This window comes from Apodemus sylvaticus, chromosome 11, assembly GCF_947179515.1.
Source record: "Apodemus sylvaticus chromosome 11, mApoSyl1.1, whole genome shotgun sequence".
Lineage (NCBI taxonomy): Eukaryota > Metazoa > Chordata > Mammalia > Rodentia > Muridae > Apodemus > Apodemus sylvaticus.
In genome coordinates, this window is record NC_067482.1 from 24,860,450 (window position 1) to 24,932,538 (window position 72,089).

The 72,089-nt window shown below is 38.0% G+C and overlaps 1 protein-coding gene across 1 annotated transcript; it reads left to right on the forward strand.

The window, feature by feature from the left end:
• Positions 1 to 41,796: 41,796 nt before the first annotated feature.
• LOC127695910 (proline-rich protein 30-like) lies at positions 41,797 to 42,948 on the forward strand. Its single transcript, XM_052198174.1, has one exon. The coding sequence runs from the start codon at positions 41,797 to 41,799 to the stop codon at positions 42,946 to 42,948; it is 1,152 nt and encodes a 383-aa protein (XP_052054134.1).
• Positions 42,949 to 72,089: the final 29,141 nt, after the last annotated feature.

A 72,089-nucleotide genomic window follows, 5' to 3' on the forward strand; every position in this document is an offset into this window, starting at 1 on the left:
GTTTATTTTCTTGTATTTTTGTTGATTCAATGTACTATAGCTTTTCTTATATCTTTCAGATTAATCTATAATAATTGATTTATAGATAATGGCTTTTTGTTTTTAATAAATAGAGCTCATCCTTCAGAACTCCACTTACATGTTATATTGCTTACTAGACATAGTTCTCTCACCTTCACTATGTGCATAGTGTACACACAAACCTATACTCAAATGCAGATAAAGTCAGTGGTGGTACACACCTTTAATCTCAGCACTTGGGAAGCAGAGGCAGGCAGATTTCTGAGTTTGAGGCTAGCCTGGTCTACAGAATGAGTTCCAGGACAGGTTTATGCAAAGAAACCCTGTCTTGAAATAAAAAAAAAACCAAAAAAACAAAAAACAAAAATCAGAGAGGGATGGCTGTTAACTCACTTATGTCACAGTACTATTCCTACTATCTAATAATTTAAAGATGTAAGTATACTTGTGTTTAACACCAGCTGTCCACAAGCTATAAACATGTTAAGTTCTTGTTGTTTCACTTACAATCCAGACTTCTTATGATCTAGAACATATTTCTGTGTGAACAAACAAAATGGTATATTTTAAGTAATAAACAGATAAGTATACAAGGAGGAAGATGGATAAAAAGAGAAAAGATAGTACATTTTAATATATATTACATATATGGAGGATTGTGTAAGGGAACTGTGAAAATAAAATCACCCAACAGAAGGTGCAATCTTTCATTTTGGCTACTTTTTTTGGGTTCTTTGTTCTAGAACCCTTCTCCTCTTCAATCCCTTCCAACCTCTTAACACTAGGTAGGCAAGAAAGAAGGTTAGAAGGGAAAGTGAGTAAAAATCTCTTTATGCTACTCCCTGATGATTTGGGTCATCCAGTTCCTAGGAACAAGTACAGTCTTCATTGTTAGGATATTTCCAGCCAGCAATGCAGCAAACCAGCAATTCAGCAAAAGCAGCAAAAGAGCAAAAACAGTAGAAGACATCAGGAGCAGTAGGGGCCAGCAGCAGCACAGGCAGCAGCGAGAGGAGAATCAGGCACTGCCTCTCTTGGAGCTCTAGCCTATTTATTCCCTCTCAAGAATCCCCAGAATTCCAAATGTCATCTATTTTCAGCTGGTAGAATCATGCCCCTGCCAGAGCATGAGACAAACCAGTTAGCTGCTATGCACAACCTGAAGCACTCCTATATCACACACCTGAGATTAACAAAATATATTCATATGACAACTATTTTTTAATGAAACTAAAATTCTCACTACTTTTCCCCCATTTTTATTTTAAGCAACTTTTGCACTGCATTTAGTAAGAAAATTTAAACAGATATATTATCAATGATCTACACATATTTCACATTAGAGGTCAAGGTTTTTCTGCTAAGTCATAATATGTGTAAGTTTTGATGGAATCCATATCTTTTCTCTAAAGAAACAAAAACAAAACCATGTCTCCAACACAAAATTACTGCGGGCTCCCAAACTGATGTTAGTGCATCCTTATAGTACATATGCTGATTTAATTCCACATTTCTGTATAACCCAGCATCTCTTGTTTGTTTTTAATACTTCCATTAACATTGAGAAAATTTAAAGATAAAGCATTTCTTAATCTATCCCTGGTGTTCTTTACTTTTCCTTTTTTTTTTTTAACAATTGATGTTCATTTTATTTTCTTTCTTTCTTTTTTAATTGATATATTTTTTTATTTACATTTCAAATAATTTCCCCTATTCTGGGACCCCACTCCCCGCAAGTCCCATAAGCCCTCTTCCCTCCCCCTGTTCCTCCATCTACCCCTTCCCGCTTCCCTGTTCTGGAATTTCCCTATACTCTTGCACAGAGTCTTTCCAGAACCAGGGGCCACTCCTCCATTCTTTTTGGACATCATTTAATATGTGGATTATGTCTTGGGTATTCAAAATTTCTAGGCTAATATCCACTTATCAGTGAGTGCATACCATGATTGATCTTTTGAGACTGGGTTACCTCACTTAGTATGATGTTCTCCAGCTCCATCCATTTGTCTAAGAATTTCGTGAATCCATTGTTTCTAATGGCTGAATAGTACTCCATTGTGTAAATATACCACATTTTTTTGTATCCATTCCTCTGTTGAAGGACACCTGGGTTGTTTCCAGCTTCTGGCTACTACAAATAGGGCTGCTATGAACATAGTGGAGCATGTGTCCTTATTGCATGCTGAAGAATCCTCTGGGTATATGCCCAGGAGTGGTATAACAGGGCCCTCAAGAAGTCATACCCAGATTTCTGAGGAACAGCCAGACTGATTTCCAAAGTGGTTGCACCATCTTGTAATCCACCAGCAGTGGAGGAGTGTTCCTCTTTCTCCACATCCTCGCCAACACCTGCTGTCTCCTGAGTTTTTGACCTTAGCCATTCTGACTGGTGTGAGGTGAAATCTCAGGGTTGTTTTGATTTGAATTTCCCTAATGATTAATGATGTTGAACATTTTGTAAGGTGTTTCTCAGCCCTCCAGAGTTCTTCATGTGAAAATTCTTTGTTTAGCTCCGTACCCCACTTTTTTAATGGGGTTATTTGGTTCTCTGGGTTCTACCTTCTTGAGTTCTTTGTATATATTAGATATTAGCCCTCTGTCAGATTTAGGATTGGTGAAGATCCTGTCTCAATCTGTTGCTTGATGTTTTGTCCTTTTGACAGTGTCCTTTGTCTTACAGAAACTTTGTAGTTTTATGAGGTCCCATTTGTCAATTCTTTATCTTAGAGCATAAGCTATTGGTGTTCTATTCAGGAACTTCTCCCCTGTGCCCATGTCCTCAAGGGTCTTCCCCAGTTTCTTTTCGATTAGTTTCAGTGTGTCAGGTTTTATGTGGAGGTCCTTGATCCATTTGGAGTTGAGCTTAGTACAAGGAGATAAGAATGGATCAATTCGCATTCTTCTGCATGCTGACCTCCAATTGAACCAGCACCATTTGTTGAAAAGACTATCTTTTTCCACTGGATGCTTTCAGCTCCTTTGTCAAAAATCAAGTGACCATAGGTGTGTTGGTTCATTTCTGGGTCTTTCCATTTTCTGAGATCTTCTTTGATTTTCTTTTTCAGAGATCTGAAGTTCTTGTCATATAGGTCTTTCACTTGTTTGGTTAGAGTCACCCCAAGATACTTTATGCTGTTTGTAGCTATATTGAAGGGAGTCATTTTCCTAATTTCTTACTCAGTCTGCTTGTCCTTTGAATATATAAAGGCTACTGATTTGCTTGCATTGATTTTGTAGCCAGCCACTTTGCTGAAGTTGTTTATCAGCTGCAGGAGTTCTCTAGTAGAGTTTTTAGGGTCACTAAAGTATACTATCATATCATCTGCAAATAGTGATAGTTTGACTTCTTCCTTTCCAATTTGTTTCGCTTTGACTTCGCCAGACTAACCAAAGGGCACAGAGAAAGTTTCCAAATTAACAGAATTAGAAATGAAAACGGAGATATTACAACAGAAACGAAGGAAATTAAAAAATCATCAGATCCTACTACAAAAACCTGTACTCAACACAACTGGAGAATCTGGAGGAAATGGACATTTTCTTAGACAGATACCAATTACCAAAATTAAGCCAGGATCAAATAGACCATCTAAACAGACCCATAACCCCTAAAGAAATAGAAGGGGTCATAGATAGGCTTCCAACCAAAAAAAGCACAGGACCAGATGGTTTCAGTGCAGAATTCTATCAGACCTTCAAAGAAGACTTAACACTAATACTCTTCAAACTTTTCCACCAAATAGAAACAGAAGGAACACTACCCAACTCCTTCTTCGAAGCCACTATTACGCTGATACCAAAACCACACAAAGATCCAACTAAGAAAGAGAATTTCAGGCCAATTTCCCTTATGAATATCGATGCAAAAATACTAAATAAAATTCTTGCCCACTGAATCCAAGAACACATCAAAATGATCAACCACCATGATCAAGTAGGCTTCATCCCAGGGATGCAGGGATGGTTCAATATAAGGAAATCCATCAATGCAATCCACTACATAAACAAACTCAAAGAAAAAAAAACCACATGATCATTTCATTAGATGCTGAAAAAATTGACAAAATGCAGCATCCTTTCATGCTAAAAGTCTTGGAAAGGCCCGGAATTCAAGGTCCATTTCTAAACATAGTAAAAGCAATATACAGCAAACCGGTAGCCAACATCAAACTAAATGGAGAGAAACTTGAAGCAATCCCACTAAAATCAGGGACTAGACAAGTCTGCCCCCTCTCTCCATATCTTTTCAATATAGTTCTTGAAGTCCTAGCTAGAGCAATTAGACAACATAAGGAAGTCAAAGGGATACTTTTCCTTTTTTTATTCGATATATTCTTTATTTACATTTCAAACGATTTCCCCTTTCCTGAATCCCCCCTCCCTGAAAGTCTCATAAGCCCTCTTCCCTCTCCCTTTTCCCTCATCCACCCTTCCCACTTCCCTGTCCTGGTATTCCCCTACACTGCTGCACTGAGCCATTCCAGGACCAGGCGCCACTCCTTCCTTCTTCTTGGGCATCATTTGATTTGTGAATTGTGCCTTGGGTATTCCAAGCTTTTAGGCTAATATTCTCACTTATCAGTGACTCTATACCATGAGTGTTCTTTTGTGATTGGGTTACCACACTTAGGATTATCTTCTCCAGTTCCATCCATTTGTCTAAGAATTTCATGAATACATTGTTTTTAATGGCTGAATTGTACTCCATTGTGTATATACCACATTATCTGTATCCTTTCCTCTGTTGAGGGACATCTGGGTTCTTCCTTTTTTATATAAGCATTTATTTTAAAGTATTAATACATTTTTTCTATAACTGCTTTTCCTTTAGGCTTTTGTGTTATACTTTATATTATAATGTACAAATAATTACACCGCATTACTGAAGATATATGCAGGGGTATTTATTATCAGTTGTAATTTTTCAGGTATCCCTACAATTACCATTATTTTCAGTAAATGAGTTGTTATAGAATTGCATTTTTCAGAACTCAAAAGAGTTTCCTATTGAAACCCCAAATATGTATCAATGGTTGGTATACACACTTTAGTTTTACAAATTCTTTGGTCTTCCAAATTTCCAAATAAACCATATCCACCTGCCAGATTTCACTTCTTTTGTTACCCCTAGGATTACTTCTGGTGTATAGCAGAGTTTGATTATATCAAGGAAAGTAGGGTATTTTCTTATAATTTTCTTAGCTTGTTGCCAAGTGGTAGAAAATTTTTCATGAATTTTAGAGCCTTTTAACACATTGCCTATTAATAATTGATCAGTTTCTTAATATCCTATTGCCAATGGACCTGGCAAACCTGTATGAGATTGTATATAGCTGGAATATAATGGATAGTTTCTATTTCTGATTACCTACTTATTCTAAACCATGAGCAGCAAATTAAGCAGTTTCTTTATGTAAAGCAACCCTTTCTGTATAGAGTTCATAATTTTAAAAAGAGATGTAGGAAAATTTTACCATATTATATACAACTCTGATTTTTAAACTGAAGTATATGGGCTTTTTATTACTCTGTTTTATCTGATTTACAGCCTGTCACTTCCATTCTGTTTGTATCAGTAGAATGTAGGTGTTTCATGAATTGGTGTTCCCTTACAATATGTGGGAGATTACAATTATTTCTTTTTATAAACTGAAGATGCTTGGATTTAGAATATCTGTTGTTAATTGTTCCTAAATCGTTCCTATAAGCACGCTGCAAGTCTTCATTGATAACACCTAACGACATAATTTCAGCATTAGGAAAATGCTCTACAATTTTGGCCAAGTCTATTCTCAACAATTGATGTAGTCTTATTTTAGTTTTTGGGATTCATTTAGAAAACTTTTAAAAATTGTAATTCTTTAATTTTTTACTTTATGTGGTAAGAGGAGAAAGAGTTGAAGAAAAAATAACCAAAGTATAACTAAGTTTGTGACTTATTTGAGCCACATATGCATCACATCTTGCAGTCTCTGTTCTACCAGAGTTAGTTCTCTGCTTCAGATGCTAACCATCTTGGACGGTTTAAGTCCAAATCTACTTCTGAAATTGAAAATGCATACTTAACTCATGAGTAGTAAGTCCAATATATAGGCTTTAGTCAATTAATTGCTCCCATTAAGTTTTGAAAATCATTACGAATTTGCAAATAATAAATTCAGATCTGTACATTTCTATGGTTGTATTTTTTGTTGACTTATTTTATAATCCGAATAGTTAGTAGAGTCTCCTCTCTATGTATTTCAGGAGCAATCTGTGACCTTGAGCATAATAGTAATCTTTTATGTTTCTTTAAATATTTTCTCTAATGTATCTGCATCAGAATCAGCCAACAAAATATCATCCATGAGATGATGAATAATATATTGAAGAAAACTGCCTACAAGTTATTTTTAGTTGTTGTTGCACAAAATATTGACATAAAGTTGGACTATTCAACATTCCACATGGAAGAACTTCCCAATGTTATCTTTTTTTAATGGAGTACTTTAATTGTAAGTAGATGCCAAGAGACCAAAGGACCATAATACCAGTGGTTAGTTTTTAACATTGAACTTTTGGGGATATGGCAAAAGGGGATGGGGCAACTCTCCAGCAGCACTAACTTCAGTAGCATTCATGAGATCACAATACTTAGTTGCTGTATTTCTGCTGGCTTGTTATCTTCTAGGTGGCCAGAGAGAAACTGCTTATAATTTTTGTTACAGGTTTTTGAGCTGACTGGCCCCCATTTTATTTCCAGAGAGCAAGAGAGTAATTGTATGTCCCTCTTGGAGCTGCACTCATCCAATGACAGCCCTTTCTGTAGAACCTGAAAACCCTAGGAAGCCTGGGTATTCTTTCTGAGAATCCATTGCCACAAGAAGTAGATTTTTTTTCTTCTCTGTCAAAATGTACCATATTACTCAGCCACTGTATTGGACATTTTGAGATCTGGGGCTTTTAGTGGCTTAATTGCAATTTCTCTGTAAATGGCCAAATTCACCACCCTTAAAGCAGCAAGCATTTTGACATCTGAGACCTCTAGCTATAATGCTACTTATGATATATGCATTATGCTTATGAGAGCCAATGTGTCCCTTAGCCACCCATGCACTGGCATTGCTTGTACCTTTAACAGTCTAATAACACATTTACATTTGATAATCCCATTCTCAAATGCCACTGTCTCTATTAACACTTATTTGGCACCAGGGTCTGGAATGGTTTTGTTTATAGCTAAAACCAATCTTTGCAAGAAATCTCTGAAATCTTCCCTGGAATCTTGTACAATCTTAGTGAATGAGGTGGAGCTTTTTTCAGGACCCTCACAGTTGTCCCAAGCTCTTAAAACTGCCAAGGGACATTGTCCTATAATAGTCATCAAATAGAAACTGTCCATGTAGGTCAGAATATCATCCTTTACCAAGCAATTGATCCTTAATAATGTTCATTCCCTTGTTCTATTTTGTTTTCTATTTTGTTCTATTCTCAACTTCCACCCTTCTCCATGATAAGCCTTGTAACTTCTGAACTGCCTCTGGCACAGCAGTTATTAAACATTTCTAGTCTTGGGGAATAATTCTATTTTGGAAAGCCCAGTTACTTAATATTTGTTTAGCAAAAGTGGAATGCATTCCATAGGAATTTGCAACCTCTTTTAAATGCCTCAGACCTATCTTATCTACAGGATGCCACATTATTTCATCATAATCATGATCTGCGCCACTGGCAGGGGTGTGCTATACAATCACTGAGAAATCCAATGGCAGTGTTTTAAGCTCAGGACCCTCATCTGGCTGCACAGTTGGCTCAGGATTAATGTTTTTTTTTCTCAAAAAAGAGCCATTTCAGGTTTGCCTGCATGGCCTCCTCCTCCCCTTCCCCTTCCTCTTCCCCATGCCCTCCTCCCCCTCTCCTCACCCTCTCCCTCCTCAACCCTCTCCTCCTCACCCTCCTCCTCCTTCTTCCATCTACTCATCTGCCTCCTTACTTTTCTCATGCATTTCCCAATTGTAAATGTTTCTAGTATTCATATTCATTATTGTACTTCTGTCTTCATTTGTGTTAATATATGTGGTAGAGGAGCGGATGCTTACAAGATTTATTTCTATAATAGTTTTATTTTGACTGACTAGTGCCATATTTAAAGCACTTTGATTAAGACTTACAAATTTATGAATGTTTAAAATATGCAACTTTTCCTTTATTAAAAGACACAAATCTACTCAAGAGTGCTTATTAGTGAACTTTTACTATAGCTCAAAGTTTTAATGAGGAACAGAAATTGGAATATTTTCTCTAACTATAAACTAAATTCAACAAAATACAATACACAACTCACAAACATGAATAATAGCACTTACTTTTAGCTTTCAAATCTGTATGCCCTATGTGAAACGTAGGTGCATGTGTGCTTGTGTTTGTGTGGTGTATTTATTGGTGTGCTTGTAGTAGCATGTTGCTTTATGTAGTCAAAGAATGATTTTAGGTTTCTTCCACTATTACACCCACCTTATATTTCAAGATATTGCAACTTATTGAATCCGACGTATGCTCTTTCACAAAGCTGACTGACCATAAAGCCTCATGACTCTCCTGTTTCTGCTACCTAGCTCTGGAGTTACAGATTTTTATGAGAGAGTTTAAGATAAATTTTGCATAAGGGAATTAAGAATGTCATATAAGAAAAATTGTTTTACTGGATAAATATTAAATTCAAAAATAATTAAAAATTAAAAAGTATTTAATTTCTTTTTTTTCTTTTCTATATTCTTTGTTTACATTCCAAATGATTTTCCTTTTTCCGGTTCCCCCCTCCCTGTAAGTCCTATAAGCCCTCTGCCCATTCCCCAACCAACGTCTTCCCAATTCTCTGTCCTAGCAATCCCCTACAATGCTGCATCAAGCCTTTCCAGGACCAGGGCCCTCTCCTTTCTTCTTCTTGGGAATGATTTGATACGTGAGTTGTGTCTTGGGCATTCAGCGCTTCTGAGCTAATATCCATTTATCAGTGACTGCATTCCATGTGTGTTCTCTTGTGAATGGTTTACCTCACTTAGGATGGTATTTTCCAGTTCCAAACATTTGCCTAAAATTTTCATGAATTTATTGTTTTTAATTGATGAGTAGTATTCCATTGTGTATATATACCACACTTTCTGTGTCCATTCCTCCATTGAGGGACATCTGGGTTCTTTCCAGCTTCTGGCTATTATAAATAGGGCTGCTATGAGCATAGTGGAGCTTGTGTCCTTATTACATGCTGTTGTCCTCTGATGCTACTGGTCTCTACTGCTGCTGGTTCCTACTACTTCTGGTTCTTGCTGCTGCTTTTGCTGTTTTGCTGCTTTTGCTGAATTTCTGGTTTGCTGAATTGTTGATTGAAGATACCCTGACAGTAAAGATTGGACTTGACTATAGGAAACTGATGCCCCTAAAATCAAGATGAAGTGTAAAGAGTTTCTCCTTTAACATTCTTCCTTGCCTATCTAGTATTAGGAGGTTAGAAGGGATTGGGGAGGAGAAAGGTGCTAGTTAAAAGAAGCCAATAAAATAACCCAGACCAACAATTACAAGTAACACTCAACATAGGGTGTAAACTCCTGCCCCTGAGATTAAGAGTCTTGTGAATTACTGAGTGACCAGAGCTAGAAGGCATCTTGACCTGCTCTGGCAACACACACTTTTGGTTTCAAGTTCCCACAGCCTCAGGGCAAAGTGAGGAGGCAGATGGGTAGACAGAAGAAGGTGGAGAAGGAAGAGGAGGAGGATGAAGAGGAAGATGAAACCATACAGGAAATGCTGAAACTGACTGTTTTGAGAGAAAGCATTAATCTTGAGCCACCTGTGCAGCCAGATGAGGGAATGGAAGAATTGAATGTACTTTATTGTGAAGTGTGGAGATTTAGATTTAGCCTAAGCCCTGCATTTTCAAGAACTCTGCATTCGCTGTGGCAGTATGTGTAGGAAGTAGAGGTTTTATAAGTTATTTGACAGTCTTTCTGGTTCTATCTGTTTATGATTTACCATTGGCACTCAACAAGTTCAGTACCATGTTGAATCCTTATCTATGGGCAACTGGGAGAGGCATTTTCTAAATATCCCTTATTTTTTATTTAACCTGATATTCCTCTGCAAAATGTCTGAGAACATTTTACTCAACTCCATGAAGTAAGTGGAATCATATAAGCATCATAGTAAGGGTAGTGCTTGACCTCATTGCAATTGATTTCATCAGCCCATCTGTAAACAAAGATTCTGTCTAACCCTTGGTTATTTATAGAGTTTTATGATTCTCATTTTACTTTCAAGAAGACCAAGATTAAGAGAATCAGATAATTGCTCAGAGTACTACAAGTAATAACTATGTCAGCATGATACATCTCAGATCTCTATTTTCTGAAGCACTTACTTATTACTTTATACACAGTATAAAGCCTGGAAAGAATCCTAATTATAGTTTTCCTTTTTTTCTAGTTTTATGGCTGTTGCTTTGTACTTTGTTGTTGGAGTGAACAAATATATTATGAAATAAAGTTTTACTTTCTTTTTTAAATTGACTATCATCTTCATTTACATTGCCAATGGTAAAACCTTTCCCAATATACCCCTCCCCTAAAACCCCCAGCCCCTCCCCTCCTCCTTCCCCCTGCCTCCACATATATGCCCCTCCACCAAACACACTCCTACCTCCCCTGCCTCAGTTTCCCTTTGTTTGGGCCTATGTTGAGCCTTTACCTGACCAAGGACCTTTCCTCCCACTGATGCCCAACAAGGCCTTCCTCTGTCACATTTTTGGCTGGAACCATGTGTGCCCCTTGGTTGATGGTTCAGTACCTGGGAGTCTTGGGGTGTCTGGGTGGCCGAAATCATTGTTCTTCCCATGGGGCTGTAAACCCCTTCAGCTCCTCTGGACCATCCTCCAGCTCCTCCATAGGGGACTCCATGCCCAATCCAATAGTTGGCTGCTAGCATGTGCCCCTGTATTTGTAAGGCTCTGGCAGGGCCCCCCCAGAGACAACCATGGCATGCACTTCTTGTCATTCATAGAAGTGTTGGGGTTTGGTGACTGTTTATAGGATAAATCCCCAGGTAGGGCAGTCTCTGCGTGGCCTTTACTTCATTCTCTGCTCCACACATTGTCTCGCTTATTGCTCCTGTGAGTATTTTGTTCGCTATCTTAGAGGAACCAAAGCACTCTCACTTAAGTCCTCCTTCTTGAACTTCCTGTGCTGGGTAAACTGTAAGTTATATATTTTGAGCTTTTGGGCTAACATCTGCGTATTAGTAAGTGCATGTGTGTTGCCTCACTCAGGATGATACTTTCTAGATCCATCCATTTGCCTAAGAATTTCATGAATTCATTGTTTTTAATGGGTGAATAGTACTCCATTGTGTATATATACCACAGTTTCTGTATCCATTCCTCTGTTGAGGGACATCTGGGTTCTTTCCATCTTCTGGCTATTATAAATAAGGCAGTTATGAACATAGTGAAGCATGTGTCCTTTTTACATGTAGGAGCATCTTCTGGGTATATGCCCAGGAGTGGTATAGCTGGGTCTGCTGGTAGTACTATGTCTAATTTTCTGAGAAATCGCCAAACTGATTTCCAGAGTGTTTTTACCGGCTTGCAATCCCACCAAAAATGGAGAAGTGTTCCTTTTTCCTTGCTAGGTTCCTTTCACTTGCTAGGTATTAGGGTCACACCTAGGTATGAAATATTATTTGGGACTATTGTGAAGGGTGTCATTTCCCTAATTTCTTTCTCCTCTTGTTTATCCTTTGAGTAGAAGAAGGCAACTGATTTGCTTGATTTAAGTTTATATTCAGCCACTTTGCTGAAGTTGTTTATCAGCTTTAGGAATTCTCTGGTGGAAGTCTTGGGGTCACTTAAGTATACTATGATATCATCTGCAAACAGTGATATTTTGACTTCTTCCTTTCCAATTTGTATACCTTTGATCTCATTTTGCTGCCTTATTGGCTAGGCACTTCAAGTACTATATTGAATAGATAGGGAGAGAGTGGGCAGCCTTTTCTGATCCCCAATTTTTGTGGGATTGTTTCAAGTTTCTCTTCATTTAACTTGATGTTGGCTACTGGTTTGCAGTATATTACTTTCACTATGTTTAGATATGGGCCTTAAATTCCTGATCTCTCCAAGACTTTTATCATGAAGGGATGTTGGATTTTGTCAAAAACCTTTTCAGCAACTAATAAAATGACCATGTGTTTTTTCCCGTTAGTTTGTTTATGTAATGGATTAAATTGACAGATTTCTGTATATTGAACCATCCCTGAATCACTGGGATGAAGCCTTCCTGATCATGTTGAATTATAGTTTTGATGCATTCTTGGATTCAGTTGGTCAGGATTTTGTTCAGTATTTTTGCAACAATGTTCATGAGGGAGATTGGTCTGAAGTTCTCCTTCCTTGTTTGGTCTTTGTTTGGTTTAGGTATAAGTGTTATTGTGGCTTCATAGAATGATTTGGGTAGTGTTCCTTGGGTTTCTATTTCATGTAAAAGTTTGAAAAATGTCGATATTAACTCTTCTTTGAAGATCTGATAGAATTCCCCACTAAACCCATCTGGTCCTGGGCATTTTTTTTATGGGAGACTATTAATGAATGCTTCTATTTCCTCAGGACTTATGGGACTATATAGATGGTTTATCTGATCCCGTTTTAGCATTGGCAGCTGGTATGTGTCTAGAAAGTTGTCCATTTCATTCAGGTTTTCAACCTTGTTGAGTATAAACTCTTGTAGCAGGATCTGATGATTTTTTGAATTTCCACAGTTTCTGTTATGTCTCCCCTTTTATTTCCGATTTTATTAATTTGGATACTGTCTCTGTTCCCTCTGGTTAGTCTGTCTAAGGGTTTATCTATCTTGTAGATTTTTTTCAAAGAACCAGCTCCTTGTTTTGTTGATTCTTTGTATAGTTATTTTTGTTTCTGTTTGGTTGATTTCAACCCTAACTTAATTATTTCCTGCTGTATACTCCTCTTGGGGGTATTTGCTTCCTTTTGTTCTAGAGCTTTCAAGTGCATTGTCAAGTTGTTAGTGTAAGCTCTCTCCATTCTCTTTTTGGAGGCACTCAGAGCTATGAGTTTTCCTCTTAGTACTGCTTTCATAGTGTCCCATAAATTTTGGTATGATATGTCTTCATTTTCATTAAATTCTAAAAAGTCTTTAATTTCTTTCTTTATTTCTTCCTTTACCAAGTTGTCATTGAGAAGAGCATTGTTCAAGGTCCATGTGTATGTGTGCTTTCCATTGCTTTTGTTTGAGCTCAAGACCAGCCTTAGGTCGTGGTGATCTGATAAGATACATGGAATAATTTCAATATTTCTGTATCTCTTGAGGTCCATTTTATGATCAATTATATCGTCAATTTTGCAGAAGATAGCTTGAGGTGCTGAGAAGAAGGTATATTCTTTTGCTATAGGATGGAATGCTCTATAAATTCCTGTTAGATCCATTTGGTTAACTTCAGTTAGTTTCAGTGTATCTCTGTTTAGTTTCTGATTCCATGATTTGTCCATTTTTGAGAGTAGGGTGTTGAAGTTTCCCACTATTATTATGTGGGGTGCAATGTGTGCTTTGAGCTTTAGTAAAGTTTCTTTCATGAATGTGGGTGCCCTTGCATTCAGAGCATAGATGGTCAGAATTGAGAGTTCATCATGGGATACTTTTCTTTTGACCAGTATGAACTGTCCATCCTTATCTTTTTTGGAAAATTTTGGTTGAAAGTCAATTTTACCCAATATAACAATGGCCACTCCAGCATGTTTCTTGGGACCATTTGCTTGGAACATTTTTTTCCAACCTTTGATTCTTAAATAGTGCCTGTCTTTGTCACTGAGATTGGTTTCTTGTATGCAGCAAAATGTTGGGTCCTATTTACATATCCGTCTTTTAGTCTGTCTTTTTAAAGGGGAATTGAGACCATTGATATTAAGAGATATCAAGGAAAAGTGATTGTTGCTTACTGTTATCTTCTTCATTAAAGGTGAAATTCTGGTTGTGTAACTATCTTCTGTTGGGTTTGTTGAAAGATTACCTTATTGATTTTTCTATGGTGTGGTTTCCTGCCTTGTGTTGGTTTTTCCACCCATTATCCTTTGTAGAGCTGGATTTGTGGAAAGATATTTGTAAATTTGCTTTTGTCATGGAATGTCTTGTTTTCTCCATCTAAGGTAATTGAAAGTTTTGCTGGGTATAGTAGTCTGGGCTGACATTTATGTTCTCTTAGAGTCTGTATGACATCTGGCCAGGCTCTTCCGGCTTCCATAGTCTCTGGTGAGAAGTCTGGTGTAATTCTGGTAGGTCTGCCTTTATATATTACTTGACCTTTGTCTCTCACTGCTTTTAATATTCTTTCTTTGTTTAGTGCATTTGGTGTTTTGATTATGTGACAGGAGGAATTTCTGCTCTGGTCCAATCTGTTTGGTATTATGTAGGCTTCTTGTATGATCATAGCCATCTTTTTCTTTAGGTTAGGGAAGTTTTCATCTATAATTTTGTTGAAGATATTTACTGGCTCTTTAAGATGTAAATCTTTGCTTTCTCCTATACCTATAATCCTTAGGTTTGGTCTTCTCATTGTGTCCTGGATTTCCTGGATGTTTTATGTTACAAGCTTTTTGCATTTTGCATCTTTGACTGTTGAGTCAATATTTGCAATGGAATCTTCATCATCTTTGAAGATAGAGAATCTTTCTTCTATCTCTTGTATTCTGTTGTTGATGCTTGTACCTATGACTCCTGAATTCTTTCCAAGGTTTTCCATCTTCAGAGAAGTCTCACTTTGGATTTCTTTATTGATTCTATTTCCAGTTTTAGATCCTGGGCAGTTTTGTTCACTTCCTTCACTTGTTTGTTTTTTTCCTGAAATTCTTTAAGGAATTTTTGTGTTTCTCCTTTAAGGGCTTCTACCTGTTGACCCATGCTCTCCTGTGTTTCTTTTAAAAAGAACACAGGAGATTCCTCTTTTGTGTTTTGTCTTTAAGTGCTTCTGCATGTTGACTCATGTTCTCCTATAATTCCCTATGGAATATTTGTATTGCCTCTTTAAGGGCTTCTACCTGGTGACTCATGTTCTCCTGCATTTCTTTTTTCTTTCTTTTTTTTTTTTAATTCGATATATTCTTTATTCACATTTCAAATGATTTCCTCTTTTCTTTGTATGGTTCTCTTAGTTTCTACTTGATTGATTTCAGCCCTGAGTTTGATGATTTCCTGTCTTCTTCTCCTCCTGGGTAAAATAGCTTCTTTTTGTTCCAGGGCTTTCAGTTGTTCCGTTAAGCTTCTAGTGTATGCTCTCTCCAATTTCTCGTTGGAGGCACTCAAAGCTATGAGTTTTCGTCTTAGCGCTGCTTTCATTGTGTCCCATAGATTTGGTTATGTTGTGCCTTCATTTTCATTAAATTCTAAAAAAAATCTTTGATTTCTTTCTTTATTTCTTCCTTGATCAAGGTATCATTGAGTAGAGTATTGTTCAGTTTCCATGTGTATGAGGGTTTTCTGTTGTTTTTATCGTTATTAAAGGTCAATTTTTACTGCATAGTGATCTGATAGGAGGCATGGGATTATTTTGATATTCTTATATTTGTTGAGGTCTGTGTTGTGACCAACTATATGATTCGTTTTGGAGAAGGTACCATGAGGTGCTGAGAAAAAGGTATATTCTTTTGCTTTGGGATGAAAAGTTTTATATATATCTGTTAAATCCTATTGGTCCAAAGCTTCAACTAGTTTCACTGTCTCCCTGTTTAGTTTCTGTTTTCCTGAGAGGTCCATTGAGGAGAGTGGAGTGCTGAAGTCACCCACGATTATTGTGTTAGGTGCAATGTGTGCTTTGAGCTTTAGTAAAGTTTCTTTTATGAATGAGGGTGCCCTTGCATTTGGAGCATAGATGTTCAGGATTGAGAGTTCTTCTTGGTGGATTTTTCCTTTGACCAGCAAGAAATGTCTTTCCATGTCTCTTTTGATGACATTAGGTTGAAAGTCAAATTTATCTGATATTAGCATGGCAACTCTGGCTTGTTTCCTGAGACCATTTGCTTGTAGAATTGTCTTCCAGCTTTTTACTCTAAGGTAGTTTTTGTCTTTGACACTGAGGTGTGTTTCCTGTATGCAGCAAAATGTAGGGTCCTGTTTCCTTATCCAGTCTGTTAGTCTATGTCTTTTTATGTGGGAATTGAGTCCATTGATGTTAAGAGATATTAAGGAGTAGTGATTATTGCTTCCTATCATTTTTGATGTTAATTTTATACTTGTTGGTTATCTTCTTTTGGGTTTGATGAAGAAGTTTAATATCCTGCTTTTTCCAGGGTATAGTTTCCCTCATTGTAATGGTGGTTTCTCCCTATTATTCTTTGTAGGGCTGGGTTTGTGGAAAGATATTGTGCAAATTTGGTTTGTCTTAGATATCTTGGTTTCTCCAGCTATAGTGATTGAGAATTTCGCTGGGTATCGTAGTCTTGGCTGGCATTTGTGTTCTCTTAGAATCTCCATGAGCTCTGCCCAGGATCTTCTAGCTTTCATAATCTCTGGTGAGGAGTCTGGTGTAATTCTGATAAGTCTTCCTTTATATGTTACTTGCCTTTTTTCTCTTACTGCCCTAAGTATTCTTTCTTTGTTTAGTACATTTGGGGTTTTGATTATTATGTGACGGGAGGTATTTCTGTTCTGGTCCAGTCTGTTTGGAATTCTGTAGGCTTCTTGTATATTCATGGGCATCTCTCTCTTTAGGTTAGGGAAGTTTTCTTCCATAATTTTGTTGAAGATATTTGCTGGCCCTTTAAGTTGTAAATCTTCACACTCATCAATGCCTATAATCCTTAGGTTTGGCTCTCTCATTGTGTCCTGGATTTCCTGGATGTTTTGGGTTACAAGCTTTTTGCATTTTGCATTTTCTTTGACTGTTGAGTCCATGGTTTCTATGGTATCTTCAGCATCTGAGATTCTTTCTTCTATCTCTTGTAATCAGTTGTTGATATTTACATCTATGTCCCTGATTTCTTCCCAAGGTTTTCTTTCTCCAAAGTTGTCTCTGTTTGTGATTTCTTAGTGGTTTCTACTTCTGTTTTTAGATCCTGGATGTTTTTTCTCAGTTCCTTCACTTGCTTGTTTGTGTTTTCCTGTAATTCTTTGAGAGATTTTTGTGTTTCCTCTTTCATGACTTCTACCTGTTGATCAAAGTTCTCCTGTATTGTTTTAAGTGATTTTTGCATTTCCTCCTTATTGAACTTATAACCCATATTCTCCTGAATTTCTTTAAGTGATTTTTGTGTTTCCCTTGTAAGGGCTTCTAGCTTTTGATCATTTTTCTCCTGAATTTCTTTAAGAGATTTATTTATGTCCTTCAGGTGTTCCTCTAATAGCATCCCGACCAGTGATTTTAAATCCAACTCTTGTTTTTCTGGTGTGTTGGGGTAACTATGACTTGCTGTTGTTGGAGAATTGGGTTCAGATGCTGCCATAATGCCTTGATTTCTGTTAGTAAAGTTCCTATGTTTGCCTTTAGCCATCTGGTTCTCACTGGTGTTAGATGGTCTTATTGGCACTGGCTGGTGCTTCAACCTCCTGTGGACCTTTAAGGCTATTTCTGCAACACTGGATGACTGGGTTTCCTCTTGCACAGATGGCTGATATGCTGCCTTCCTCTTCTGTGCCTTTGGAGCCCTGCTGAGTCTTGCCTCAAGCAATGTTATACTTGGGTTGTCTCAGTGATCTAGGTATTCCTTGACTGCTCTGTCATGGAGCTAAGATGGAGGCGAGGAGTAACTCCCCCTGTTGATCCTCACGTAGGACACAGGCCCCATGACAGGCTGACTGGCATGAACCGCCTATCTGCTCAGGTCCTGGGTGCAGGCAGACCCCTGGTGGTTTGCACCCCCAGAGATCTTAAGCTTGGGATAATTCAGTATATAGTGATGCTTTTCTGCCCTGGCAGGCAGAGAAGATAGCCGCAGGGAGTCACTCCCTCTGCTGCTCTCCACATAAAACACAGGCCACCCAACAGGCCTGCTTTCAGATGACCTGCCTATGTGCTCAGGTCCTGGGTGCAGGCAGACCCCTGGTGGTTTGCACCTCCCAGAGATCTTAAGCTAGGGATAATACAGTTCCTAGTGATACCTTTCTGCACCAGCAGGCAGCGAAGATCTCTTGTGCATTTCTTTAAGAGATTTTTGTGTTTCCTCTTTAAGGGCTTCTACCTTTTCATCCATATTCTCTTGTATTTCTTTAAGGGATTTTTGCTTCTACCTGTTGACCCATGTTGTCCTGTATTTCTTTAAGGGAGTTATTTATGTCCTTCTTGAAGTCCTCCATCAGCAATATGAGATGTGATTTTAAATCTAGCTCTTGCTCTTCTGATGTGATGGAGTATGTAGGATTTGCTGTTGTGGGAGAACTGGGTTCTGATGGTGCCCTGTTGCCTTGGTTTCTGTTGGTAATGATCTTGCATTTGCCTTTGGCCATCTTGTTATCTCTGATGTTATCTGGTCTTACTGTCTCTATCTTCTCTGTCTTGCAGGCCTGTGTTTCTGTACTTCTGGGATTCCCTTTCTCTCCAATGCCCTGCAAACAGCTTGTTCCTTAGGAAGTATCAGGTGATAGGGTCTCTCCTGTGGACGACTTGACAAGGGCCGTATGCTCTGCAGTCTGCTATTTCTCAAATGTTCTGCTGATGCTGGTTCTCGAATGCTCTGCTGATGCTGGTTCTCGATTGTCCCACTTCTACCACTTCAAATGCTCTACTGGTGTCAGTTCTCAAATGCCCTGCTCCTGCCTGTTCTCTAGCGAGTATCAGGAAGTTGGCTCCTCCCTGTGTCAGAAGGGACTCAGCGGTAGAAGAGAAGGAAGGGGCATGGTGATCTGGGTCTTCCTGGGTAGTGAGTACCAGAGCTGCTCTGGGTTTCTAGGGGTGTGGGTGATTCTTGCTGAATGCCCTGCTCCTGCCAGTTCTCTAGAGAGTATCAGGAAGTAGGATCCTCCCCGTGTTAGAGGTGGCACAAGTCTACCACATCCAACAGAATGGGGCAGTAGCGGCAGAAGAGGGAGGGGTAGAATGGAAGGAAAGGGAGTGGTGATCTGGAGGTTGCTGGGTAGTGAGCAGCTCTGGGCCACTAGGGGTGCGGGATTATTCTTACCGAATAACCTGCTCCTGCCATTTCTTAAGAGAGTATCAGGAAGTAGGATCTTCCCCATGTCAGATGGTACACAGGTCTACCTCATCTGATGGAACGGGGCAGTGACCATCAACCTTTTCCTGCCAGTTCTCTAGAGAGTATCAGGAAGTGGGATCTTCCCTGTGTCAGATGTGGCACAGGTATCTGAAAGCAGGACTCCCTCTAAGAGCAGTACTCCCTGCAGGTCAGATGCTCCCTTGCTGTAGGGCTGCCCAGCTCCTACATGCAGAAGGAACCCAGGCAGGCTGTGTCCTGAGTGATCCTTTACTCTGGTGTTCTCTGCGTACCTGGCTGAGCTGGCTGCTTGGTCACAGGAGCCAAGATGGTAAGTTTTACTTTCTAAGAAGCTATAAAATATGTCTGCTAATTGTCTGAATTCCTGAAAAAGAAAAGAAAAATAAGTTTTACTTTCTTATAACATTTTTTGAAAGTAAGTATAAAATACTTAATAAAATACTTGCTAAATGAATTCAATAACAGATCAAAAATATCATTATTATCAAGTAGATTTTATTACAAAGATGCAGGAATGGTTCAAAATACAAAAATCGGTAACTGCAGTCCACCATATAAACAAACCGAAAGAACAAAATTACACAACCATTTCATTAGATGCTAATAAAGTTCTTGACAAAATCCAATACCCCTTCATGATAAAAAGTCTTGGAAAGATAAGTTATACGAGGGACATACCAAAACATAATAATGTCAATTTACAGCAAGCCAATAGCCAACATCAAATCAAATTCGGAGAAACTCAAAGGATTCCCACTAAGATCATGAATATGAGAAGGCTGTCCACTCTCTCAGTATTGATTCAAGATTACACTTGAAATTTTAGGTAGAGCAATGGAGCAGTTAGAGTAGATCAAAGGGATAAAAATTGTGAAAGACGAAGTTAAAGCAGATGATATGGTAGTATACAGAAGTGTCTCAAAAAGTTCTACTAGGGAACTCTTACAGCTGGAAAACATTCTTGGCAAAGTGCCTGGATTCAGGATTCACACACACACACACACACACACACACACACACACACACACACACCACTAGCAATACTATTTACAAATGACAGAGTGAGAAAGAAATTAGGAAAATAACAATTTTCCTTTAAATAGCAGACAAATTTCCTTTAAAATAGCCTCAAAGAATATGAATTATCTTGTGATAACTCTAACCAAGCAAGTGAAATATGTGTAAGACAACTTCAAGTATTTGAAGAAAGAAATTAAAGAAGACACCAGAAGATGGAAAGATATCCCATGCTCATGGATGGTAGAAATAACATAAATATGGACATCCTACCAAGAGCAATCTACAGATTAAACACAATCCATATCAAAATTCCAATAAAATTTTTTATAAAGCTTGAAAGAACAATTCTCAACATCATATAAAAAGTAAAAATTCCAGGATAGCTAAAATAGTCCTGAAACAATAAAAGAACTGCTAGATGTATCGCTGAATTCAAGTTTACTATAGAGCTATAGTTAGTAATAAATTATATGGTATTGGTGGAAAACCAAACAAGTTGATTAACAAAAATTAATTGAACTCCCAGACATAAATCTAAACATGTATAGAGACCTGATTTTTGATAAAGAAGACAAAAATACACACTGGAAAAAGACAACATCTTTAGCAAATCATTCTGATCATACAGAATGTCTTCATGTAGAAGAATGTGAACATATTTATGCTTTTCATCCTGTATAAAACTCAAGTCTTTGTTTCTTATTTGGCTCATTAATGATTTAGAAATTAATACTTTAACCTCCAAGAATTTAAGTACTTACAAGAAATTTTTATGTTGTCAATTTTAGTTTTCTTGCATTATGCTCAGTTACGATACAGAAGTTATTTCATTTCTCTCTGAAGTTTTTAAGACATTTTTTGTTTGTTTTAATATGTGGTGTATTTTAGAGAATGTACCACATATTGTTGTACTGCTTTGTTTAGTGTATATTCTTTGGTTTGTAGGTGTAATATTTTGTTGATATATATTAAATCCATTTATGTGTGATATCATTTAAATAGCTTTAAATTTAAATATGTGTTTCTGCTTAAGTTTTTATCCAGGTTAACTATCTGTTAGAAATGGTGGGTCACTAAAATCACCTCCACTTAATGAATTTAGTCTAATTTTTACAATTAGTATCAACATTATATTTTTTATGAAATTCTGTGTAACAGTTTGGTACAATTATATGTAAGATATTAATGTCTCCTTCGTTAATTGTTCTTTTGATTAGAATAAGTGTTCTTCTTTATCTATCCCAATTAGTTTTAATTTCTAGCCTCTTTTATCAGATATTAATTGAGCACTGCCTGGTGAGTTCATGGTCCCATCTGATAGGAGTGCTTTTGTCTATGCTTTCATTTTATCTTGTTGCTTATATTTAAAGTTAAGATGTAGTTTATGTAGACAATAGATAGGTTCTGTTTCTTGAATTCTCAAGTAAGCCTGTGCATTTTGATTGGGGAATTGAGGGCATTACTATTTAAAGCTATTTGGAGGTGTATGCTGATTATCGTCATTTTCACATTGTTTCTTATTGCTGTTATTTATAATCACTGTATTAATATTTTTTCAGTAATTATATCTTCATGTTTTCTTTAGTCATTCTTTTGGCTATACTCACCTCTCTCTTCAACTTTGTATTATTGCTTCCTGTATTTGCTTTAGGTTTTATTTAATGTGTACTGTTTTTTAAAATAAAATTTATATCATGAAAGTTTTCTTTCCCCCTTTCATCTATGTCAAATATTTGCTAAGTATTTGCTAAGTATTTTAGTCTAGTTTGTCAGTTGTGATTATTTAGAACTTGGAAGGCATTTCTACAAGCTCTTCTGAATTCTAGAGTTTCTCCTGGGAAATTAGTTCTTAATCTTTTTTATTTTTTTTAGTGTGACTTGTGTTTATAATTTGTTTTTAATCTTGCTATCCTCTGTAGTCTTTCTTTATTCTCTATATTTAGTGATTCAACTATGGTATGAATGGGGCTGGTCTCGTCTGATGCCCCGTGTGCCTTTTGTTCCTGAGTGTTCATATTATTCTTTAGTTTGCAGATTTTTTTTTAAATGTTATTGTTAAAGATCTGGTCTATTTCATTAACCTGGAATTCTTTTCCTTTATTTATCCCTATAATTCAAAATTAGGAATGTTATGGATTATCATAGTTCTTACATGTTCCTTTTTGTATTCCAAAAAGGAATACACAATTTATTTTCTTTTTATATTATCTGCTTTGTTTGTCTGGATCCTTTATGTTCCATTTCTGGTATTATATCTTTGAGTTGATTTATCCCACTCATGAAGCTTTCCATAGAGTTTTTTCCCATTTTTTATTGGTTATTTTATTTATTTACATTTCAAATGTTATCCCCTTCCCAGTTTCCCCTCCATAAACACCCTATCCCACTCCCTTCCTCCCTGCTTCTATGAGGGTATGCCCACACACTAACCTACTCCTGCCTCCCTGCCCTGGCATCCCCTACACTTGGGCATTGAGCCTCCAAAGGACCAAGGGCCTCTCCTCCCATTAATGTCTGACAAGGCCATCCTCTGCTACATATGCAACTGTAGCCAAGGGTCCCTCCATGTGTATCTTTAGTTTAGTCCCTGGGAGCTATGAGGGTTCTGGTTGGTTGATATTGTTGTTTTTCCTAGTTGCAAACCCCTTCATCTCCATCAGTCCTTCCCCTAACTCTTCCACTAGGGTGCCTGTGTGGGGTGTCAGATAGTTGGCTGCGGCCATCAATCTCTGTATTTGTCAGGCTTTGGCAGAGCCTCTTAGGGCACAGTTATATCAGGCTCCTATCAGCAAGAGCTTCTTGGCATCAGCAATAGTGTCTGGGTTTGGTTTCTGCAGAAGAGATGGATCCCTAAGTGGGGCAGTCTCTGGATGACCTTTCCTTCAGTTTCTGCTCCACTCTTTTTACATGCATTACCTTTATACAGGAACAATTCTGGGTTAAAACTTTTGAGATAGGTTGGTGGACCCCATCCCTCAACCAGGGGCCATACCCATTCACACAATATAGTCTCTACAGGTTCTTTCTCCCCTTTGTTATGGATTTTGGCTAATGTCCTTGCTGTTGGGTCCTGGGAACCTCTTGGGTCCCTGGCATATGGGATTTTCTAGTGGCTACCCCCAGATCCCCATCCCCACTGCTACCTACACACATCCTTTCAAATTCCTGTCCCCTGCACTTCTCCCCCATCTCCTCCCATATCTGAACCACCTCCCATTTTCCCTTCTCCTCCTTTCTTCATCCCATATCCCTCTCTCCCTCTACTTCCTAAGATTACTTTCTTCCCCCTGCTGAATAGGACTGTAGAATCCACACTTTGTTGTGGTGTTCTTTCTTCTTGGGTTTCATATGGTCTGTGAGTTGTATCATGGATATTAGAGTTTTCTGGTTGGGGTTTTTCAGTTCTGTTTTTATTCAGCTTGAGTCCTCGTCAATGTCAATGTTACTATTGCTTTATTGACTTCTGTTGCCCCATCCTGAATTGTTTTCATTTTCAGCATTCTTGTGTTTGTGTTGTCTTGGGCATCATTCTGCCATGTCTTCCTTTTAAGATTAAGGACCTGTTCTTTTCTGTCTTATTTAAAGTCATTTAATTATTTAATGAAATTTGTGACTTAAGAAAACCGAGTCTTGGCAAACATAGATCATTCTCAGTGCAGAATATTGAATTTTGTGTGTGCTTTGTCTCGTTCATATTCTTTGTGTTTTTGTGATGAAATCTGGTCTTGTGGACATCTTTTTGTTCGTTCTGTATCTCACTTGAAAGCAACAAGTTGAGTCAGAATACAGAATTTACTGGCCAGGTTAGGCTAGAAAGTTTTATATTGCTTAGATATAGTAAAGTCAGGTTGACAAAGAGGACTGTACTGTAGATTCAGTATCCTGATAGAGGCCGGAACTTGCAGGTAGATTTGAGAGTTAGAGAGGGTCTGTAAAATAGAAAATTAGACTTATCTGGTTAGAATCTATCATAGGAAATGTATGGAAGTTTTGAATGAGGCTTTGACCAGAGAGGTTGAAAGTGGCATGTGAGGTGCTTTTAGGTTGTATCTATTTGTGTGTATCCTGTTTAGAGTCTGGAGGTCAACACATCATGGGTTGTCAGACTTGGCCTTGGAACTGTATGTAAAAACAAGAATATATCTGGGGTTTAGAATTAGTTCCTAGAGGGAAGGGTCAAGAATACTTACCTAGATAGCTATGTGTGTTTGTGTGAGTGTGTGTGAGTATGTGTGTTTGTGTGTGTGTGTGTGCATGTGCCTGTATACTCATTTTTATATAGTATATATGGAGTTATGTTACTTGTGGTTATAATATTCTACCTACAAGGAAGATGGGGAAAACTTCCTTTTTACAGCTACTCACCTTTTATTTCCTTCTGTGTATGTAGTAGGTGGTATTATTTGCTTGGTGGAAGTGGAGCAGTAGCGTGTCTTGGAGATGGAAGTACCAGTGTTTTATTAGTATGCAGGAAGAACTCTTACTGCCCAGGGTTGTATGCATGAAAACATTCTTTCAGTATTTTCTTACTTCTAACCCCCCTGTACAGCACCTCATAAGCCAGGGTCCTTCTCACTTCTGCTCCTAAATCAGCAGCCTACCTTCTATAAACCCAGCTTGTTGGTGGTGTTCCTTACTTCTCCATACAATCTGGCTTTAGGGAAAATTGTCACCATCAGCTCCATGAGCTTTATTTTTCTAAGAACTATATTTATTGTCCAAAGAAAGACTTTTATGGATTTTATCTAACAGTTTTACTTTTTTCCCACTGAGACATGAAAGTTTTTATCTAAATCTATCATTTGTCTTTTTATTTTACCCTATTAATGTTTTCTGATTTACATAGCAAATATTTCTGATTAAATTATGTCACATGTTCTTTGTTAGTTACAGAGAAACATTTTTAATATGAAAAATTTATGGAATTTGCCTTCAAAATATTTTCATTCTTATGAAGCAAGAATTCACACTCAAAAAGTGTGACAATATAATAAATTAATTACAATGACAGAATTATACACCAAAAGTCACAGACTAAAAATGCTTGGAGCTATATACATGAGAAATAGGGGGATTCCATTAATTCATAGAACATCTATTGATCTTTTGCAATAAGTTATACTATGTGAAGAAGCAGCTTTAGCAAATGTCAGCACGAATTTTGACTCCTGTCATTGCAAACTGACTAGAAGAGCTAGGTGGATAAAATATTGAAATGACTCAACCTTCCTGATTAAAATGAAACAAAAATTTTCTTGAAGAATGAATGGCAATTCCATTGACAGGAGGGAAACCTCCTTGAGAAAGTACCCCGAGTTCATGAAATGGGAGGCCAATAACTCATAAAGAATAAGAAGTACCCATGGGAGAAGATCTATCCAAATAGAGAAGATGGCCACATAAAATGTAATTTTAGCAGTTTGTATTTTATCTTACAAATGTGAGGAAGAATCACTGAAGAAATTTTAACAAGGGAATAGTCGCATCAAATTATTTCATTGGTAAAAGTGCTCTTAAATAAACATGGGAGAGGCCAAGATTAGACTCAGAATTTGGAGCAGACATGAAATAAATACTTTCTGATCTCTTCTAGTTCAGAAACTTCGTTGTGGATGGATAATGGAGGGAGTTAGGTCCTTCTCAGTTTTTTGAATGAGTCAAAGGAGAAATTGTAGTACTTTTTACTAAAACAAGGAAATGTAACTTATAGTGTTTTTCTTGTAAATATAATATTTACTGTAAAGTTTTACAGCAACCTTATACAACAAAGTTCCAAAGTGGAACCTGAATACATGGAATTGACAATAACTGAGGTATCTATTGTATACATTGCTATTCTCTCTCAGGCTCAATGCTTTCTCAATTGCATTTCCTCTACCAATTTACTTTTCTGCCCCTTCTTTAATCTGACTACTTCAGCAAGGTTCACAGGTTTTCTTTCCATTCTGTTTGACATCACATTCTTCTTGATCTGGATTTGGAGCAAAATACCTGCCTCAATTTTACTTCCTCTCTGAAGCTATCCTCAGAATAACTTGGTGCCTCTGTGATAAGTACTGTTCCAAATTTCTGATTGAGAGAATCAGGAAACTGCTGGTTGAGCTGAATTTGGTTTCAGAAATACAAAGGGCTTCTTTCAAGCTATAGATAGCTGATGTTTTTTTAATGAAAAATTATTGGACTATATATATGAAGATGGCTACTAGGATTTAAAACATAATGATCCTGAATAAAATATAAATGAGAATACATATATTATGTAAAAACAATGAGCATGACTTTTAATATTCTTTAAAACCTTTGGATTTTCATAAAGTATGTCTTGTATAGTAGGTTATTGAATCCAATGTTATATTTCCTCAAAATAGACTCAGAATACTAAGTTTTATGAAGAACAATCATTAGGGGAAGTGCCCTCAGTCTACATCTCCTAGGGAGAGGTTGTTGAAGGAATTAGCACTGTGCAATGATGGGGTTCGACTGAGACTCATTCTCAGAACGAAACCTAACTCATTACAAGAATATTGATAGAACAATGAGAGCAAGTTTATTGTTGGATACAATTTCCCCAAGCTCAAGGATGTGACTATAGAGAAGTCATCTCCTTTGTAGTGAATGTCATTATAAGAAAATAATATGAACTAAGACCCACAATGCTCTATGAAGCTGCAGAGCATGTTGTTTGTTCAATCCTGAAAGAGAAGTTCAGGGGCTCATCTTAGCAGCTATCATTGGTACATGCTAGAGTTTAAAAATTCAAATTTTGTAAGCTTCATCAAATAAGTTGAGGTGAAACTACAGACTACAATAACCAATGTGGGATAAGTTGAACACATATGAAGAAAGAGTTCTAGCCGGGCGGTAGTGGCACACACCTTTAATCCTAGCACTTGGGAGACAGAGGCAGGTGGATTTCTGAGTTCGAGGCCAGCCTGGTCTACAAAAGTGAGCTCCAGGACAGCCGAGGCTACACAGAGAAACCCTGTCTCAAACAAAACAAAACAAAAAACCGAGTTGTATAGAGCTGCAATATTTGGAAGTAAAGGAAAAATGTCACATGCTAAGAAGGAAAAAGGGCAGTGAATTAACCAGGCAACTACAAGGCCTAGATATGGTACCATCATGTAAACAGATTAGAACTTAGTCGCTAATACAACAGTGTCAGAAGTGGAATCTTTGGCAAATGCTAATACCACAGTTAATGGCCTTGGAGAAAGTTTGTTGCTTTTGTTTATCTGCTTTTTCCTGTGTGCAAACATGTCATGCCTCCTCTTCTTGAGAACATAGCACGAAAGTAGCCTCAATCTTGGACTTCTCAGCCTTCACTGTGAGAAAAGATTTCTGTTCCTTGAAAGTTAATCTTAGACACAAAGTAGGCTAAAACACCAGTAAATAAACAAGAGAAAACCAACAAAGAGAAGAAATGAGAGATGTTGTGATTTATTGACTGCTGCCCGCACATGTCTAACTTCACCACTGTACTTACTGGTGCATCCTGAGAATGAGCTGGAAACCTCATGGTTACTTCTCTGCTTATCAGCGTCCAGTGTCCAATTCTTCTCTTTTGTTACTACACGGACACTTTTGTTTTTCATATAAAAAACAAGCAAATATGCGGCCTTGACACAAATACAGCTGAGGACTGCCTGTTCTAGTCTCAGTGAGAGAAGATGTACCTAACTCTAGAGGGACTTGAGGCCCCAGGGAGTGGAGAGGCCTGATGGGGTGGGGTAGATGAGGGCAGGAGAGGTATGGGATGGGGAGAAGTTGTGGGGGAAGATCAGGAGGGGGATGAAATCTGGACTGTAAAAAAATGTTTAAAGAATAAAAATAAATAAATTTTAAAAAAGAATTGGAAGGCAAATCAAATTGGTAATCTATGAACCTTTTGAATATAATCACGCAGAATATAAACTGGATAGTCACAAAAGTAAAATATTTAAAAAATAAATTAAACCCATCTAACATAGTCAACAGTTACAGGAGGGCAGCCAAGAAACTTTTTTTGGTTTTGCTTTCTACAGTGATCACCTCACCCATGCAACTGGTCTTGGATTGTTCTGTGGGCTCGCTGTAACACCTTACGGGTTTAAAACCATGAGCAAGTTTTCTCATGGTTGAGAACACTAGGAAGGAGAGGGGACTAAACTATGAATCACTTGATAATTTTTAAAGTCTACTATGTAGACCACATTTATGGTTTAGTTATAAAAGTTATGTGCCAGTTCGGTGACAAAATTAGTCAGAATGATGAACATAAAATTTAAAAAGTGAATGTAATGAATTTTTGTGTCCTCAAGGAATTGAAAAATAACTCTATCTTCCCCCCGCCACACACACACACACACAATCCCTCAAAACAAACAAACAAGCAAACCACCTAAGGAAAAGAACTGTGATAAGAAACGGCAACCTGGTGAGGGAGAATTGAACACTGAAAACAAGCCTGTTTCTGTATGGAGGGATTTTCTTCTGGAAGTCGTTTTGCATTGCTCACTCACATGATTCCAATTGTACTCTTTTAAGTACAACACATATATAATTACAATTCTAGCAGCTCAGTTTTGAGTGCTTAGCAAGAACTAAATAGAATACTTGTCTTGATAATCTCATACAATCATAACAATGCCTTCGTACAATAACTACTGCATATGGTTTTGGCGCGTATGCAGTAAGAACTTGGAGCCTCATTTAGTACCAGATCTAGACATAAATTCAAGCACTGGGTCTAGTGATTTCTGTCTTATCTAACGTTTTCAGCAGTTCCTCTTATAGAGGCAATCTCAGAAGGAAAGTAAGAATGTATGTTTAGACATATAAATTTCACAGAAAATAGTCATATAAACATCAGTTTAGCTTAAAATGATTATGTTCTCTCTGATTTTATCATTTAAATACCTTCCCAGAAATATTGTTAAGAATCATCTTATTTGCAAAAAAATAAGGACACATTTAAGTAACTATATTAAAATCAATTTAGATTACTTTTTCTTTTTTTAAAAAATATTTATTTATTTATTTATTTATTTATTTATTTATTTATTTATTACTCTCCATATTTTATCCCCACCAGTCCACCCTCTGACTGTTTCATATCCTGTACCTCCTCCTCACCCCCTGTCTCCATATGGATGTTACCCACTCCACCTCCCCACCTGACCTCTAAAATCCCTGGGGCCTCCAGTTTCTTGAGGGTTAGGTTCATCATCTCTTAATGAACATAGACCCTGCAGTTCTCTACTGTATGTGTGTTGGGGGCCTTATATCAGCTGGTGTATGCTGCCTGTTTGGTGGTCCAGTGTTTGAGAGATCTTGGGGGTTCAGATTAATTGAGACTGCTGGACTTCCTACAGGGTCTCCCTTCTCCTCAGCTTCTTTCTGCCTTCCTAATTCAGCAACAGGTGTCAACCACTTCTGCCCTTCGGGTGGGTACAAATATCTGCATCTGACTCAGCTGTTTGTTGGTTCTTAAGGAGTGCAATCAGCTAGGTCCCTTTTGTGAGTACTCCATAGCTTCAGTAACAGTGTTAGGCCTTGGGACCTCCCCTTGAGCTGGATCCCACTTTGATCCTGTCTCAGATCTTCTTTTCTTCAGGCCCCTCTCCATTTCAATCCCTATAATTCTTTCAGACAGGAACATTTATGGGTCAGAGTTGTGACTGTGGGATGGCCCCCATCTCCCTCATTTGATACCCTGTCTTCCTATTGGAAGTGGGCTCTATAAGTTCGCTTCCCCTCCTGTCAGGCATTTCATCTAATGTCCCTTCCTTTGAGTCCTGCAAGCCTCTCACCTCCCAGGTCTCTGGTACGTTCTGGAGGGTCCCACCAACCTCCTGTCTCCTGAGGCTGCTTGTTTTCATTCTTTCTGCTGGCCCTCAGGGCTTCAGTTCTTTTCCCTTACCCTATGCCAGATCAGGTTCCCCTCGCCCCTGACTCCCAGATCCTTACCTCCCTCTCAAGTGGGACTGAGGCATCCTCACTTAGGCACTTCAGATTGTTGACCTTTATGAGTTCTTTGGATTGTATCTTTGGTATTCTGTACTTCTTTTTGGCTAATATCCACTTATAAGTATATACCATACACGTCCTTTGGGTTATGAGTTACCTCACTCAGGATATTTTCTAGTTCTATCTGTCTACAAAACTCATTCTTAATACCTGAGAAGTATTTCATTGTGTCAATGAACCACATTTTCTGTATCCAACATTCTGTAGTGGGACATGTGAGTTGTTTCCAGCTTCTGTATATCACAAATAAGGCTGCTATAAACATAGTAGAACACGTACCCCTGTGGCATGGTGGGTCATCTTTTGGATATATTCCTAAGAGCAAGGTCTTCAGGTAGATATATTTCCCATTTTCTGAGCAACCTCCAGATTGATTTTGAGAGTTGTACCAGTTTGCAATCCCACCAGTAACGGAGGAGTGTTCCTCTTTCTCCATATCCTTGAAAACATATGTTGTCACCTGAGGTTTTGAGCTTAGTCATTCTGATTGGTGTAAGATGGAATCTCAGCGTTGTTTGGATTTTCATTTCTCTGTAAGGACTTTCAACATTTTTTCAGGTGTCTCTCAGCCATTTGAGATTCCTCAGTTGTAAAATCTCCATTTAGTTCTATACCTCATCTTTTGGTTGGGTTGTTTCGATTTTTTGGTTATTCCCTTCCTGAGTTCTTTATATATTTGGACATTAGCCCTCTATCAGATGTGGGGTTAGTGAAGATTTTTTCCCAATCTGTGGGTTGCCAATTGGTCTTAGTGACTATATCCTTTGCCTTATAGAATCCTTCCAGTTTCATGATGTTCCATTTTTCAGTTCTTGATCTTAGAGCATAAGCCATTGGAGTTATGTTTAGGATATCCCCCCACCCCCGCACCAGTGAGTTCAATGTTCTTTCTTTCTTTCTTTCTTTCTTTCTTTCTTTCTTTCTTTCTTTCTTTCTTTCTTTCTTTCTTTCTTTCTTTCTTTCTTTCTTTCTTTCTTTCTTTCTTTCTTTCTCTTCCATTAGCTTTAGTGTATCTGGTTTAATGTTGAGGTCCTTGATCCACTTGGACATGAGCTTCATGCAAAGTGACAAATATGGCTCTATTTCATTTTTCTACATATAGACAGGGAGTTAGACCAGCACCATTTATTAAAGATGCTTTCAATTTTCCATTGTATATTTTTTGAGACATTGTTGTCCCATGCTTGCAGTTGTGAATGACTTTGAATTTCTAATCCTCCTATCTTCACCCCTCATGCAGTAATTATAAGAATGGGCAGCTATGCTTAGATTATTCCTTACTGGGACTGAACTCTGGACTTCATTCATGTTGGAGAAACACTCTGTACCCTGAACCAAATCATTAGCCCTGGATTTTGTAGCTTCTACACAGAGGTAGTGATGACATTTTACATATTTTTTTCAGGTAGTATTTATGAAAACTGAAAGAAGAGAACTCACAATTTTAAAGGTGTAGTAAATTAGTGCCCATATCCATGACTTGATATCTTAGGATCTTCTTTCCTTCCCTTCCTTCCTTCCTTCCTTCCTTCCTTCCTTCCTTCCTTCCTTCCTTCCTTCCTTCCTTCCTTCCTTCCTTCCTTCCTAACTCTAGGTTTTATTAGCCTCTGGTCCACCCTCGAACTGTTCCGCATCCCATCCCTCCTCCTGCCTCACTGTCTCCAGGAGGATGACTCCATCCCCACCCTTGTCTCACCAGACCTCTAAACTCCTTGGGACCTCCAGTCTCTTGAAGATTATGTTAGGTGAATTTTACTTCCTTTGAGTGTTAGTTAACCTTGTAAACGGAGAAGATGTGGAACTTCCTGAGCTATATCTGTTAACATTTCATTCCTTAATTTAAAATGGATGGAAACTGAGCAGTTGCCTGACTCTAACGTCATATGCACATTTTTGTTTTACTTGTATTCTTGTATATGTGGCTATCATCAATAACCTTTTTACTTAGATATATATTAAACATGTTAACTTCTATTCTTTGATTTTCAAAATGATTTATTTTCTCCCTGCCCTTTGATTTTCATTAATGGCCAATGTCATTGGAAACAATTTTAATTGTTTTTCATTTTAGACAGAATCTCACTGGGTTTGAAATCATATAGATCCACGTGCTTCTTTCTCCTATGTTGCTGATGCCCATATCTGAAATTATTTTTTATTTCTTCATTTCATTGAGTCTGTTTTTCCAGCAAAATCAGTTAATTAACTTTTTTATTCTGTTGTTGTTAGGAGTATTGCTCTTATAGAGAAATATTTCTTATACTTTTTAGATTTTGCTCTTTAAAATTCTATTTAAGATATCTTGGCTAGTCGCAAGTAATTTTTAAGCAAAATTTGAAGATTGATAGTACAAATTTCCTGCCTATGTGGAAAACATTGCTCCTATGTAGTGTTACCCACTCTTCCTGCCCCCTTTTTCATAATGATCCAGGAGGCTTGGAAAGAAGGGTATTATACAGATATTTAACTATGGGCTGAACATTCTTCCATCCCATTGCTAGTCTCAACATATTGACCAATTCTACTGAAATGTGCCCTCCCTCCCAGCCTTTGAGCAGGAATTCCAGACCTCAGAGCTAACCACAGCCTGCCCCACCTAGGGTAGAGCTCTCTTACCAAGGTCAAGTCCATTGTTATTTCAGATCTGCAACTTTCTGAATTAAGCAGGCAAAACGCCAGAGCAGTGGAGCCAATGCCCACTGAGCAGCCAACCTGGTTCTCCTGAACAGGCCCTGGAACCTTGGCAGAAGGGTTTCCCCCCTAACTTTAAATTCTGAGTCAGCCATTAAAATTTGGGGCCTTGATCAGCAATCCATTGTCTTGGTCTCATTCTTTTCTCTTCCATCCTTCTCATCCATCCCTAGCTCCTTTTCCAGGTAATCCAGTCAATGTAACTGCCAGCAGTTACACTTAAAAACAAAAAGCCCTTCTTTGATGAGGGTTAAGAGTTTAGGTCAATGAAAGGCCACATAGTGACAACAACTAAGCTACTTGATGCTATTAAAAATATTGAGGACACAAAGTTGGTTGGGTAGAGAGATGGGAGCAAATCTGGAAGGAGTTTGGTTGTGAGAATGTGGCCAAAACATGAAATTCTTGAAGAACACATAGCAAGATGAGAAAAAAAAATAAAGTCTAATAATAGGTAAGTACATCATGATATATTCCATAAGTTTTTCTGCATTTCTAAGTCATGGGGAAGTAAAAGTTTGTCATTAGGTTCATTCTTGTTGAGAATATTTTCTGTTTCTAGCATTCATAAATTGCTATGTGTGATAGAAATTAAGGCATTATACTTTATTATTATTATTATTTTCTAAATTCTTTGTTTACATTCCCAATGCTTTCCCCTTTCCCAGTTCCCCCCTCCCCATATGTCTCATAAGCCTCTCCACACATTCTCCAGTCACCTCTCTCCTTTTTCTCTGTCCTGGTGCTCCCCTACAATGCTGGAACAGGCCTTTCCAGGATCAGGGCCCTCTCCTTACTTCTTCATGGGAGTCATTTGATATGCTACTTATGTCTTGGGTATTCAGAGCTTCTGGGCTAATTAACATCTACTTATCAGTGATTGCATTCCATGTGTATTGTTTTGTGATTGGGTTACCTCACCTAGGATGCTATTTTCCAGTTCCAACTATTTGCCTAAAATTTTCATGAATTCATTGTTTTTAATTGCTGAGTAGTATTCCATTGTGAAAATACATTTTCTGTACCCATTCCTCCACTGAGGGACATCTGGGTTCTTTCCAGCTTCTGGCTATTATGAATAAGGCTGCTATGAACATAGTGGAGCATGTGTCCTTATTGAATGCCAGGGAAGCCTCTAGGTATATACCCAGGAGTGGTATAGCAGGGTGCTCCAGAAGTGTCAGGTTCAGTTTTCTGAGGAACCACTAGACTGATTTCCAAAGTGGTTGTGACATCTTGCAATCCCACCAGCAGTGGAGGTCTGTTCCTCTTTCTCCACATCCTAGCCAACACCTGCTGTCTCCTGAGATTTTAACCTTAGCCATTCTGACTGGTATGAGGTAAAATCTCAGGGTTATTTTGATTTGCATTTCCCTAATGACTAATGATGTTGAGTATTTCTTAAGGTGCTTCTCGACTATCCGAATTTCTTCAGGTGAAAATTCTTTGTTTAGATCTGTACCCCATTTTTAATAGGGTTATCTGGTTCCCTGGGGTCTAACATCTTGAGTTCTTTGTATATATTGGATATTAGCCCTCTGTCGGATGTAGGGTTGGTGAAGATCTTTTCCCAATTTGTTGGTTGCCGTTTTGTCCTTTTGACAGTATCCTTTGCCTTACAGAAACTTTGTAATTTTATGAGGTCCCATTTGTCAATTCTTGATCTTAGAGCATAAGCTATTGGTGTTCTGTTCAGGAACTTTTCCCCTGTGCCCATGTCCTCAAGAGTTTTCCCCAGTTTCCTTTCTATTAGTTTCAGTGTGTCTGGTTTTATGTGGAGGTCCTTGATCCACTTGGAGTTGAGCTTAGTACAAAGAGATAAGAATGGATCAATTCTCAATCTTCTGCATGCTGACTTCCAGTTGAACCAGCACCATTTGTTGAAAAGGCTATCATTTTTCCACTGGATGTTTTCCACTCCTTTGTTGAGGATCAAGTGACCATAGGTGTTTAGATTCATTTCTGGTCCACTTGCCTGTCGCTGTGCCAATACCATGCAGTTTTTAACACTATTGCTCTGTAGTATTGCTTGATGTCTGGGATACTGATTCCCCCAGAAGTTCTTTTACTGTTGAGAATAGCTTTAGCTATCCTGGGTTTTTTGTTATTCCAGATGAATTTGAGAATTGCTTTTTCTTACTCTATGAAGAACTGAGTTGGGATTTTGATGGGAATTGCATTGAATTTGTATATTGCTTTTGGCAAGATGGCCATTTTAACTATATTAACCCTAAGGCATTATACTTAACACAGCTTTTGTTAATTAAATATTATTTCATGGTCGTATATGCAACTTCTTTGTATAGCAGCCATGGGCATTTAAGAGAATTTCTAAATGGATGAAATACCAGCCTAACAAATAATTATAGGAAGCCTAATGTCAATCTTAAATTTTAACATCTTTTTCCGCAAATAAATTAACTTGGGCCCCTCAGAGTTCCTAGAGACTAAACCACCAACCAAAGAACATATATGGGTTTGTGCATGGCAGGCCCCCACCCTGTACATATGTAGCAGAGGACTGGCTTGTCTCCCTTGGAAGGAAAAAATGCACCTGTTACTGTAGAGACTTGATGCTCCAGGGAAGCGGGATACTGGAAGGAGATGAGGTGGGTGGATGAGGGAGCACCTTTTCAGGGGAAGAGGGGTGATGGGGTGAAGAACTCTGGGGGTGGGGACTGGGAAGAGGGACAACATTTGGAATGTAAATAAATATTAATTTAATAAAAATATCTTGATAATACTGGGACCCAGATAGAATGAGACTCCAATTCTGTTCTTACTGTTGTGAAGTATGTATTTATTTGCAGAAACTCTTGAAAAATATCTATTCCAACCACTTACCCAAACAAAGCACAGCTACAGTATGAGTCTCTCCTTAATAGTCCTTACATTAGAATCTAAATATTCTGTATCCTCACTGTTTCAAAATAAAGTCTGACCTTCAAGTTTTTTCAGATAAAGAATATCTAGAAAAACTAAAGGAACAAGGAATTATTAATTAAGTGGAAGAAAATACTCATTTTAGAAGAAAAAACAGAATAAACTAATTAGAAGTGTCTAAATCACATTACATATGGTAGAAGATACACTGATTAATTTTGAGATATTTTATCACTTAAAACTTTCAAGAGTTCAGTTGTTGCCAGGCTCTGCTATGCAAAAATCCACCAATTTTTCAATTTCTCTGAATGTAATAGTCCTTGAAATATTTCTTGCACCACTAGGGTGCCATTCACTAAATTGCTTCTTCATAAGCACCGAATTGCTCACTAATGCCTTGAGAAAGAAAACCATCTACTCCCTAGGATTATAAATGTGATCTCATTAGCTCTAAAAATACACCGACAAGGACAGAAACTGGAAAGGAAAATGTTGCTATTATTTTTAGAGGGTGAACACTTGGGAGCCCGAAGGCACACTTTGAGAATTCCATTTCACATTCTGAAGCACCTGTTATAAAGTCATGTGTTAGACTGCCATGCCTAAGTGAGGAATGGCAATTTACATGCATGCATACCCACTCATGGAAGCACATATATGTAAAGAGTTGCTAGAAACCTGTCTATAAAAGCCCTCTTTAGGTATTATATGTCAGAGTTGATTTTTATGATAACAGAATGACTATGTGGCTAAAAAGGACCACATTCTCCAACCAGAAATAAACATGATCTATGACGGGGGCAGAATAAAGCATCCGTGGACAAGGGAGCCTTAGAATTATGTCTTTCATATTTTTATTGTGAAATTTCATCTGTAGTTTACCACCTTATGTATTTTAGATTTTTATTTGCAACTTTACCAAAGAATATTTTCAGCAATTTTTTACTGTTTTGTGATTCAGTCTTTTTGTCCGTTTCTGCTGGCAAGATGGAACTGGTCAATAATCTCTTGAGGTCATAAGTCTTGAGAATGTGCTAATATGTCTAAGGAGGTTTTTTTGTTTGTTTTGCTTTGTTTTCATATCATGGATGTAGTAATGTTGTCAATAGCCACATGGAAGCTGCTATATTTACTTCTAGGCCTCATGAGTGTCTTTCTGATATGGACCATAATATTTTGGCTTCAGGAGGCAAAGCATAACACATGTCAGCACAACATTTGTATTTTCAGGAAAAAGACTCATTGCATTTCTCAGTGTTCCACCTGTTTAGATTCATAAGAACTGTTAGCATTCTTGTTTTCTATTTTGTTACATTTCAGTCTCTTGTCTTTTCCAGTTCTCAAAAAGTATAGGAATTAAGATTGCACTTAATACTTAATATGTCTTGCATTTCAAACAACAGGATCCACAGTCCCAACTTCCATTCAGCCATATGATTCATTTGTATAAAAACACAGACTCTTCCCAAAGGTTGAGTATTTTTCACACAGTAGTCATATCTGAACTGGGTACGCATGACATACCTGCATAATGCCAATACTCAGGAGGATCTGGCAGGAAAAAAATTACTGTAAGTTCAAGACAAGTCTTCACATATACTGAGCATATACTAGTACATAAACAGAGTTCAAGGTTGTGAGTTACATAGAGTCTTGTCATGGTCATCTCATCATCATCATCATCACATCATCATCATCATCATCTTCATCATCATCGCAAACAGAATAACATTGCCAGCCACTTATATCTTAGCCATTTAAAAAGAACATATCTCTTCTCCTTGCTTGTGCCTGTGTTATAATGTATAAAACATAACTCCATAGAACATGAGCTTTTCATAGTTTTCCAGCTTAAAAGAAGGTATATTTTATAATTTTAGGAAATGTGACTATGCCTTCTCTGTAAGATTCCTTGCCTTGTCAAACTTGTGTCCCAGAAGTCCAGTTGTTTTTCCTGTTCCCAGTTTACCAATTTTTTGTACTACTGACCTTGTTGATTTAAAAAACAATAATGATGATATTACTCTAGGGGAAAATTTCTATTTACAAAGATGTTGAGGTTCTGTATTTTTGATGAACTATAGATTTTCCATTTACAAAACTATTTAGGTGGAAAAATTTAGTACCAGAGTGTAACAAAGGAATTTCAACTGGCTATATTAGGAGAAGAAAAGGCTATATACAGGGAGAAAAGAAACAATTTATTGCAAAATAAGTTGGTATCCTCCTTTCAAGTCCTTTTTCTTCTGAGCCCTGAAAATGTGGTAATGGCCTTGCTAGCTATTCTTCTCTCCTACCTAAAATGTCTATTAAGTGACATCACTGCACACTAAGAGAATTTTGTGATGACCACATACTTTAAGTGATTGGTAGTACAGAGACATTGTTTTCCTTTCATTTCTTTTCTCTGCTCTGACTAGGTATCTGTCATCTCTCACCAGGGTAGGCTTTTATCTTTCCCACAGTTAACTAAAGGAAAATGTTATTCTTTGTTTCTATTTCTCTCTGCTAAGCCAGCTGAATAGTTTTAGACAATGATTATATGGAAATGGGTTAAAAAGACAGCTAATTTTCAGAAAACTGGATGCTTTGGTTATGAGTCTATTCTTTAAAGACTGAACTATCTCTGCAGTTCTTTTTCAGAATCTTGATGCAACAGTGTATGATAAAAATCTGTATTTGTCCATTCTAGCAACTGTAACAAAGTACCTGAGACTGGGTAATTTAAAAGCTATAGATTTTCCTCACAGTTTGGGGTAAGTCTGAGATCAAAGATCCAGGAAGAAATCTGTCTGATGAGAACCTGTGTGGTTTCAAAGGTTTCATCTCTGAAGGGGTCTTTATGCTACAGAAAGCCAAGGTTTCTCATTATAGGACCCTATATAATGATTGCAATCTCATACAATCCCACAAATGTGGATTCAATTTAAAGTTTATTTTGAAGAAATACAAGAAATCAGATCATACCAACTAATAAAAGGTATTGCAGAGATACTTAGATGTCCGTATGGAAAGGCAGCTCTGATGTGTCTTTACCTAAAGGTTGGCAAATAGGTAACTGGGAAATTATTCGTAAACTAGTTTCATGTAGTTAACTTAATTAAGCCAATATGAAGTTTTATTTTGTTCTTTGAGTAGAAGGTTTCTTTATTCTCAGCAATAGAAGAACTTCTGGTGGAATCACTATCCCTGACCTCAAGCTGTACTTTAGAGCAGTCATGATAAAAACAAAAACAGAAAACAGAAAAGAAAACAAAAACAGACAAGCAAACAAAAACTCTGCATGGTATTGGTACAGTGACAGGCAGGTAGATCAATTGAATGGAATTGAAGACCCAGAAATGAACCCACACATCTATGGTTACTTAATCTTTGACAAAGGGCCTAAAGCCATCTAGTGGAAAAAAGGACAATGGTTTCAAGCAATGGTGCTGGTTCAACTGGTGGTTAGCATGTAGAAGAATGCAAATAAATCCATTCTTATCTCTTTGTACAAAGCTCAAGTTCAAGTGGATCAATGACCTCCACATAAAACCAGATACCCTAAAGCTAATAGAAAGGAAGGTGGGAAAAAGCCACAAGAACATAGGCACAGGAGAAATTTCCTGAACAGAACACTGTTAGTGTTCTTAGAGCGTAAACTATTGTTCACGTAAACTATTGTTTACGTTCTAAGATCAAGAATTGACAAATGGGACCTCATAAAATTGCAAAGCTTCTGTAAGGCAAAGGACACTGTCAATAGGACAAAATAGCAACCAACAGATTGGGAAAAGATCTTTACCAATCCTACATCCCATAGAGGGATAATATTCAATATATGCAAAGAACTCAAGAAGTTAGACTTCAGAGAACCAAGAAAGCAAGAAAATCTTACAACAGCCTCTGAGACTCGGTGAAGCACAGGTGTCTGTTGAAGAAGTACAGTACATGGCAAAGATGAGCCTTCATTACTCCCCTTTACCATCCTCCATTACTAACAAGGAAGAAGCTGGAGGGAATTAAGTCATCTCTGGGACACAGAAGCATACTTTTGAGAAAAGCCACCCAAAGGTTCTCCACTGTGATATAGATTAGAGAAGTATATTTCTATGGTATTCTTTACGATTTTTATGTTTTCTGTCAAACTGTTTTTATGTTTGATATATTGAAATATCATTGCTTCTATTAAGATTTAAGTTCTATGGGTTATCAGGTATTAGTTCTTTCCCATGGAATGCCTCTCAAGCTGGGCCAGCCATCGTTTGGCCAATTCCTGTCTCTCTTCCATCTTTGTTCCAACACTGATCAAAACTGAAAAGTATGTTTCTATGAAAAGATGCTCGTTTTAATCGAATAGTCATAATTTTCATATTGAATTTTACCAAATGCATTTCTTATGTTGAGTATAGATTTTGTCAAATTTGTAATTACCAAGACATCAAGGGTAATTCCTCTAACAAATACTGTATGCTAATATCTGTATTGTAATATTGTTGACATTTATATCCTTTCTTAATGTTCTAATTTTCCTATTTGATACTTTAAGGTAATATGTTAGACTAATAAAATGTACTGGAGATCACATTGGGTCTTATTATTAAAAACTTATGTAAAGATTGTAAACTATTCATTCCTCAAGGATTAGGTAAGTTGGAAGGCTCTGCTCTGCCTCCTGGAGAGGGATGAGAGCAGATATGGCAGAGCTCGATTTGTGGTTTTACATCAAACAATTCTGACAAATTTTACCAAAACAGCCTTTGCAGGTCCCCAAGAAACACTCAGAACATTGAGGGGGAGGAGAAGGCAGAATCTATGATGTCATTATCTGACCTCTGTGACATAGGCTTTTGATGCCAGAGAGGAGAGCTGCTTTCAGGGAGCAAGCCCCTCAGCTCCCACTGGGGGCGGCGACGCCGCCCCTTAGGCAAAGCCTTAGTCTCTTGGAGCCTTTTATCAGCTGGCCCTACTGTTGCTGCCACTGGCTCTGATAATCCTTCTCAGCCAAGACCAGGCTGAGGGAGAAGGACTCTGGTGTTGATGCTGACAAGAGGCCAGGGGAACCAGCATGCCAGAAAACCAGGATGCTTACAAAATCTGTGTATCGGGATTAGGACAAACCCCTGTACTACAGAAGAGGTCTGTGTACCAGAAAAAGGACTGAGGGCACTGCTCGGACTGGAATACTGGGTGAGAGTCAGGTTAGGAGTCCAGAGGGTCAAGTGGGAGGAGGGGAGATAGACCGTTTCCGTGACTGTGACTGTTTTCTCTTCCAGGTCCCATATTTGCTGAAGTGTCTTCCAAAACGGCAGAAAGAACGCACGTTGGTAAAGCACTGCACAGTCCTCGCCAGTCCTTTCCCATCTTAGCCCTCTCTGCTCTCTGCTGCTCATTTCCCCTCAGTCCTTCCTTCCTTCCAGCCATTATCTCCACTTTTCTAACCTCCACAGCATCTTGCCAGATTTTCTGACCTCAAAGGTGACAGACTGCTAGTCTTTGTTGTTTTGAGACAGACTCGTGGAGCTCAGGCTAGCCTGGAGCTCCTGATATCCCAGGTGGGATTACAGGCTCGTGCCAGCAAGCCGCGCTTACGTGGTGTTGGGGATCGTACCAAGGACTTCACGCACGCTATGCAAACAGTCTACCTGCTGAACTACATCCAAAGAAGCGGACCAATGATCCTGACATTCTGACCTCTGTCTTTTTCTCCGCAGGTCCTACAGACTGTGTCTTCCTCCTGATTCCACCCAGATAGTTGTGGTTGTCCCCCAGCTCCCCAGGGATGCAGGCTCTGGACTGAGTACACCACATCTGCGTGTCCCCTTGGCCTGCTGCTGATGCCTGCAGAAGAACGAGGCTGCTGCGGCTGCACTGTGCATAGAAGGCAGTCTTGACCATCGGCCACAGCTGGCCTCAGAGATCTCCACACTGACTGTTAGGTCTCTTACCGCTGGTCTTGTCCACCCCCCACCCATTTCCCTCCTGGATTTGAGGCAATGTTGCCTCACAACAAGGACCAGGGGCTGCTACAGAACACAGTCCCCCCAGGGTGTCTCCCTCAGGTCCTCTCACAGTTTGTGGACTCCCCTCCATCCAGCTTAGCATCTCTCTCTCATCAGACTTTCCCGTCTTCCCACTTACCTTTGCCCACCACGACCCAGGCTTATTTTTTCTCTTCTCTGACACAGACCCACTCTCCTGGACCTCACTTCTACTCTCCCGACTTGAATCCTGATTTTGTTCCTCTTCCTTACACTTCCTCTCTCCCAAGAACTTCGTGCTTTCGCCAAAACTATACTTACATTGGTGAAAAACTCCCCTCTCCACACTCCGCCTCTCCCTCCAACTATCAGCTCTGTGTGTCTCCTCCTTTAACTGGCTCTTCCTCTCTTACCCAGCTACAGAATTCCTCTCCTCACTCCTGCCAGTCCCCTTTCCGCCTCCAGGACTTTCCAAGATCTAAGATCACTTCCCCCATCCCCAACTCACCTTCTGGAGGGATTCAGAGTAGCAAGCAAGCGTGGCAATGGACCCAGTCCAGAAGCATCAGGTCCTCTGGGGGGAGAAGGGGGTGTGTGCCAAGCAAGGTGGACCCTGCAGAATTCAAGGACCCAGGGGCCCTCGCCCAAGTCCTGGTGGCCAATGTGGGGCACCGCAGAATTGCAAGAGACCTGCAGCTAGAGTTTCTGCAGCGCCTGTGGCTAGGCACAAGCGGACCGGCCCCAGTTGTGGAGTACCCCGTATGTCTAGTGTGCCTCCAGCCTCGTACCCCATCTTGCCCCACCCTCAAGTACAAGACTATACCTCGACTGCTTGCCTTCCCTCAACTACTGCCTCATGCCCCGGGCCAGGAATCTGGGCCTCTCCGAATAGGCATTGGTTTCGGCCTCCGCCTGCCTCGGGGCCAGGCCAAGGCTTTGCATCTGCTGCCAAGAAAATGTCCGAAGGGAGCAGAGTCTCAGGAAGAGGCCCTCCAGAGTCAAAAGCCAGCAACCAAGGCATCAGTTCAAATCACCGGCACACTCTTCCAAGCCGGGAGCCTCCGGTCTGTACACCTTCAATCACCAAAACCCAGCCAGTGTTCCAGGTCTCTACTTCAGGAGCAAAGAGAGGGCACTGTGTCCCCAAAGCCCAGGCCTTCTGCCTAAAAGACGTCTGTGTCTCTAGGGTCTATTCCCCGAAAGTCGCCATCTTAATTCCAGAGCAGCGGAGACCCACTGGAACACCCCCTCCAAATTCCACCCTCCCTACCAAGACTTCTCAGACCTTGGGGAGGCACAGAGACACCCTGAAGGGCTGGCTGGCTGGAAGCCAGGTGTGTTCTCCTGCCCTGAACCCTGGGAACCCCTTGTGGAGTCTGCTCTCCCCTAGTTGAAGAGACCTAAGGCCTCATTCAGCCTTCAGTGTATTCAATAAAGCCTAACCCTGAGAATCTTGTGTTTGTGTCTACTCTGCCCACAGGATGGAATCAACTGCTCTGGGATAACGCCAGTCCCACAAAAGGCTTGGGGTGGTGGTGGGGAACAGAAGAATTAAAACACCAAGTGTTATGCACTTGAGTACACGCGAATACTTGATGCTTAGAGACCTCTACAAGGCCCTTCTCGTGTTTAATTCAAGTCCGTGGATAATTGGAATCAATTAGGCCAATGGGTCTATTTCTCCAGGCACAGCCTGTGTTGTGCAGGATGCAGCAGTTCGTTTCCCTCACAGGGAAGGACGTTGCTAACAACTCATTATAGGAGAGCACAATATCCCATGCACAGACCGGAAACTAGAAGGCTCCTTCAGAAGGGCTAGAGAGATGCTGTCTCAACAATCACTGGGCTGCTCACCACAGTTCCAGGGGATCCAATGCCACCCTCTGTCTTCAGTGGACTCTCTCTCTCTCTCTCTCTCTCTCTCTCTCTCTCTCTCTCTCTCTCTCTCTCTCTCTCTTCTCTCTCTCTCCTCTCTCTCCCCTCTCTCTCCCTCCCTCTCTCTCTCCTCTCTCTTTCTCTCTCTCTCTCTCTCTCTCTCTCTCTCTCTCTCTCTCTCTCTCTCTCTTACACACACACACACACGCACACACACTGACCTGCCTTCAATTTCTTTACGCCTTTGCCCTAGCTCACAACAGGAGACTTTGGCCTTGAGGTTGGACCGTTGGTCAGCCCCTGGCTCTGTACTGTTATGTGGTCCAGGCAGGTGTCTTAACCTCTCTTGGCCCTGTGGTCTTCATTTTTAAGATAACAATATTTCCTAGGGACTTAGAGAGGGTACAGTGAGATAATCTATGTCAAGCTAGGGCCAGCAGATGCTTCATGTTGTGACAGGGGTCTTTGGAGGTTCATCTCACAAGGCTTCTCATCCCACAGAGACATTTCTGTCACAGCATTCCTTACAAATAGCCATGACTCTTTTCAGGACAGGAGCTGGTACCATGAAGGGCATCCATTTCATTTCTAAGTAAGTGGAGAAGCTATCATCTTCCTTGATTTAGCCCTTAGTGTTCGGATCTTGGGAGGGGGAGTCTTAAATGACTACAGCTATACAGCCAAAGGGGCTCACACCTGAGCTAGCCTGAGACCAGCCCCCTACAGTTGGATGGGGATGGACAGTGTCCTTCAATCATCTCTACCTACTGAATGAAGTGGAACTCTACTCTTTTACTTGTCCTCAAACCCACGGGCCTCGGAAACACTTTCCACCTTTCCTCTATCTGCTCTCAGGGATGACCTCTTTCCTAGTGGTCCTAGGAGATCAGGGCTACTGCCTCTGATGAGTCCAAGCTGCAGGGGACCCAGAGGACTCTGCTCTCTGCATCCTGACAGTCAGCAGAAGGTCTCCACCCTCACCTCCAAGTCCAAGGTACTGGGTACCCCTTCCACCCGCTGGGCCCTGGCCCCTGCCTGAGTCAGGCCCACCACAGTGTGGGACTGGGGTTCAGGCTTTGTGCTCCCTATAGGCACCATGTTGCCCTTGCCTGTTGGGCTGCCTGCAGCTAGTGCTCCCCCCCCTGCCCCATATATCATGTATAATTATTTCTTAACCCTTAACTAGATACCCCATAAAGTATAGCTGGATAGATTTTTAAATGAAAAATATGTCTCTAATACTCCTGATGTACATGTTGCTAAAGGTGTGGATTCTGGATTTAGTACTGGAATTCCATTCTCACAGAGGAGAAAGTAACTTGAGGGAATGAAACTCTAGTACTCCAGCATTTAACAATCCATGTGTTTAACATAAAGAAACATACTTCACGACTGAATATGCTTAGTGTTTGGGATAAAATGAGGATAGATGATAGAGATAGGATGGAGGAGCTTGGGGATGATAAACCAAGTGCTTATAGAGTACAAGGTAATCATGGAAGTAAAACGGCTGTTTATAATAACTATGTCTGCATTATCAGCAGTAGAAAACCCACTGAGGTGAAAATTTATTTTGGTTATTTGCATTTTGTCATTATTAGGAATGTAATAATTTTCTTAAAAATGTATATCTGACCATTAATTGAATGTCTTCCTTTGAGAAGTATCTATTCAAATACTTTTCCCATTGTTCAACTGACTTATTTTCTTACTGTTGACCTGATGGAGATCTATATGTATTTTGGGCATTATTTCTTTATAAAATGAGAATAAGTATTCAAGAGGCTGCTGGGAAAGGGAGAATCTTTGCACACGGTTGCTTTCAAAGTAAGATAGCTAAACCATATGGAAAAAACATGTTTCTTCAAATAAAAATATCTGGAACACAATCCGGTAATATTATATCTGTATTTATAGCTAAAGGATATGGAAATAATATATTAATGACCTACCTGACCTCTTGTATCCACTAGAATTATAATTCACAAAAATAAAGATATGTATTTGACCTAATTAGTCATTAGTGAATGATTGGAGGTGGTATAGGATGAGGAACAGTCAGAGGGCAGACCAGGAAGGGTATAATGACTGGACTATGAAAAAGAAGATTAAAGAATAATAAAAAAGCATGATGTTCACGTAATGGATTTCAACTCAACTTTAAAAATTAAACACTTTTAATTTTTACTGACATAAAATTTATTTTATTAAGTAAAATAAGTTAGGAGAAAGGCCACAAATGCTTCAAGATCTTATTAACATATTTAGTCTCAAAAGTTGAGAGAGTAGAGCAGTGGTTAGCACAGCTTAGCTAGCGGACATGACTAACAGCATTGGTGCCTACACCAGTAATCATTCTGTTCCTGTGAGCTCAGTGCAGACTGAGGTCATGCAGTATTTCATCTGGACAGGAGGAATAAATCAGGACATCTATTTCTATCACAGTGAACATAAATAATGCCAATCTCTTGTATATTTGGTAATTATATAGAATAGGTAAAAATAATTATGTCAGATAAAAGACAAAAATGGAAATTACACTTAAAATCATGGTTTTCTTTATTTAAAAAAAGTGATGCTATGTTATTTAAGTTCTGAAAGAGAGGAAGGAAACCCAAACCTCAGGAGAGTGAGGTCATAAGATATAAAAATTTAGTTACCATCACAGAGTCTTCAAGGGTGGCAGGTGCCTCCTGGAGTCCACACACACAAATGGGTACAGGCACATAAGAAGCACATACATGCTGTTGGTGGTCATGCTTGTGACAAAGGCTGAAGGTGAAGCACCACCCATGTGTCCGCAAGGTCATATTCACATAACATACAGACAATGGTGGCATTTTGCCATAAAACATTATATAATAGATATAGTATCACTCTTTACTTGGAGTTCCCTGGATGTCAGGTGATAGACATCACTAGCTAAGTAATGGTCTCCCAGATGTCTAGTGTCAATCCTGTTTTACCTGACTAGATATATATTCATTTCCCTGTTTTGTTGTTTAAACAAACTAGCCTTCCTTGCCTTTTGCCTTCTGCAGATACTTTATAGAAAAAAGTGAGCGAGTGGTGTACATTTTAGTTGTGTGCAAATCTCCATGGGACAAGTAAGTAGAATAGATGTAGGACTGGGTACAGGAATAGGAGGGATCAGGTTGAAAGAAGATGGATGGAGAGAGTACTAGGGAAAATAACTGGAAATGGGAGGTAATTCAGGGGCAAGGTATGGAAACTCCCAGGAATCTATTAGAATGACACTATCTAAGACTCCCAGAAATGTTGTCTATAGAGCTTGAACTGGCCATCTCCTATAACCAGGACTTCTAGTGGAGGTCTTGGGACACCAATCCAACTACTAAACTTTCAGCCTACAATTTGAAACAGAATACTCACATTGTCAGGTATAGAGGGCTGAGTCATAGAGACTTCTTTAGAGAGAACATGGTTTAATAGTCCCATTTTCCTTTTGTCCCTACATTAACTTTAATTTTGAAAAATTTTCTTTTCCCTTCTTAGTATAAAAGTGCTTAGGTTTTATCAACACATTGGGTCTTCATTTTTCTATTGGGGCTACCAGTTTGTAAAAATTCGTGTGCTTTTTATATTTCTTTCATTCCTCTAATCATTTTAAAGCCTAATTAATTCTCAAGCCCAGCTGGAGACCATACAGGTAGAGAGTTTCTCACCTAATGTGCCTAAGAATTAAAAGCTTTAAGTCTGAAATTGAGTAGAGCAACATGACAACCTAGTGAGAGGACTGAGAGGTACTAATGGCCTACAGTGGTAATCTCTTTGATGCACACAAAATATATAATGCATGAAAGAGATAATGAAAAAGGCTGGCATTTATTAACATATTTTTTTTGCTGTAAAGGATAATGTGCAGAGAAGAAAAGTATCTACCATAAACTTTACCAGACCAGTGATCATTAAAGACAAAGTTATTAAAACTCAATAGCAAGACTTAAAATAAATAGACAAGAGATATCAACTGTTATCTCACCAAGAAGTAAACAGATATAAATTTAGCATGTGAAAAGATCTTCTATAACAAAATATTATTAAGCTCCAACTTAAAATGATACAAATATCTGCTTATTGGAATGTCCCATACTCAGAGCATCGATACTATTAAGTGCTGGTCAAGAACCAGGGCAACAAAAATTCTGTTTGGGGTGCAAAGGAGACAGCATGATTGATGTTTTCTTAGGAAACTTCTTACATACCACAAGATCCAGCAATTTTAGTCTTTCAAGTTGGTTTATAGGACATAAATATATTACTACAAGGACCTACACACTGGGCCTTATAATGGCACTATTCAGAATCACCAAAATGTATCTATAAGCAAAATGAGGAGGAACAGACTTCATTTTATTTAGAACATAGAATATTATTCATTGCTGAAAAGATCAGAGCTGACAAAACATGAAAGACATGAAGAAATATGTAAAAGAAACTAAAATGAAAGGTTACATGTTTATGGTTCAAACCATATGGAATTATGCATAAGAAAAAATTATAAAGATGGTAAAATGGTTAAGAATTGACAGTTGGTGAGGAAGATAGGCAAATGGGAAGATCACAGAGTATTCTTAAATTAGTCACACTAATCTGAATGATGCATTATGAGTAAATGTCAGGTACATATTTATCAAAATGCATACAATATAAGGTATAAAAGTGGAATTCTATTTTGTGCATACAAATAACATTCTACACACTGAGCAGTTTGTACTTGTATAATCAGGAATATATGTGTATTTTTAAGTATATGTGTGTACACACGATCAAAACAAGGGTATGAAAAAAGCAAAGAGGATTTATATGAAAGAGTAGACAAAGGAAAGTAAAGAGGGATAATGCAATTGTATTATAATCTCAACAAACAAACAAACACATAAGTGATAGACTGGATCCTAATGTAAACTCAGTTTTTGAGGCACTATGATGGTTTAGTGCAGGTTGGTCAGTTGCTACAATTATTTCCTTTCACTATTGCATGTAGAAATGAATAAAAGGAAGAGAGTAAGGTATGTGCAAATTCTCTGTACTTGAATTTCAATTTTGTTTTGTATCTAAAGCTCATCTAAAAGCATATAGCCTTAAATATGATAATAATAAAATAAAAGGCAAAAACTGAAGCAATATAAAGTATGCCTTTATGTATTTCCTTTTATGTATAATGTATATTTGACCTAGGGGCAGAAAGAGCTTTGGGAAGCAGGTAGGATCCAATGTATTTGTTACTACGTTCTCAATATTCCTGTGACAAACAACTGTGGTTATTTTATATAAGTTTTACATATTTACACCATTTACACAAAGAATACATTTGCATGTATTTTAATTTCAGAGCAGCATGTTTATCTATGATTATCTTACTTGGTCATGCAATTCCATTACCTGGCCTGTGGATTCATGATTTGGGACTTTGTTCCGATATTTATCGATGCTCTTCCATGGACTTCATCTGAGCTACTCAATTTATTTCTCTAATGCAATCTGTGAAAAAATACAATAAAGCATAAGGGAGGGGTGTGAGAAAGGCAGATGGCATGGATGATGTCTCATTTTTCTGACAAAGACTATAACAAGGATGGAAAATGATGCACTGTAAATCCATTGTAGTGACAAAGATGGTAATGAGAATTGGTATGAATATAAGCGACTGTATTCTCATTACCCTCTGCAGATTGTAATCGGCTCTCAGATTTCTTCCCATCCTCCTTTCCCTGATAAGTCTTCCACATGATCTCCCTTGGTTTGCCTCAGAAATACTTATTAATAAATATGCCATTAGTAAGACAAACATAAAAATTTCGGAATTGATGCTGGAGCTTTAATTCCAACGACTGGTCACAAACTGATACTTCATTTGTTAGTATCAAATGTTATCCAAGGGCATTCTTATAAATGACAGTGTTTCCCTAGAAATCTACCTCTTTACTCTGCAGACAAAGCTTGATTCGAATGTCTGCAGCACAGAACAGGGAAAGGACATTTGATGAAGCCAAAAACAAGTTGGTAAGGAACAAGATCCTATAGTTTTAAACTACATGGTGATGGATATTTGATTATCATAGCAACGTGTGGGTGCATAAAATTGAAACCTTTAAATTATAAGTGAAATTATTAATGTGAAGATTTGACCTTGATATTAATGTTATTAGCTAATTGTAGAATACATTGGAAATACAACACTGCTATTTCTTATAAAATGGAAGAAAATGAATGTTCTCCCTAAACACTAAAATTTTGAAATATACTGTTGATAGACTTAAAGAACCAACAGTGATGACAATAAACCCCTCACAAAAATTCACTAATATGTTTTAAAGTATGATATTATAATATGGCCTGGTAAAAAGCGAAGAGATTACATATTAAGCAACATTATCCCAATTGTCTAAATTAATAGGATGAATCAAAATGATGAGTTTTCAAGCTGTAGAAAAGAAGGTAGCATGTTTACCACAGCAAATCAAAGAGAATAGTATAGAATCAAATAATAGAAAATGAAGTATTCCTGCTCTTCAGAAAATAATATCTTTCCTCAAACTTTATATTTACCAGCTATAATGAAAACCAGTTAGGTATACTCTAACTTTTATTCAAGAAAATAAAATATCACAAAAAATAACAAGATGTATGAAATTACTTTAAGCTGTCAGGATGTGCTGTCTATTCCCTGTTGTCAACTTGATTCTACCTGGAATGAACTACAATAAAGAAATGCAGGACACACATGTGATCAGATTTTGAGTCTATAAGACACAGGATCAAAATCCAGATCTTGACTCAGGATGACAAACAATTTTGATCTGAATCTTGAGGCAGAGTGGCCATGAAATGTTTAGGTGCAGTCACAGTGGTTGCCCAAGGCTTTTGTCCAAGGATATAGAGGCAAGGAGATCTCTGAGTTTAAGGCCAGCATGGTTCAGAGCAAGTTCCTGGGTTCTTAGGTCAGAATTATCATCTAGAGACAAGAATGAAAATTTTCACAGACCATGTCTATGATTGGAAGACTTCAAGAATAATAACAAAAACAGCAGGAAAGGGTGCAAAGTCCACCCCTCCCCAAATACAATCTATAGTTAGCAAGGTGTTAGATGATGAAGCAGAGGTTTCTGAAGATGATGCAGGGTGTGTCTTATCAGATGAGGATGCTGAGTCTGAAACAAGCAGTAGTTCTTATTACTCTGCTTTGTAAATGACTATACCATCACCCTGCCTGCCAATGGAAGACAGTTTCCTTCTGGTTGGATCAAGATTTAGAATTCTTTTTTTTTAATATTTTTATTTTCTATATTCTTTGTTTACATTCCAAATGATTTCCCGTTTCCCAGATCCCCTTCCCCATATATCCCATAAACAAGATTTAGAATTCTTGACTCCTCCAGATTGCCATCCTGAAAATAATGAACTAAACCTCGAAAACTATAAGACAGTCCAAATTAAATTTTGTTCTTTGTAAGATGTGATATGGTCATGGTGTCTCTTTATAGCAATAAAAACCTTACCTAAGACACAGGAGTGCAATGCATAGTTCAAGGAGAGAAATAGTCTAATTTCTAATGAAACTTATGGATAATATTCTAACATAATCCTGGAAACTGTATGCATATAATTTTATATTCAAAGAGTAGAGCATCATTCAGAAAGCAGATAATACATTTCTGAGGACACCAGCTGTTTTACACACACACACACACACACACACACAGTCACACACATAAAGAGTGAAAGAGAGAGAGAGAGAGAGAGAGAGAGAGAGAGAGAGAGAGAGAGAAAGACAGAGTTATTTCTCAAAATACAACAATTTAAATTATTTGCTATCTCATATATGGTTTTTGTTTAGTAACACAACAAATGACCGATCAATCTAATCGAGAAAAGATTGTACATTTTTGTATATATATTTCGAAGTTGTGGAAATTTAATTATTTAAAATATTTAAAATATTTTGATACCTCATAATATACAAATGGACACCACAGTAAAACATTCTGTTTAATAATGATATCATATATTTGGAATATAATCAGCCTAAACATAAGATCGAGAATGAGGTAGAATAAAGTACATGAGCAGATATTTTATAATTAGTAAATTGTTCAAGAAGAATGTGTTCCACATGGCAGAAAAGAATACTAATAAGAAAGGGACGTGCTGGGGAGATAGCTCAGAGACAGGTGGGAGGCATGCAAGCCTAGGAGTTCAAACAATAGCAATCACATGAAAAGCTATCAAAGGCCAGGTGCCTCAATAAACTACCTTTATCAACTAGTTGCCATTTTTTTTTTTCACTTAAACTAATGTATAAGTGAAGCTATGCATTAATTCTTCTACAGCTATTTGAATATTTTCTACCTGGCCTATTATAAGTAATGCTGCTATGAACATTTATTAGTCATCAACAGAATTTCAAATTCCATTCATTTAGTAATTATATATCTCTATCTTTGAGAAACCACTTAATTTCTTTTACAGTCTGCACTATTTATATCCCGATTAACAAGGCACAACAATAAAGTTATTTAAATTGTCTTCCCCTCTCCACTCTGCTACCAGTGAAGTACATCCACAGTCTTTGTGGTTAATTATGTTTTAGGACATGGTCGTACCATAGCAAGCTTAATTAGCATAGAGGCTTTACATAACGCTGGCTAGTTGGCCTTTAACTTTCTATCATCTGATAAAAACAGCTGGCCTCTTGGTATTGGTGTAGGGACAAAGATGGAGCAGTGGGAGCAAAGAGGATGGCAATCCAATCACCAGCCCAACTTGAGACCCTTCCCACTGTCAGCACTAATCTCTATTAATGATACTGTTATGCTTGCAGACAGGATCCTGGTACAACTGTCCTCTGAGGGGCTCCACTCAGCAGCTGACTGAAACAGATGAAGAGAGCCACAGCTGAACATTACATGGAGCTCGGAAGTATGGTGGAAGAGTTAGGGGAAAGATTGAGGAACCAGTAGGGGATAGGGACTGCACAAGATCAACAGGGTCAACTACCATGGACACTTGGGGAATCGCTGAGGTTGAACCATCAACCAAAGAAATGCAAGCGCTGGACTTACTCCCTGATACATATGTAGCTGACATGCAGCTTGCACTTCCTGTGAGTCCCCCAACAACTGGGGGAGGGGAGACTATCTCTAAAGCTGTTGCCTGCTTGTGGATCCTGTTCCCCTGTCTGGGATACCTTACCTGGCCTCAGAGGGAGAGGGTGCACCTATCCTTGCATTGATTTGATGTGCCAGGGTAAGAGGATAACTATAGAGGTCCTCTACCCTCTCAGAAGACAAGAGAATGGGAAATGAAGGAAGGAACTGTGTGAGGGCATGTTACATAGAATTGGGGGAGGCAAAGGTCAGGATGTAAATTGAATAAATTAATGGAAAAAATAAAAAATACAGCTTGATTTCTTCCTCCCTCCCTCCCTCCTTTCCTCCCTTCTTTCCTTCCTTCCTTCCTTCCTTCCTTCCTTCCTTCCTTCCTTCCTTCCTTCCTTCCTTCCTTCTCCCCTCTCTTTGTTTCTTTAAGACTTATTTATAATTCTGGTATATGTTTATCCCTGAGAAAATGTGTGTGTACAGTATGTCTGTAGAGGGGAAAGAGTGGGAGATCTGAAACTGTGATTATAGGAGACTTGAGCCACTTGATACAAGTGGGATCAAACACAGGTCTCGGCAAAAGCAGCTGCTTCTCTAATCTTCTTAGCCTCTGGTCCAGCCCCACTGATACTTTATATTTCCTACATTTGTTATATTATGTTACATTAAGACTATTTAATTTAATGTCATATTTATATATTGCTAGGTATTCATACATATAAAAATTATTATTTTCTCTAGGTTTGGTAGCATTGTTTTCTGTTTTGCATGGCAGCATTTAAAAAAATACACGTAGCCAAAACCATATAAACGAGAGTATGTGATGTAATCTCATACTTTTAATGAAAATACTTACATGGCTTTTGTTTCTCCCAGAAGAGATAGTTTTACTGTTCATAGCCACACACTTATTATAAAATCTAGTGCTTAACAAGTCTTATCTCAAAGTAGTTGTACAATATACATTTTGTATAGTATAATATATATTTCATTTGTTGTATATTACATGTATACATAGACATACACAGACACACGTGTGTGTGTGTGTGTGTGTGTGTCTGCAATTACAAGATTCACAGTGAGTAGGTTCACATTTGATATCATAACTTTGCAACATATTGCATTGGAGAGTGTTGTCTAGAATATATTAAAGACATCATTCATTATTATAATGAACTATTGATATAACAAGTTTCCACAATACCACAGTTAACTTCTAAAGGTGACAATTAATGCATCCCCATGCCACCTAATCTTGGAGGATTCAGAATTTGGCGTGAAGCTCCTAGATTAACTTTTTAGGGGTTTCATAAGTAGGACACAGATTGAATTACATACTATAACTCATTTGTAACAAATGAGACACAAATGATGAACATATTTTGAGGTAAGTTATGCATAAGTTGACTCTCAATTAAAAATAGTGAAAATAAAGAAGAAAAACAAATAAAGGTATATGCATATATAACATTTATATTTCATAATATAATAATAACATAATATAACATATCATAATATGGTACTTATAAAGCAAATCTACCCAGAATTTCAAATGTGTCACTTTCTTGGGTCCCCTTTTGTTTGATCATCCTATTTGTTCAATTGGTGGTGGCTGTATTTTTAAATAACAAGTCTTCATGGCATAAGTGAAATGATGGTAGTCACAAAATACTGGCAAATCCTATTTGTGCCAATTGTGTTCAGAATTGTGAAAATAACTTAATGAAATAATATAATTATATTTAATTTTAATTTATCAACTAGATTTTTTGCATAGCATATCTTCAAAATATATAAGAATGCAGATGTAAAATATTTTCCCATTGGTCTTTAGTAAACAGTTTATTTAACAGAGAAACTCTTGAAAGGGCCTAAAAATAAAATAAAATCATGTGTCCCAGAGATGAGATCAGTTCTGTGATGAGGTTTTGCTTGCACATGAAGGAGTCATTGAACTTACACACTCCAAGAAAGACATAAATATCAATACTGATAATTAAATCAGAAAGAAATATTTCAAAGTGAAGCTTTTCGTTATAAGCCTTGCTCAAGGTTAGATTTGGGATTTTAAATCCAGAGTCTTAAAATACCAGCTGTGGTTTCATTTTTCTTCTTTTGAGCAAAATCATTTAGTCTGACTCTCCTGAGAGTTAAGCAGAGGATGGGCTAAGTGGATGTAGGCTCCATCTATACAATGCAAGACAAGGTAGGAGATTGATTCCACTTATTAGCAAAAACAAAGCTACTATTTCATTAATGGCAGACACACATTTTCAGGAAATAGACACAGTGTTTAACCTCTTGGCTGTCAGGTCTAGGACAAGAAACCTGTGTGAAATGTTGTGTTTAGGCTTAAATATAAAGAAATTAATTTGACCTCATTAACATTTTTATTTAATGAACTGACAGAGATAATTTTGGGGCCATGATCAAATAAAAGGAAATTATTTTTGATCTTATTGCATTAGAGACTGTAGAAACATTTCAAAAGACAGTAGTTTCTACATATGGCAACATCACTACCTGAGATTTGCTTGCTAATTAGGATCTTAATTTATTTTATTACAGAGACTAAAACAGCCCAGAGGAGTCTTTCATTTAAAAGCTGAGGATAGATTTCCCCAAAGACTCTCTTATTCCTGAAGCAAATATGGACAGCTTGTATGAAGATCCCTATGTTGACATTCAGAATGTGCTGTTTTAAAATGACTCTTCCACATCTTACAATATTTAATATGAGAGACACACTCAAATATGAACAAAAATTTTCAAATGTTTTCTAGTATATTTTCATGTTCATGAATATATAAATTTATACTCAAGGAAATTAAAATGATGTTATTTTTATAAAATTATTGAAATTAGATTGCTATATTTCTGATAGTGTATAAAATTTGTAAAGAACAAAGATTTCACACTCAAACCCCAAAATTGATTTTTTTAGCTTATTGCATAATTTCAGCACCTTTAAGGTGAATAGCAAAGACTCACAGAAACTGTAGGCAACAGATAAAGTTTTAAAGCTCTTAATTTGATATCCAATGTGTGGATCAGGCTAGGTGGTACTGAATATTTTGTTATAAGAAGCTTCTGTTCTTTCATGTGTCCTACAACTTTTGAAGAGTTTGAGTAAATGAAACCGTTAAATATGAAATTCTAATATGTATCCATTTCAGAAAGCATTACTGACTTCAAGTGACAGTTTCCTCGTGCGATGCTTTGAATGAGAATGCACCTTCTAGGCTCATGTACTGGATCACAGGGTCCTCAGTTGGCTGAGCTGTTGTGGAAGTTTTAGGATGTGTGGACTCACTGGACAAAGTATGCCAATGGGGAGCAGGTTTTGGGAGCCTAAAGCTTTGCCCTATTTCCAGTTTTCTCAGTCTGTCTTGGTTTCACATTTGCAGTCTAAGAAGTGAGCTGTCATCTGCTGCTTCAGCCACATCAGGTTCTACTGCCTCTTCTGCTCCACCATCATTAACTTCAACCCTCTCAAACCTTGAGCCCAAATAAACTCTTTTATAGGTTGCCTTTCTCGTGGTGTTTTATCACAATGATAGAGAAGAAACTAGTCTGCTTGAGGAATGGACAAGAAAATGCAAATGGCATATGGATTATCTATGATCACTTACTGGTGGAAGAATGTTACTGTAAAATGCACTTTGCGTATCAGAGCATTCATTGCCTTTTGGTTTTCTCCCTGCATTCAGTTCAGACACAGACTCTACAGGTTTGAAAGCACCCTGTCCGTTCAGGTAGCCCACGTACTGAGTTGTAGGTTTGATAGTAGATGGCCCAGGCTTGAGTCCTGTTGACATCAGTTTCTTGCCTATGACTTTGGCAAGGTATGGAGTATCGCACTTATCAACTGCAAAATGTAATTATAATGTCAATGTCCCAAAAATGTTTTAATTTCATTCTGATATTCAAATAAAATAAGAAAAGGCAAAGTGCCTGGTCAGCTTGCCATTAGTAGAAATTTTTCTCTATATACATGATAGTATATTTTGGAAACGTGTAATTTTTGGCTCTGGTAAAAAATTTTAATATATCTGTTTTATATAGACAGTCATCCCTGATATGTTGGCTGTCCATTAGCAAAGGATATATTTATTCATCTCTTTATCAATATGTGGCTTTATTCTATCCCGGTTTCTGTTTGGTTTATTTTGTTTGAACTAAACGTACTCACATTTATCATGTCAAATATCACTTTGCTTGTAAAAATTATAAATTTACATAAGCAATATTATATGGACTGAACATGTTATATTTAGGAACATAAATGTATATACATATCATAATATTTAATGAAAAAAGAGGCCATAAAGTTGAATGAATTCAATGGCATATGGAAGTGTTTGCAGAGAAAAACAGAAAAGGAAGAAATACTGCAATGATATTTTAATTACAAAATTAAAATAAAAATACACAGTATTTTTATTTTTAATTGTTTGACCTTTTTTTTTTTACTGATATAGTTTTCTTTTTTTTCCATTTTTTTTTATTTTTTTATTTACATTGCAAATGATTTCCCCTTTTCTGGGTCCCCACTCCCCGCAAGTCCCATAAGCCCTCTTCCATCCCCCTATTCTTTCATCCACCCCTTCCCACTTCCCTGTTCTGGAATTCCCCTATACTCTTCCACTGAGTCTTTCCAGAACCAGGGGCCACTCCTCCATTCTTTTTGGAAATCATTTAATTTGTGGATTATGTCCTGGGTATTCAAAGTTTCTAGGCTAATATCCACTTATCAGTGAGTGCATACCATGATTGATCTTTTGAGACTGGGTTACCTCACTTAGTATGATGTTCTCCAGCTCCAACCATTTGTCTAAGAATTTCATGAATTCATTGTTTCTAATGGCTGAATAGTACTCTATTGTGTAAATATACCACATTTTTTGTATCCATTCCTCCATTGAAGGACATCTAGGTTCTTTCCAGCTTCTGGCTACTACAAATAGGGCTGCTATGAACATAGTGGAGCATGTGTCCTTATTGCATGCTGAAGAATCCTCTGGATATATGCCCAGTAGTGGTATAACAGGGTCCTCGGGAAGTGACATGCCCAGTTTACTGAGGAACCGCCAGACTGATTTCCAAAGTGGTTGCACCCTCTTGCAATCCCACCAGCAGTGGAGGAGTGTTCCTCTTTCAACACATCCTCATCAACACCTGCTGTCTCCTGAGATTTTGACCTTAGTCATTCTGACTGGTGTGAGGTGAAATCTCAGGGTTGTTTTGATTTGCATTTCCCTAATGATTAATGATGTTGAACATTTCTTAAGGTGTTTCTAAGCTCTCCGAAGTTCTTCAGGTGAAAATTCTTTGTTTAGTTTGGTTCTCTGGGTTCTACTTTCTTGAGTTCCTTGTATATATTAGATATTAGCCCTCTGTCGGATTTAGGGTTGGTGAAGATCCTTTCCCAGTCTGTTGGTTGACGGTTTGTCCTTTTGATGGTGTCCTTTGCTTTACAGAAACTGTAGTTTTATGAGGTCCCATTTGTCAATTCTTGATCTTAGAGCATAAGCTATTGGTGTTCTATTCAGGAACTTTTCCCCTGTGCCCATGTCCTCCAGGGTCTTCCCCAGTTTCTTTTCAATTAGGTTCAGTGTGTCAGGTTTTATGTGGAGGTCCTTGATCCATTTGGAGTTGAGCTTGGTACAAGGAGATAAGAATGGATCGATGCACATTCTTCTGCATGCTGACCTCCAATTGAACAAGCACCATTTGTTGAAAAGACTATCTTTATTCCACTGGATGCTTTCAGCCCCTTTGTCGAACACCAAGTGACCATAGGTGTGTTGGTTCATTTCTGGGTCTTCAATCCTATTCCATTGATCTGCTTGCCTGATATTGTACCAATACCATGCAGTTTTTATCACTATTTCTCTGTATTAGAGTTTAAAGTCTGGGATATTGAATCCCCCTGAAGTTCTTTTACAGTTGAGAATAGTTTTAGCTATCCTGGGTTTTTTGTTATTCCAGATGAATTTGAGAATTGCTCTTTCTAGCTCTATGAAGAACTGGGTTGGGATTTATATGGGAATAGCATTGAATCTGTAGATTGCCTTTGGCAAGATGGCCATTTTAACTATATTAATCCTGCCAATCCACGAGCATGGAAGGTTTTTCCATTTTCTGAGATCTTCTTCGATTTCCTTCTTCAGAGATCTGAAGTTCTTGTCATATAGGTCTTTCACTTGTTTGGTTAGAGTCACCCCAAGATACTTTATGCTGTTTGTAGCTATTGTGAAGGGGTCATTTCCCTAATTTCTTTCTCAGTCTGCTTATCCTTTGAATATATAAAGGCTACTAATTTGCTCACGTTGATTTTGTAGCCAGCCACTTTGCTGAAGTTGTTTATCAGCTGTAGGAGTTCTCTAGTAGAGGTTTTAGGGTCGCTTAAGTATACGATCATATCATCTGCAAATAGTGATAGTTTGACTTCTTCCTTTCCAATTTGTATCCCTTTGACTTCCTTCTGTTGTTTAATTGCTCTAGCTAGGACTTCAAGAACTATATTGAAAAGATATGGAGAGAGGGGGCAGCCTGGTCTAGTCCCTGATTTTAGTGGGATTGCTTCAAGTTTCTCTCCATTTAGTTTGATGTTGGCTACCGGTTTGCTGTATATTGCTTTTACTATGTTTAGATATGGACCTTGAATTCCTATCCTTTCCAAGACTTTTATCATGAAAGGATGCTGAATTTTGTCAAATGCTTTTTCAGCATCTAATGAAATGATCGTGTGGTTTTTTTCTTTGAGTTTGTTTATGTAGTGTATAGCACTTATGGATTTCCTTATATTGAACCATCCCTGCATCCCTGGGATGAAGCCTACTTGATCATGGTAGATGATCGTTTTGATGTGTTCTTGGATTCGGTGGGCAATAATTTTATTGAATAATTTTGCATCGATATTCATAAGGGAAATTGGCCTGAAATTCTCTTTCTTAGTTGGATCTTTGTGTGGTTTTGGTATCAGCGTAATAGTGGATTCAAAGAAGGAGTTGGGTAGTGTTCCTTCTGTTTCTATTTGGTGGAAAAGTTTGAAGAGTATTGGTGTTAAGTCTTCTTTGAAGGTCTGATAGAATTCTGCACTGAAACCATCTGGTCCTGTGCTTTTTTTGGTTGGAAGCCTATCTATGACCCCTTCTATTTCTTTAGGGGTTATGGGTCTGTTTAGATGGTCTATTTCATCCTGGTTTAATTTTGGTAATTGGTATCTGTCTAAGAAAATGTCCATTTCCTCCAGATTCTCCAGTTGTGTGGAGTACAGGTTTTTGTAGTAGGATCTGATGAATTTTTGAATTTCCTCAGTTTCTGTTGTAATATCTCCTTTTTCATTTCTAATTTTGTTAATTTGGATACTTTCTATGTGCCCTTTGGTTAGTCTGGCTAAGGGTTTATCTATCTTGTTGATTTTTTCAAAGAACCAGCTTTTGGTCTTGTTGATTCTTTGTATGGTTCTCTTGGTTTCTACTTGATTGATTTCAGCCCTGAGTTTGATGATTTCCCGTCTTCTCCTCCTCCTGGGTGAATTAGCTTCTTCTTGTTCCAGGGTTTTCAGTTATTCCATTAATCTTCTAGTGTATGCTCTCTCGAATTTCTTTTTGGAGGAACTCAAAGCTGTGAGTTTTCCTCTTAGCACTGCTTTCATTGTGTCCCATAGATTTGTGTATGTTGTGCATTCATTTTCATTAATTTCTAAGAAATCTTTGATTTCTTTCTTTATTTCTTCGTTGACCAAGGTATCATTGAGTAGAGTATTGTTCAGTTTCCATGTGTATGTGGGCTTTCTGTTGTTTTTGTTGTTACTAAAGACCACTTTTACTCCATAGTGATCTGATAGGAGGCATGGGATTATTTCAATCTTCTTATATTTGTTGAGGTCTGTCTTGTGACCAACTATATGATCTATTTTGGAGAAGGTACCATGAGGTGCTGAGAAAAAGGTATATTCTTTTGCTTTGGAATAAAAAGTTCTATATATATCTGTTAACTCCAATTGGTTCAAAGCTCAATTAGTTTCATTGTCTCCCTGTTTAGTTTCTGTTTTCCCGATCGGTCCATTGGTGAAAGTGGAGTGTTGAAGTCACCCACAATTATTGTGTTAGGTGCAATGTGTACTTTTTAGTAAAGTTTCTTTTATGAATGAGGGCGGCCTTGTATTTGGGGCATAGATGTTCAGGATTGAGAGTTCTTCTTGTTGGATTTTTCCTTTGACCAGCAAGTAGTGACCTTCCATGTCTCTTTTGATGACATTAGGTTGAAAGTCAGTTTTATCTGAAATTAGAATGGCAACTCCGGCTTGTTTCCTGAGACCATTTGCTTGTAGAATTGTCTTCCAGCCTTTTACTCTAAGGTGGTTTTTGTCTTTGACATTGAGGTGTGTTTCCTGTATGCAGTAATATGTAGGGTCCTGTTTAAGTAATCAGACTGTTAGTCTATGTCTTTTTATTGGGGAATTGAGTCCATTGATGTTAAGAGATATCAAGGAGTAGTGGTTATTGCTTCCTAATATTTTTGATTTTAATTTTATACTTGTGTGGTTATCCTCTTTGGGTTTGATGAAAGAAGCTTAATATCCTGCTCTTTTTAGGGTATAGTTTCCCTCATTGTACTGGTGCTTTCCCCCTATTATCCTTTGTAGGGCTGGGTTTGTAGAAAGATATTGTGTAAATTTGGTTTTGTCATAGAATATCTTGGTTTCTCCATCTATAGTAATTGAGAGTTTCGCTGGGTATAGTAGTCTCGGCTGGCATTTGTGTTCTCTTAGAGTCTGCATGAGATCCGCCCAGGATCTTCTAGCTTTCATGGTCTCTGGTGAGAAATCTGGTGTAATTCTGATAGGTCTTCCTTAATATGTTACTTGCCCTTTTTCTCTAACTACCCTAAGTATTCTTTCTTTGTTTAGTACATTTGGAGTTTTGATTATTATGTGACGGGAGGTATTTCTGTTCTGGTCCAGTCTGTTTGGAGTTCTGTAGGCTTCTTGTATATTCATGAGCATCTCTCTCTTTAGGGTAGGGAAGTTTTCTTCCATAATTTTGTTGAAGATATTTGCTGGCCCTTTAAATTGTAAATCTTCACTCTCATCAATACCTATAATCCTTAGATTTGGCTTTCTCATTGTGTCCTGTATTTCCTGGATATTTTGGATTACAAGCTTTTTGCATTTTGCATTTTCTTTAACTGTTGAGTCCATGGTTTCTATGGTATCTTCGGCATCTGAGATTCTTTCTTCTATCTCTTGTATTCTGTTGTTGATATTTGTGTCTATGGTTCCTGATTTCTTCCCAAGGTTTTCTATCTCCAAAGTTGTCTCCCTTTGTGCTTTCTTAGTTGTTTCTACTTCTGTTTTTAGATCCTGGAAATTTATACTCAGTTCTGCCATTTGCTTGTTTGTGTTTTCCTCTAATTCTTTAAGCGATTTTTGTGTTTCCTCTTTCATGACTTCTGCCTGTTGACCAAGGTTCTCCTGTATTTCTTTAAGTGATTTTTCAGTTTCCTCATTGGCTTTTGTATTCTCCTGAATTTCTTTCAATGATTTTTGTGTTTCCCTTGTAAGGGCTTCTAATTTTTGATCCATTTTCTCCTGAATTTCTTTAAGTATGTACTTCATGTGTTCCTGTACTAGCCTCATGACCAGTGATTTTAAATCCAAATCTTGTTTTTCTGGTGTGTTGGGGTATCCAGAACTTGCTAATGTTGGAGAATTGGGTTCAGATGCTGCCATAATGCCTTGGTTTCTGTTAGTAACTTTCCTATGCTTGCCTTTAGCCATCTGGTTCTCCCAGGAGTTAGATGGTCTTATTGTCACTGGCTGGTGCTTCAACCTACTGTGGATCTTTAAGATTACCTCTGCACCACTGGATGACTGGGTTTCTTCTGGCACAGATTACTGATATGCTGGCTTCCTCTTTTGTGCCTTTGGAGCCCTTCTCAATCTTGCCTCAAGCAATGCTATACTTAGGTTGTCAAGGTCAACCAGGTGTTCTCTGTCTGCTCTATTATGGAGGGAAGAAGTTGTGGTGGGGGTCACTCCCTCTGTTGATTCTCACATAGGACACAGGTCCTGTGATGGACTGGCTTGCAGATGAACCGCCTATGTGCTCAGTTCCTGAGTATAGGCAGACCCCTGGCGGTTTGCACCACCAGAAATCTAAAGCTCAGGGTGATACAGTACCTAGTGATCCTTTTGTGTCCCTGCAGACAGCAAATATGGCTGCGGGGCTTTTCTCCTTCCACAGCTTCCTGGGCAGGACACAGGCCCCGAGCCCGGGCTGGCAGACAAAAGCCGCCTATGTGCTCAGTTCCTGAGTGCAGGCAGACCCCTGGCGGTTTGCACCACCAGAAATCTAAGGCTCAGGGTGTTACAGTACCTAGTGATCCTTTTGTATCCCTGCAGGCAGCGAGTTTGGCTGTGGGGCTTCTCTCCTTCCACAGGTCCCTCTGACCTGTTTATAAATTTAACAATGTGTACTCTTTATTTGCTTTATGCTAGGTGGTCTTGTCCAAGACAGAAAGAAAGCATTTGTTGACTGGTGGTGTTTATTGTGGAAAAGGAAACAGTCAAATAAAATAAATGCACATGACTTTAAAGAGATAATTTTATATAAGATCATTTTAGGTGAATTTATGAGAGTATTTCTATTCAGAAACTGAATTAATGGTAAATTTGAATTCAGTTTATATATAAAAAGGTAAAAGGCATGTTAACATATGAAGAAATTTCATGTGTAGCATAATCACTTGACTTTGAGAAAAATTGTTTTAATATATTTCATGGTATGATTTTAAATTCTAATATTAGCGTTAATTGAAATAATAGGAATTTCATACTAAGACTTGAGTTCCTCAATGCAAAGATTTATGTATATAGGAAGGGTGGTGTTATTTTAGATCTAGAAAAATAAATTAAAAACATTAAAATAGGTCTCTACAATAGCAATTTCTTTCCCACATCTTCCCTCATTTCTCAATATGCTGTACAAATAAACACTGAAGGAGGTCCATGAAGCTACTGGTAGTCTTGGGTTCTATGAAAATGCAAACTGAGCAAGCGAGGGGAATAAAGCCACTAAGTATATTGATTCTGCCGATCCATGATCATGGGAGGTTTTCCCATTTTTTGAGGTCTTCTTCCATTTCCTTCTTCAGAGTCTTGAAGTTCTTGTCATAAAGATCTTTCACATGTTTGGTAAGAGTCACCCCAAGATACTTTATACAGTTTGTGGCTATTGTGAAGGGGGTCATTTCCCTAATTTCTTTCTCAGCCTGCTTATCCTTTGAGTATAGGAAGGACACTGATTTGCTTGTGTTGATTTTATAACCTGCCACTTTGCTGAAGTTGTTTATCAGCTGTAGGAGCTCTCTAGTGGAGTTTTTTGGGTCACTTAGGTAGACTATCATGTCATCTGCAAATAATGATAGTTTGACTTCTTCCTTTCCAATTTGTATCCCTTTGACCTCCTTATGCTGTTGAATTGCCTGAGCTAGTACCTCAAGTACAATATTGAAAAGATAAGGAGAGAGGGGGCAGCCCTGTCTAGTCCCTGATTTTAGTGGGATTGCTTCAAGTTTCTCTCCATTTAGTTTGATGCTGGCTACTGGTTTGCTGTGTATTGCTTTTACTTTGTTTAGGTATGGGCCTTGAATTCCTGTTCTTTCCAAGACTTTAAGCATGAAAGGATGCTGAATTTTGTCAAATGCTTTTTCAGCATCCAATGAAATGACCATGTGGTTTTTTTCTTTGAGTTTGTTTATGTAGTGGATTGCATTGATGGATTTCCGTATATTAAACCAACCCTGCATTCCCGGGATAAAGCCTACTTGATCATGGTGGATGATCATTTTGATGTGTTCTTGGATTCGGTTGGCAAGAATTTTATTTAGTATTTTTGCATTGATGTTCATAAGGGAAATTGGTCTGAAGTTCTCTTTCTTTGTTGGATCTTTGTGTGGTTTTGGTAATTGCGTAATTGTGGCTTCGTAGAAGGAATTGGGTAGTGTTCTTTCTGTTTCTATTTTGTGGAATAGGTTGAAGAGTATTGTTGTTAAGTCTTCTTTGAAGGTCTGATAGAATTCTGCACTGAAACCATCTGGTCCTGTGCTTTTTTTGTTGGAAGACTTTCTATGACTCCTTCTATTTCTTTAGGCGTTATGGGACTGTTTAGATGATCCATTTGGTCCTGATTTAATTTTGGTATTTGGTATCTGTCAAGGAAATTGTCCATTTCCTCCAGATTCTCCAGTTGTGTTGAGTACAGGTTCTTGTAGTAGGATCTGATGATTTTTTGGATTTCCTCAGTTTCCGTTGTTATATCTCCCTTTTCATTTCTAAGTTTGTTAATTTGGATACTTTCTCTGTGCCCTTTGGTCAGTCTGGCTAAGGGTTTATCTATCTTGTTGATTTTCTCAAAGAACCAGCTCCTGGATTCGTTAATTCTTTGTATGGTTTGCTTTGTTTCCAATTGATTGATTTCAGCCCTGAGTTTGATGATTTCCTGCCTTCTACTCCTCCTGGGTGAATTGGCTTCTTTTTTTCCAGGACTTTCAGGTGTGTCGTTAAGCTGCTAGTGTATGCTCTCTCCATATAGTTAAAACGGCCATTTTGCCAAAAGCAATATACAGATTCAATGCAATACCCATCAAAATCCCAACTCAATACTTCACAGAGTTAGAAAGAGCAATTAACAAATTCATCTGGAATAACAAAAAACCCAGGATAGCTAAAACTATTCTCAGCATCAAAAGAAATTCTGGGGGAATCAGTATCCCTGACCTCAAGCAATACTACAGAGCAATAGTGTTAAAAACTGCATGGTATTGGTACAGTGACAGGCAGGCAGATCAATGGAACAGGATTGAAGATGCAGAAATGAACCCACACACCTATGGCCACTTGATCCTCGACAAAGGGGCTGAAAACATCCAATGGAAAAAAGATAGCCTTTTCAACAAATGGTGCTGGTTCAACTGGAGGTCAGCATGCAGAAGAATGCGAATTGATCCATCCTTGTTTCCTTGTACTAAGCTCAAATCCAAATGGATCAAGGACCTCCACATAAAAGCCAGACACTCTGAAGCTAATAGAAAAGAAACTGGGGAAGACCCTTGAGGACATTGGTACAGGGAGAAAATTTCTGAACAGAACACCAATAGCGTATGCTCTAAGATCAAGAATTGACAAATGGGACCTCATAAAGTTACAAAGTTTCTGTACGGCAAAGGACACCATCAAAAGGACAAATTGGCAACCAACAAATTGGGAAAAGATCTTCACGAATCCTACATCAGATAGAGGGCTAATATCCAATATATATAAAGAACTCAAGAAGTTAGACTCTAGAAAACAGAACAACCCTATTAAAAAATGGGGTACAGAGTTAAACAAAGAATTCTCACCTGAAGAACTTCGGATGGCAGAGAAGCATCTTAAAAAATGCTCAACTTCATTAGTCATTAGGGAAATGCAAATGAAAAGAACCCTAAGATTTCACCTTACACCAGTCAGAATGGCTAAGATTAAAAATTCAGGAGACAGCAGGTGTTGGAGAGGGTGTGGAGAAAAAGGAACACTCCTCCACTGCTAGTGGGGTTGCAAATTGGTACAACCACTCTGGAAACCAGTCTGGCGGTTCCTCCAAAAACTGGGCACCTCACTTCCAGAAGATCCTGCTATACCACTCCTGGGCATATACCCAGAGCATTCCCCACCATGTAATAAGGATACATGCTCTACTATGTTCATAGCAGCCCTATTTATAATTGCCAGATGCTGGAAAGAACCCAGGTATCCCTCAACAGAAGAGTGGATGCAAAAAATGTGGTATATATACACAATGGAGTACTATTCAGCCATTAGAAACAATGAATTCATGAAATTCTTAGGCAAATGGATGGAGCTAGAGAACATCATACTAAGTGAGGTAACCCAGACTCAAAAGGTGACTCATGGTATGCACTCACTAATAAGTGGATATTAACCTAGAAAACTGGAATACCCCAAACATAATCCATACATCAAATGAGGTACAAGAAGAAAGGAGGAGTGGCCCCTTGTTCTGGAAAGACTCAGTGAAGAAGTATAGGGCAAAACCAGAACGGGGAAGTGGGAAGGCGTGGGTGAGAGGACAGGGGGAGAGAAGGGGACTTATGGGACTTTCGGGGAGTGGGGGTCTAGAAAAGGGGAAATCATTTGAAATGTAAATAAAAAATATATCGAATAAAAAAAAAGCCACTAAGTAACATCTCTCCATGACCTCTGAATCAACTCCTGACTCTTTCCCCATGTGAGTTCCAGTCCTGACTTCCTTTGGTGATGAGCAGCCATATAAATGTGTAAGCTGAATAAACCATTTTCTCCCCAACTTGCTCCTTGGTCGTGATGCAGAAATAGAAACCCTTTTTATGAAGACCTTTTTCTAATCTGTAGGCTAACATTTGTCTTATAAAATGACTATTTGTCCTATATTATGACTAAGACAGGTATCTTCTTGATTAATCTCAGTTCTGAGATTTCAGAAGTTGTGAGCTAAGAAAGGTAAGTGACTGAGAATAGGCTATGATGCTGTGGGTTCATGGTATCAATGAAAAAGGAAATAATTAACACAGAGACCATATAACACCAATAAAACAAAAAAGTCCCCACATTTCTTCATTTAAAAATGGTTTAGATCACATAAATAAATGTGACATTTATTCCTTAAAGAATTACTGAGAGAGATCACTCATACATCTAGACATCACCACAGTATTTCAATAAAAAATTGTCTAAGTGCTCTTTGGTCATTTGAGATTCTTTTGTTGAGAACTGCTTAAATATGTACCCTATTTGAAATTGGGTCATTTGGTTTGTTGGTGCCTAAATTTTTCAGTTCTTTATATATGCTAGATATTAGCCCTCTGTAGAAAGTCGGTTGATGAAGACCTTTTTCTAATCTGTAGGCTAACATTTGTCCTATTAAAAATGATGTCCTTTGCCTTGCAGAGGGTTTTCAGTTTCCTTAGGTATCATTTATCAGTTGTTTATCTTAGAGTCTGAGCTATTGGTATTCTGTTCAGGAACTTGTCTCCTATACCAGTGTGTTCAAGGCTTCATGTTCTAATAGATTTAATATTTATGGTTTTATGTTGAAATTGTTGATCCAGGACTTGAGTTTTATTCATATATATGAATTATGGAATTATGGAATTTTGGAATATTATTCATTATGGAATATTATTCAGCTATTAAAAACTTTTTATTCTTCTACATGAAGACATCCAGTTAGACCAGTATATACCATTTGTTGAAGATGCTTTTTTTTCTATTGTTTGGTTTTTGGCTTTTTGTAAAATATCAAATGTACATGGGTGTGTAGATTTATTTCAAGATCTTTGATTCACTTCCATTCATGAACTGTTTCTATATCAATACCATGTAGCTTTTAATACTATTGCTCTGTATTTTAGCTTGAGATAAGGGATGTTCATTTATTGCTGAGGATTATTTTAGCTATCCTGGGTTTTTTGTTTTTCCATATGAAGTTGAAAATTGCTCTTTTGATGTTTGTAAAGAATTGTGTTGGAATTTTGATGAGGATAGTACTGAATCTGTAGTTCGCTTTTGGTAAGATGGCCATTTTCAATGTCCTTAAAGCATCAGGGAAATGCAAATCAAAATGACTACATTCTATTTTATACCCGTCAGAATGTGTAAGATAAAAAAAAACCCTCAAGTGATATCAAATGCTGCTGGAGATGTGGAGAAAGGGTAACACTCTTCCATTACTGGTGGGATGGTGAGAGGGAAAACTTTCCAACCACTTTAGAAATCAATTTAGAGTTTTCTCAGAAAACTTGGAATACTTCCACCTCAATGCTCAGCTATACCACTCATGGGCATCTACCCAAAAGATTCCCCTTGATACCACAGGGATGTTTGTTCAACAATATTCATGACAGCTTTTTTTGTAATAGACACAAATTGGAAACAGCCTAAATGTCCATCAACTGAAGAATAAATTATGAAAATATGGTACATCTGCATTATGGAATATTATTCAGCTATTAAAAACAAATATATCAAGAATTTTGCTGGCAAATGAATGCAACCTGAGAATATTATCCTGTTTGCAATAACCAAAAGCCTGAAAGACACAAGTAGTATGAATTCACTTATAAGTGTACATTAGCTCAAAAGTGCAGGATAACCATGCTACAATCCAGAGACCAAAGAAATTAAGTAATAAGGAAGTCCCAGCCATGAGTTCATGAATTTCACTCAGAAGGAAAAACTAAGTTGTCCTTAGAAGTAGATGGAGAGAGGAGTTTGTTTAGGAGAAGGGATGAGGAGGGTAAAGGTGATGAAGTATGTGGAGAGGGGCAGCAGGAGAAGGCTAGTAGCAAGTATGGAAATTGGTAGGGGACATCTTTGGTGACTAGCTGGAGGCCTTGACCTGGGGAGAATACAGAGAGTCTATGAGAATGATCCTAGCTGGGATTCTTACCAAAGGAGGACATAAAGACTGAAGTGACCATCTATAGTCAGGCAGGATTTCCAGAGGAGAAAGGAGATATCAATCTATGCACAAAACTTTCAACCCAAAATTTGTCTTGCTCACAAGATGTGCAGAATTAAGGAGGGAGCACAGACTGAGGAAACACTAACCAACCTGAGACTCATCCACTCTGAGAGAAACAATCCTTGACACTATCAATGATACTCTGCTATGCATGCAGACAGGAACCTAGCATAACTGTGTCCTGGGAAGTTTCATCCATCACCTAACGGAGGCAGATGTAGAAACCCACAGCCAGACATCAGGAGGATCTAAAAGCATCTTGTGGAAGAGTGGGAATAGAAATGAGCAAGTGGGAGGGGTCAAAGAAATCACAGGAAGACCTACATAGTCAACTAACCTGAAACCATAAAGGCTCACAGAGCCTGGGACACCAACCAGGGAGCATGCAGGAGCTGAACATGGACCTCCTACACTTTTATAGAAAATGCTTGGTCTTCATATGGGTCCCCTAACAAGTGATGAGGGGTCTACTTGTACTCTCTTCCTGCTATTGGATCGCCTCCCTACCTGGACTGCCTGGCTAGACCTTAGTGGGAGAGGATGGGCCTACTCCAGGTGGGCCTAGATGTTCCAGGATGGCATGGTACCCAAGTGAGATTCTTCTTTTAGGAGAAGGGGATGACACAATGGGGGAAGGATTTTTAAGGGTATGACTTGGAGGAAAGTAGAGAGGGGGCTGTGATCAGCATGTAAAGTAAACCATTGGGAAAAAAATGTCTGAGTGTCCATGTTCTGATCAAGACTTCATTGAATGTTGCATTGTTATTGCGGAAACTGTGGTGAAAGAATCCCTGTCACAAATATGGTAGGTGCTTATGATTCAGTCTTTAAAAAACATTAACAGCATTTCATTGGTTTTCTTTATAAACGTTATGTATACAATAACACTTGCAATCTAAAAAAACACCAAAAAACCCAAAAACCAAAAAAGTTATTTTAGCGAAGTGAATGGATACACTCACACTCTCCTTGAATATCACTTGAATATTACTCAAAGGACTCCAAATTATAGGTATTACAGAAAAAATTACAAATTAAACATAGGGAAATATATAAAAACTATGTTTGTCAGCAGCATAGTGAGAAGTATTTGCATCCCAATCTGACAACCATAGGCAGAATCCATAGAATGTGTGACCTTGTGCTCCATTTTTGTAACCATTTTTAAATTTTATTATAAATTTAAATAAATTTATTATAAATGAAATATTTTCTGACTATGTTTATAATGCTTTTACATGTGTGAGAGGAATTGTGTGTGTATTCATGATATATTAATAGATATGTTTACATGTGGTTGTGGAAGCTGGAGGGCCACCTAGACAACCATTCCTCAGGACTTGTCCACATTGTCTGATTTTAAGTTAATGTTTCTACCAAACAGAAGCCAAGAACCCTAGTAAGAATGCAGGCTTTGTCTTGCCACGTGTCATCATTGCTATTTTTTGCTTGTTTGTTTGTTTATTTTTTTGTTTTTTTACTTGGGGTATGGAAATTGGAACTGGAGTCCTTGTACTTACAAGGACAACACAATATCAACTAAGTTATTTCCCAAACTGTAATTCCAATATTTACATTAAATGCTGTTTTGTTTTCTCACATAAATAGCTAAGAACTTGTTAGTTCATATTGACACCATCTTCTCTCTCATGGTGTGACATCAGCAAAGTCATATTTCCTGATTGATAATGTCTGAGTGCTTTTTTCCCCCAATGTATATTTTACATATCTAAAATTAGACCTTAATCTTCACTTGATAAACTTAAAGTTTTCAGAATTAGGCACACATTTCTTTTACATGAATGTAGTATATCTCTTCTTTGTTTAATGCTTCTTTAATAGTGGCTAAAGAAATGAGAGCAACATGAATAGGTTCAATCTCAAACAAATGTTACCATTTCTCAAGCTCTTTTCAAGCAGGATTTAAGTCTCCTTACCAGCATTTCTGTAGAATGGTCAGAGAAGAATACAACTTTGTTGACTGACATACAATTTTATTTTAGAGGTAGATAAACATTATCAGAAAGATTGCCCAAAGACAGGTACTTGCAGTGTGAAGAATAAATTGGCTTTATGATATATAAATTGGAAAATTAGTCTTGTCATCGCAGGGAACTCAGTGCAACTTGGGCAGTTGTGATCAATAACAACCTTGTATAAAAATATGTCTTACCCCAAGGACTAATAAAGTGGAGACGATCTAATCTTGCCACTTCTGTGAATCCAAATATCTTTATGGGATTTTTTTTTTGCTTTCCTTTTTTTTTAATTTTTAAATTTACATTTTATTGCAGGCAGTGGATTTCTCCAGGATTAATGCAAATATGTAAAGATGTATAGTGGGCCAGCAAATATTCTTAGCAAATAAGTATAATCAATATAAAATATGTATTTTTCTGATGACTCTGTAACTATTGCTTAATTTTCTAGTCAATTATCATGACTATTTATAATAATACAGTCAATTGAAATACCATTCACATAATATGTTCTTGATTCTTGGTGAGCTAGATCATTAACATTATCTCGTGCCTTCACAAGATAGGTTTAATATAGATTCTTTGTGAATTTTAAGAGCTTTGTATAAGTGATCATGTTTATTCATTATTCTTAAGTTTTATGACACAGACTGTCAGAGTAGAGAAGAGAACATAAAACTCTGCATTGTACAGGCACGTGGAAAACTTGTCATTCTCCCTACTGCTCCTATAGTGCAGAGACTACACGCATACACAGC

Coding starts and splice junctions, on each gene's coding strand:
- LOC127695910 (XM_052198174.1), top strand. CDS start 41,797: ATGTTGCCTCACAACAAGGACCAGGGGCTGCTACAGAACACAGTCCCC.